The 72,089-nt window shown below is 35.0% G+C and overlaps 3 protein-coding genes across 3 annotated transcripts; all 3 read left to right on the forward strand.

Moving 5' to 3' along the window:
- Nucleotides 1–24,314: 24,314 nt before the first annotated feature.
- Nucleotides 24,315–25,568, forward strand: LOC139851011 (uncharacterized). Its single transcript, XM_071840305.1, has 3 exons — nt 24,315–24,590; nt 24,718–24,955; nt 25,096–25,568. Exons 1-3 carry the CDS (start codon nt 24,315–24,317, stop codon nt 25,566–25,568), a joined length of 987 nt encoding a protein of 328 aa, XP_071696406.1.
- Nucleotides 25,569–25,817: 249 nt separating this feature from the next.
- LOC139851028 (uncharacterized) lies at nt 25,818–26,938 on the forward strand. The gene is made up of 3 exons (XM_071840306.1): nt 25,818–26,168; nt 26,258–26,641; nt 26,735–26,938. The coding sequence occupies exons 1-3, from the start codon at nt 25,818–25,820 to the stop codon at nt 26,936–26,938; spliced, it is 939 nt and encodes a 312-aa protein (XP_071696407.1).
- Nucleotides 26,939–27,649: 711 nt separating this feature from the next.
- LOC139885920 (nuclear cap-binding protein subunit 1) lies at nt 27,650–35,441 on the forward strand. The gene is made up of 19 exons (XM_071869672.1): nt 27,650–27,792; nt 27,893–27,952; nt 28,075–28,131; nt 28,218–28,289; nt 29,224–29,286; nt 29,596–29,772; nt 30,550–30,681; nt 30,764–30,830; nt 30,955–31,154; nt 31,249–31,319; nt 31,425–31,509; nt 31,658–31,726; nt 31,825–31,943; nt 32,034–32,172; nt 32,616–33,110; nt 33,218–33,517; nt 34,623–34,801; nt 34,904–35,003; nt 35,113–35,441. Exons 1-19 carry the CDS (start codon nt 27,709–27,711, stop codon nt 35,218–35,220), a joined length of 2,577 nt encoding a protein of 858 aa, XP_071725773.1. The 5' UTR covers nt 27,650–27,708; the 3' UTR covers nt 35,221–35,441.
- Nucleotides 35,442–72,089: the final 36,648 nt, after the last annotated feature.

The following is a 72,089-nucleotide window of genomic DNA, read 5'->3' on the forward strand; positions in this document are numbered from 1 at the left end:
ACATGATTTTTAAGTATTAAAGTGAACTTTTTGAGTCAAAAATGCATGAACTCGATTTAATTGATATGAATGCCATTTGGAACTTGTTTAATTGCTAGTAATGATTATTTTGACATGTTATTTGAGATAAAAGCTAAAGAACATTGTATACATTTTCATATATGTTTATTTGTAAAAGTGTAGAATTGTTAATATTGTGAAAATGCGTATAAAGTTTAATATGGATTAAACATGTCATTATGATTGTTTTGATTTATGATTTTGCTAACATTAATGCATATTTGGATGCACAAAAATTGTGTTTAATGTGTTTTGCAGACTGAAAGGGGTGAATCTTCATCCACATCCCAGTCTCTCAATGCTCCTCCTGAGAATGCAGAAGAACAGGAGATTAACGACTAATATAGACAAAATCTACCGCATCAATTCATTTCATATTCAAATATAGAATTGGCAGATTTACACCCTAATTTAAGGTTTGACAGACATTGGATAGATTATCCAAAATATCAGAGGAACTTGCACACCCTTCAGTCTAATGTTGTTGAAGTACCCAGGGTAATAGATTGAGAACCGTTAGAAATAGTGAGATTGGCCGATCTAATCAGATAATTACTTACACAAAGGTATGGTAATTCTACTTTTAATAATTGGGAACGTTTGTTCAATATACGTAGGCGTGTATATAGAGAATGGTGTGTGGAATTATTATGTAGTGTTGAAATAAATGATCGAGTAGCTACCTTAACCGATCGGAGTTTTATTAGATTTTTATTAGGAGGTGTGATGCGCCATATGTCTCTACTAGACATGGCTCAGACTTTGTGTATATATACGCCTGAGCAACTAGCATCTACTAATTGTCAAAGGTTGATGGTTAATGGTAGGAGGGTTGATGAAAATTTTGATATGAATAGAATATGGAGTAGAATGACTAGCCATAACTGATTTCGTGGGGGAAATAACTCTTATACTGATATTGATAGAGCTGAGCTAAGAGTAATCCATAGGTTCTTAGCAAACTCGATTACATAGCGAGGTAGGAACAAAGAGAAGGTAAATGAGAATGATTTATTTTATCTCATGTGTATTCGAGACCCACAGAGCGCTGTGAGTATACCTTATTATGTGGGTTATTATTTATCGGCTATGGTTAGGAGTATACGGCCTAATAGTGTAATAGGAGGTGGTATGTTTGTTACTTTAATTGCTGAGTATCTCAGTGTCGATAGAAGTCAGGGGGGATTAATAATTGCAGTACCAGAACCCCGTGATATAATTGGTTTGAAAGTATATCATGGTGCTAAGGTTTTAAAGAAATGACATAACGCTGCAGCACCATATGATGGCAATCATCCACAGGTCAAAAGAGATCATGTAAGACCCTGTTTCCATTTCAGTTAATCGGGACGCCGTCCAGGATTCGGGACGCCGTCCAGCAAAGAAGAGCTGGACGCCGTCCAATATTTGGAACGCCGTCCAGTTGGTCTGTCGGGCCAGCTGTGATATTTTAGTTTTTAATAAGGGGTATGTTGGTCTTTTCACTTGGTGGCCGGTTTTAAGCCACAAATAGGCAAAGGTTGAGCTCATTCAACCTTATCTTCACCAACACAAACACTCTCATCCATATCTAGAGAGAGAGGAGAGTTTTAGAGAGAGAGAACTTGATTTAGAGAAGAAGGAGTCGGATTCTCGCTAAAGCTCGGGTTCTAAAGTTGTTCATCTCGCTCCTAGCTACGTTGTGGTAGTATTGGTAAGTTCAAACTCCGAATTTCATTTGTTAGATTCGATATTCAAGTTAGGGTTTGAGCTAGATTTGTTGTGAAACCCTTTTAGGTGATGAAATGGGTTTATGGTGATTAGTTATTCATGTCACTTGGCGGGTTTTGGGTTGGTTGACGATTTGGCCTTGATTAAGCTTTGATCTTGAGTTTAATCACTTGGTTTAGTGATTATGGAAGTGTTGAAACACTTTTGGGTGTGTTAGGTTAACTAATTTTGAAATGGGTCAAAATTAGGGTTTTAGTGTCAAAATGGGTGAGACGCGTGTTTAACACTTGTGTTCGGGTTTAATTGGTGTGTTAGGACCATTTTCACTCGTGTTAGTGAATATTGGTTAGTTTGGGCGTGGTTGGTGCTTGGAAGTGCATTTGGGTCGAAATTGCACTAAGTGTAAATTGGGTTGGTTTGTAAATACACCCTAATTGTGTTGTTTAATTGTGATAATGGAATAGGTACTTTCCATTAATGTGTTGCGGATTTCGATTGCATTCATCAAAGGCAACAAAGTGAGTGTTAATATCCTATGTGCATATGTATGTGTAGGATGGGTGCGGGGCGGGTGAAGTGGTTCTCGGTTATAGAGCTCACTTCACATATAGGTGGATTTGATGGACTTGCGTATAGGTCCAATTGGCACGGTTGTGCGTTTTGGTTGACCACCTTTGGCGAGGTGCACATTTTGTGTGCACGTTATCACATATAGTTGTGATGTGGATGATATAACCCCAATGGTGAAGGGTTTTGATGTTGAGAAGTGAGTCGCGTGTGTATGCGGATTCACGATGACGCGTGTAGTTTCGGTCATCTTATTGAATTGTGAAAGTGAATCTCGTGTACTTCGGATTCACGGTGACGCGTGTAGTTCGGTCATCTTATTGAGGTAGTGATCTCGTGTGTTTGTGGATTCACTAAGGCTCGTGTAGTTCGGCCAACCTCGATGTTGTTATGGAAATGAAGATAGTAGTCTCGTGTAGTTGCGGATTTACTAAGGCTCGTGTAGTTCGGCCAATCTTCATGTGGTAATCGGTTGTCGGTTCTCGGTATTGGGTTAAGGGGTTAACCTTGGACATTTATATATTGCTATATATATTAATGTATTGTTGTGATGTAGCTAACCCTCCGGGTGTAGCTCATTGGAGTTGTTCACATCGTCGTTGGTGAACTTATATTTGTTGATGTATCCTTAACTTGTTGCTTAATGGTTGTACGGTATGCTTAGAATAGCTTGCCTTTATGCTTGGATGCTCCGGTATGCGGTATTTGATATTTTGTGTGGCGTGTCCATTTTATACATATATATGTATGTAGTATATTCTCACTCACTAAGCGTTAGCTTACCCTCTCGTTGTTTACATTATTATAGATTTGTATGGAAGCGGAGGCTCGGGTAAGCGTGGGAACTAGCGGACTTGCGTATTTGCTTTAGAAGGCTTGCTTTTGGATTTGATTAGGATTGGGTAGCGTATTCCCCAATCTCATGCTCGGTCTATGTTTTGAATTTAACTAAATGGGTCGAAATGGTCACTTGGTTGTAATTTGGGTCTATGTGGGCCCGGGGTTGTAAAACTCGGTTTTATTATGAAAAACTCTTAGTTTTAATTATTATAACATATTGTGAAAGTGTTTTGGTTTAAAAGTGTCGGGAAGCGGGTTTTTCGCCCGCGTGTATAAGAAAAACTGATCAGGACTTTTTAATGTATTTGGACGCCGTCCAAAAGGCTTGGACGCCGTCCAGTCTTTTAAATCTGGACGCCGTCCAGATGAACTGTCCCAGAATTTTTTTTTTATGGCACCTTTTTGGAAGGATAACGGGTTGGGTCGTTACAGATCAGCAACAAGGTAATATGGGAGGGGGGAATCAGATGACAGAAATGCAAATTTTTATGGCTCAACATGAGTATAAAATGGCTAGACAACGAGCATTTCAAGATTGGCAGTATCATCAAAACCAAATCATAAATCATTGTACATACATAAATACAAACTACATTCCTACTCCAATGCCCGTATTTCCTCCCTGGACTATACAGACCCGACCACCGTACCCTACATATGACTCAGCTCAAGCATTCTACATCACATACGGCTATGAATGGAATCCCTACTGGCACCATCCTCATCAACCCTAATTTTCTTTTATGCCTATTTTTATTTATTTGGTAACTTGTAATTTTATACATTTAATACTTCTTTTGATACTATAACAGTTTTTATAATTTTCTAACTTTTATTATTAGATTTTAATAATTTTTGAATGTGGGGTGATATACCCAACTTCAAAAATATGTATATATATGTTTGTAGTTTATCTCATGTACAAAACAGGGTAAAACATAGCACTTTCAAAGACTGGCACTAAGTTCAGCAAAAGCTATTAATTTTGAAGACAAAACGAAAAACAAGTGTGATGTAACAACAGACGGAATGAACAAACGATGTGCACCATTTATCATTCAACACAAACAACAATATGTTTGAAAACTTTGGTAAAATTTAATCATTTTTCTACGCTAATCACCCTCAATAATTTAAATTGTTACTGATTTCTTGCAAATGAGGGCATTGCAAGATCCTAAGTGTGGGAAGGGGTTAAATTCTTTCGAATTTTTAAAATTTTAATTTAAACACTTGGTTACCATAAAAAATACTAGTAACGCAGTAGTTGTATTAGAATCTAGTGCTCTCTGATAATAAAGAACAGCCCTAGTCTTATATACTGATTACCCAATTCTAGTAAAAAATTTCAAAATTTTCAACTAAATGAACTCAAAATCATGTTTATACATATTTATGAACGATAAAACTAGGTGTTAACACCGAAATTATTGTTACCTCGGAAAGGACATAAATTGAGAAACAACCCAAAACGCTTGAATTCATTTAAAATGGAATAGAGGAGAATAAAAAGGTAAAGAAAGGAAAATAAAAGCCAAGTGTGGGGAAAATTTACCAAGTTATTTAGAACATATATCACATATTTTTGTATAAATAATTGAAGATACTTTTATTTTGGACGATATTAATCAGTTTTACCCAGTTTATTGTAATATAAATGGAATTTAAAAGGAAGTAAAGTCTTTCGAGAAAAAGACACGCGCTTCTTTATTTAGGTCAGGAAGTTGTCGTCCAGACCAGTTATAGAGTCTACAAAAAACCTTGAAAAGTTTTCTCGAAAATCAGCTGGAAATCCATGGACCTCAGCATCAAACAGGGTCGCCAAGTGGTCAGACTTATCCTAACCATGAGAGGATCTGTCTCGGACAATGGGAGGGCATCGTGCAAATTAGCTTATAAGACTAATGAATCAGATTCTCAGAAAGGATAATCTCCTTAAAGATCAAAAATCAGCTTTTAAGACTGATATTACTCAATCCTTGAGATTGACCTTAAAGATTAAGAATTCAAACTGTGACGATCGCTCCAAATCCATATGGACGAACACGTCATTCATTGATTTCATTGCGAGGTATTTGACCTCTATGTGATACATTTTGTAACATTGTATTCGTTTGAAAAAGTATTTCATAAATGAATATATAAATTCCAGGTTTTTAACATCTGATGATTCCTACGTATAGACAATCACCATTTAAATGGTTTACAATAATACATCTGTTGACAATACAGTCAAAATAAGATACATGGTAATGGTTTGGTGAATGCAAGTTTCTTGTATATAGCATGTATGACTCCAAGCACATATCTTGTATCACGTATAAGCAAACAGCGGAAGACTTCTAGAAACCTGAGAATAAACATGCTTCAAGTGTCAACACAAAGGTTGGTGAGTTCATAGTTTTAATATTACACATAATCCGTATATCAATGTGGATTACAAAAGTTCAGTTGTTTTATTCAAAACGTTTATCAATAGGTTTTACATAAAAGGTGGATCACAAGATTTCAGTTGTTTCATTCGAAACGTTTATCAATCGGTTTTACATAAAAGGTGGATCACAAGATTTCAGTTGTTTCATTCAAAACGTTTATCAATAGGTTTTACATAAAAGGTGGATCACAAGATTTCAGTTGTTTCATTCGAAACGTTTATCAATCGGTTCTACAAAATTGAGCACCCTGGTAACTAAACTTTAATGTTTATATAATTTGTACCCTTTGTATAATCATCTTAATAATACACGCAAACCAACGTGTACGCTTCTCAAATAGCATACGTCCGTTAAAAGGCTAGCGCTCTAGCTCGGACGGGGATATCAAGCCCTATGGATCCATATACTACTACTCGCGCCCACCAGTTCTTATAACCGGCAGTTACTAGTTACCAAAGCTAAGGGATTTTCGGTTCAAACTCGGTGTAGAATTTAGTATGTACTTGTATCCATTGCGTTTAAAATAAAGTGCATATATTCTCAGCCCAAAAATATAGATTGCAAAAGCAATTAAAAAGGGAGCAAATGAAACTCACACATATAAATATTGTATATCGGTTAATAAAACATTTGCATGTATTCTCAGCCCAAAAACGTAGAGAGTAAAAGGGATCTCATGAAACTCACAGTTTAATATTGATATACAATATTGCAGGAAAGCACGTAGACGCATCGGAGATGATAAACACGAGGTTTGATTCACAAAAATACCCCCGAACATTACCCATAATTTCCTTGGCAATAACTCATATTTTCCTTAGCTCTTTCCCGCTCGAAAACATATTTTGAAAATTACTTGGACAGCACTCCGTCGTAATATTTTTTGTACATTATTATTTTTGTATCGCAAAAATAATAACACTAATAATAATAAAAAAATAATAAGATTAATAATAATCTTATTAATAATAATAATAATAATAATAATAAATAATAAATAATATTACGGAGTATATATATATATTTGTGTATGTGTGTGATTTAAATCGAGCGAAAACACTGAAATTTATAGATGTGGCCTGAAATCTGGAGTCATGCGACTCGCATGGAAATGGCCTTCTGGCCATGCGACTCGCATGAGGACCAGGGACAGCTCACATTGTTTTGGCTCCTAGCTTGTCGACATAATTAAATATTAATATAATATATATAATTTAAATAATTAATTATATATTATATTAAATTCACGTGCATAGTTGACTTGTAATTTTTGTTCCGATAAGTCGTACGTCATCACTCGACTTATGTCCCGGTTCTGGTTTTTCGAATGTCCTTTCGTACGCTGAGAAAACTTGCATTTTACGTTTCGTGACACGTACCTTTGTCAAGATATAGCCTTAAGTTATCCATAAACTATACCACTCATAGTATATCTTAAACTTTCGAGTATTTTGGTCATTTACTTCTATAAATCATCGTCTCGTTATTTGTTAAAAATTCATTTTAAAATAGTGTTTTACTGTAGCAAAGTTACTGTAGCAAAGTCAAATTTTACTGTAGCAATTCACTGTAGCAAAGTCAATTTCACTGTAGCAAATAGTGATTTTCGAAAACACTGTAGCATTTTGAGTAATGTGGCAATTTGAAAACACTGTAGCAAATTAGTGTTTAACTGGTTCATCTTAAACGCTTTAGTTAACTTATCTAAATATCAATTGAATCAATAAACGAATGTTACTATCGTTTATTATATATATGTATATATCTTTTTAATATACATAAATCAGTTTTTAAATACACATTGGACGTTATTTATAAATAAATTTTAATAATAAATATTTCAACTTATCATATACATTCAAATAGATATTTAAACCAATAAGTTTAATGTACGGTATCAAACAATTAATACATTGTTACCTTTTCATGTTATAGTATATATGTATCTTTTTACATATAATTGTTCGCGAATTGTCGAAAACAACCGAAGGTATTTAAATATATAAAAGTAATTCAAAAATTTTGAGATTCAGTTTTACAGACTTTGCTTATCGTGTCGGAAATGTTAATCATACAAAGATTAAGTTTAAATTTAGTCGAAATTTCTGGGTCATCACACAAACTCATGGAATTCAATGATATCTAAACTCGAGCTTGAACGAGAAAATATTTTGATCAAATTACAAACCGATTTGTTTTCTGAAAACCCATTTTCAATGCGTTCATTACCATTGAACGTAAAATCCTAGGAATTCACCTGGAATTCATTAGGTCACCTGAACCAAATCGGGTGTCAACCGTAAGAACGGTGGTTGCATAGCATGGTCAAAGACAGGACCTTGTGCCAAACCGAAAAACCATAGGGTGATCTTTACTATTGCTCCTACAAAGGATAGTAATTGCATCCGACACGATATAGACCATAATTAAAAGCATGTCACGGGACATTGCCTTAACAGTTGCTTGTTCAACGCTTTCCTTTACAACCGGACGGTAGTTTACCGAAAGGTAATATATGGAGCAAGTAAACTGGACGTGTTACTTTCCCAATACAAGGTTAGCAAGTGGGTGACACAAAACCATAAGTTTTGAGCTAAAATTTTCAAATCTGAAACCCACAAAACCCACAAAAACAATTTGCAAACACCAGTGAAGGGTTATTCCGGAAAACTAATCTAGAGTAAAAGCTAGATTGAAATTTCAAATGATCAAATGTTTTCATAAAGATCCAATTTCCTTAAAGGATCTAAATTTTCATAGTCATGTGGGACTGTAAACCACATCGTTACTATCATTGTTTATACCGCCGTATAGAAATCACTGATGTACAAAATGTGAAGAATAAAGAAGTGATTCTAGTAAAGTTTTATTCAAGTTCTATATTGCTTGAGGACAAGCAATGCTCAAGTGTGGGAATAATTGATAATGCTAAAAACGAACATATATTTCATAGCATTATCCTTCAAGAAAGACAAGCTTTTAGTTGCAGTTGTTCTATTTACAAGTTATATTCGTTTAAATAATAAAAGGTGAAGACAAAAGACAGATTCGACGATTTGAAGAAGCAAACGACTAAAAAGCTAAAAAGTACAAAGTACAATTCAAGTGGTTCAAGTTATTGATGAGAAACGTCTAAAAATGGCAAGAGTACAAGCCGCAAAAAACAAAGTACAAGATATTAAATTATACGAAAAGGCGTTCGAAAATCCGGAACCAAGACATGAACCAACTTTCAGTGCGTGACGCAACGGACCAAAAATTACAAGTCAACTATGCACAAGAATATAATATAATATATAATTAATTATATATATTATTATATATTATAATTATACGCAGCCCACGTTTTGAATTTGATCTATGAGCTGGAATCCAGACCTCCGCACTCGCGGAGCTGTGATGAAGAAAACCTCCGCACTTGCGGAGCTCCACAGTTAAACGTGGGCCTATAAAAGGCCGCGCATTCTGATCGATAAAACACACCTTTTATCTATCTCTCACTCTTCTCAATTTTATATATATATATATATATATATATATATATATATATATATATATATATGTATATATATATATATATATATATATATATATATATATATATGTATATATATATATATATATATATATATATATATATATATATATATAATTTTAAGTATAATTTAAGATTAATAATAAGGTTATAGTGGTGAATGTTGTAAGTGTGTAAGTCGAAATTCTGTCCATGTAACGCTACGCTATTAATACTCATTGTAAGTTATGTTCAACCTTTTTAAATTAATGTCTCGTAGCTAAGTTATTATTATGCTTATTTAAGCTGAAGTAATCATGATGTTGGGCTAAATATTAAAGACGGGGTAATTGGGCTTTGTACCATAATTGAGGTTTGGACAAAAGACCGACACTTGTGGAAATTGGACTATGGGCTATTAATGGGCTTTATATTTGTTTAACTGAATGATAGTTCGTTAATTTAATATAAAGATTTACAATTGGACGTACCTATAAATAACCACATACACTTGATCGGACACGATGGGCGGGATATTTATAAATACTAATAATCGTTCATTTGACCGGACACGAGAATGGATTAATAGTCAATGGACTCATTAAAACAGGGGTGAATTACATTCAAGGACACTTGGTGTAATTGATAATAAAGTATTAAAACTTTGGATTGCACACAGTCAATAACCTTAATCTTTGTATGATTAACATTTTCGACACGATAAGCAAAGTCTGTAAAACTGAATCTCAAAATTTTTGAACTACTTTTATATATTTAAATACCCTTCGGTTATTTTCGACGATTCGCGAACAATTATATGTAAATAGATACATATATACTATAACATGAAAAGGTAACAATGTATTAATTGTTTGATACCGTACATTAAACTTATTGGTTTAAATATCTATTCGAATGTATATGATAAGTTGAAATATTTATTATTAAAATTTATTTATAAATAACTTCCAATGTGTATTTAAAAAACTGATTTATGTATATTAAAAAGATATATACATATATATAATAAACGATAGTAACATTCGTTTATTGATTCAATTGATATTTAGTTAAGTTAACTAAAGCGTTTAAGATGAACCAGTTAAACACTAATTTGTTACAGTGTTTTCAAATTGCCACATTACTCAAAATGCTACAGTGTTTTCGAAAATCACTATTTGCTACAGTGAAATTGACTTTGCTGCAGTGAATTGCTACAGTAAAATTTGGCTTTGCTACAGTAACTTTGCTACAGTAAAACACTATTATAAAAATGTGTTTTAACAAATAGCGAGACGATGATTTATAGAAGTAAATGACCAAAACACTCGAAAGTTTAAGATACACTTTGAGTGATATAATTAAGGGATAATTTAAGGCTATATTTTGACAAAGGTACGTGTCACGAAATGTAAAATGCAAGTTTTCTAAGCGTACGAAAATGCGTTCGAGAAACCGGAACCGGGACATAAGTCGAGTGATGACGTACGACTTATCGGAACAAAAATTACAAGTCTACTATGCACAAGAATAAAATATAATATATAAATAATTATATTAATTATTTATATATTTATATTTATTTTATATTATGTCGACAAGCTAGGAGCCAAAACAATGTGAGCTGTCCCTGGTCCTCATGCGAGTCGCATGGCCAGAAGGCCATTTCCATGCGAGTCGCATGACTCCAGATTTCAGGCCAGGTTCTATAAATTGCAACATTTTCTGCCGAGTAAAGAAAGAAAAAAAAAACACACACATACATATTACTCCGTATTTATTTTATTTATTATTTATATTATTATTATTATTATTATTATTATTAATAAGATTATTATTAATCTTATTATTTTTTTTTATTATTAGTGTTATTATTTTTGCGATACAAAAATAATAATGTACATCAAATATTACGACGGAGTGCTGTCCAAGTAATTTTCAAAATGAGTTTTCGAGCAAGCTAGAGCTAAGGAAATTATGGGTTATTGCCAAGGAGGTTATGGGTAATGTTCGGGGGTATTTTTTTTCTGAATCAAACCTCGTGTTTATCATCTCCGATGCGTCTACGTGCTTTCCTGCAATATTGTATATCAATATTAAACAGTGAGTTCATTTGATTCCCTTTTACTCTTTATATTTTTGGGACTGAGAATACATGCGCTATTTTTACAACTGCTTTATTAAATGCTTTTGAAATATATTTTTAACTGCGAATACATGCAAATGCTTTATTAACCGATATACAATATTTATATGCGTGAGTTTCATAAGATCCCTTTTACTCTCTACATTTTTGGGCTGAGAATACATGCAAATGTTTTATTAACCGATATACAATATTTATATGCGTGAGTTTCAAATGATCCCTTTTACCCTTTACATTTTTGGGCTGAGAATACATGCACTTTATTTTAAACACAATGGATACAAGTACATACTAAATTCTACACTGAGTTTGAACCGAAAATCCCTTAACTTTGGTAACTAGTAACTGCCAGTTATAAGAACTGGTGGGCGCGAGTAGTAGTATATGGATCCATAGGGCTTGACATCCCCGTTCGAGCTAGAGCGCTAGCCTTTTAACGGACGTATGCTATTTGAGAAGCGTACACGTTGGTTTGCGTGTATTATTAAGATGATTATACAGAGGGTACAAATTATATAAACGTTAAAGTTTAGTTACCAGGGTGCTCAATTTTGTAGAACCGATTGATAAACATTTCGGATGAAACAACTGAAATCTTGTGGTCCACCTTTTATTTAAAACATAATGATAAACGTTTTGAATGAAACAACTGAACTTTTGTAATCCACATTGATATACGGATTATGTGTAATATTAAAACTATGAACTCACCAACCTTTGTGTTGACATTTAAAGCATGTTTATTCTCAGGTTTCTAGAAGTCTTCCGCTGTTTGCTCATACGTGATACAAGTTATGTGCTTGGAGTCATACATGCTATATACAAGAAACTTGCATTCATCAAACCATTACCATGTATCTTATTTTGACTGTATTGTCAACAGATGTATTATTGTAAACCATTTAAATGGTGATTGTCTATACGTAGGAATCATCAGATGTAAAAAAACCTGGAATTTATATATTCATTTATGAAATACCTTTTCAAACGAATGCAATGTTACAAAACGTATCACATAGAGGTCAAATACCTCGCAATGAAATCAATGAATGACGTGTTCGTCCATATGGATTTGGAGCGATCGTCACAAATCATTAACAATGTATTAAAACCTTATTACAGTTTAAGTCCCCAATTAGTTGGAATATTTGACTTCGGATATAAGGATAATTTGACGAGGACACTCGCACTTTATATTTATGACTGATGGACTGTTATGGACAAAACCAGATGGACATATCGAATAATCCAGGACAAAGGACAATTAACCCATTGTAATAAACTAAAATCAACACGTCAAACATCATGATTACGGAAGTTTAAATAAGCATAATTCCTTTATTTTATATCTCATCGCACTTTTATTTACTGTCATTTTATTTATCGCACTTTTAATTATCGTACTTTTTAATTATCGCAATTTTATTTATCGTCATTTTATTTATCACACTTTAAATTATCACACTTTTATTATCGTTATTTACTTTAAGCTTTAAATTAAGTTATTTTTATTTTTAATATTTTTACATTAGATTTTAATTGCGACTTAAGACATAAAATCGACAAACCGGTCATTAAACGGTAAAACCCCCCTTTTATAATAATAATAATACTACTTATATATATATATTTATATTTTTACAATTATAGGTTAAAATAATTATAGCGTTAAACTTGTTTACTGTATCCTTGTGGAACGAACCGGACTTACTAAAAACTACACTACTTTACGATTAGGTACACTGCCTATAGTGTTGTAGCAAGGTTTAGGTATATCCACTCTATAAATAAATAAATAACTTGTGTAAAATTGTATCGTATTTAATTGTATTTCTTTGTAAAAATATATTTATTTCGTATACACCTCGCATAACATCAGTTGTTACGAGTCCGAACCGGACGTAACCCCCCCGGGCAGGCCGTAGCGCCTCCGGGCATGGCTAATTTTACAGCACCCTCGCGGGGTAATTTGCAGCAGCCTTCATGGATAATTTTCAGTAACTTTCGTCACTGATGTGCGACAGCTTTTAATGGCTGATTCGCTTGCAACTTATGCGCTTTGCGTGGTTTTTTGCGCGAATATATGCACAACGCTTCACGTGGTTTTTTGTGTGGCCTTTTTCTCGCCTCTTTGCATAGCTTGATTGCGGCTTGAGCAGCTTTGTATGCATCCCCTTCGTGCAGTCTTTTGCACAGCCCTAGTTTAAACCGATTCACGCGGTTCTTTGTGTACCACTCGTCCGTCACGTGTGCGGTCCTTTGTGCAGCTCTTCGCGCATTTTTTGCGCACTATATGAGATCCCTTACAAAACATTAGGCAGTCTTTTACGCATCCTAATTGCGGACATAACTTGGGTTGTCAAGATTTGAACATATATACCCAGTTATGGAAATCCACATGAACACGTGGCTGTTATGTTTACATGACACAGTTTGCATTGTGCGATGTCAGTTACTTCACGGTAAACATTCAGAGTATGGTTGAGATATGGTTTAGTTGTGTTCGCGCCTAACAACTTATGGACACGTTAACCACAATACAACTACATATTACGTACAATTATAATTATTATTATTCTATGGTTTTTCGGATCTCTTCGATCGAAACTAGAAGCGTGCCAGATTTTTACGCAAACAAGAACCAATGTCAAAGTTTACATCGTTGATTCTATTATCACAGTGACTGCATAAGTGCGTCATGATTAACAACCGTCGTAACCTTACAGTTGATCATTCTATCAATAAACACTCGGTTGAGTTACTTTGCAAATTCGATAACCTCTGCTGCGTTTTGTTTTGACCCAGGTTACATGTTTTGTTTCATTTCTGACAATGATGTTCCTTAACTGGATTCGGCGAGGAGTATTCGGAATAAAATCTTGCATATGGCTACGTTTCACGCAGCATTAGCTATGTATGAATTTCCAAAATCCCAACAATATTTCCCGATTAAAACAACATGTGGGTACGCGGTTTCCATGTTGTCATATGTCGATTTTTACATGGAAAAATCCACTGCACACTTGTGTTATAATCTATGGACGATGTTTGACGATGCATATAGAAGGACTTATTTCATTTATAAAAATATCGGACATAAATCATTTGTTAAAATAATTTAGGGCGCATCTCAAAAATTCATTTGATTCGATTACTAATGTGATACATGTTGTGGATCATGTCACAATCGTTGGTATCCAAACAAATCTCATACCATGTATTCTAATAGTTACACAGGTAATATTAACACGCTAAGCTTATTATGCACAATCCCTAGTGGGGCATATATTAGACATAGAACGCCTCCGCGATACAATTATACAATGTCTTTATATAATACCTTTTCACGGTGCCCTTTTGCGGCGTTAATCGTGAAGCATATCTGTCTGTGTTATCTAGCTATGCTATGTTAAGGCTTTGCACAGATCGCACCATAGCGGCTCCATATAAAGTCATGGCCACAGTTTCTGTGCTTTGCACACATTGCACCATGGCGGCTTTGCATAAGCCCATGGTCGTAGTTTATGTACGCTTCCCAACACATTGCAAACATGTTATGCGCATTTTGCTTAATTTGCACCATGGTGACTACGCGTAAGCCCTTAACCGCATACTTATATGTGCATCTCGCACCTTGCGCCCTCGACCGCAGATTACTGAATATGCACATGTTGGAAAAATGTGTTTAATTTTATCGTGTGAGCTTGTTGTAGCAATACTCGGTATGTAGTCACTCATGGACCTTTCATTGTTTGATAAAACTAATCGCTCTTGTCGCGTCTCTCAACCCGCAAGCAACTAGATTGGGATTTAACCAAACACAAATTTGCTTGACTGAGACTGATATAGAATAAATACGGAAAGTCTTTGCAAATTTGCATCAGCTTTTTCGAGAGCCTTCGTGGCCATTTTGCAACAGCTTTTGCGGTCAATTGGCATGGTTCATTGAACAAATCTTTGTGCACCCATTCACATGGTCATTTGCACATTGTTGTGGTCCTTTGCTCGGCGTTAACACAACACTCTGTGCGCCTGTTTGCACCCTTTGCGTAGCTCTTGGCGGATCCATTAACATGGTTATTGGCGTGGTGACTCGTGTGGTGTTGTGTGGTCCTCTGCATAGACGTTTGCGTGTCATTTGTGCAATAATTTTATGTATGTCGGCGCACAATCCTTTTCACGGCCCTTGGTGTGGCTCTTTGCGCGCTCATTAACGCAATACTTCATGTAGTACTTTGTTTTTTACGAGCCTGTTTGCGCGACTCATTTGTGCAGCTGTTTGCACGTCCATTTTTGCATCCTTTTCGCAGCTCTTGGCGCTCCCACTTGCACGATCCTTCGTGCGGCTCTGTGCATACATGGTATTATTACACTATCAAAATATTAGACAATGCGGTGCGAATACGCTTCACGCAGGTCACCTCAACGCTCACAAGGCATAACGTCTTCGGACACGTCATAATGCCTACGGGAAAGGTCAGAGGACACTAAAATCCATTTATATTCAAAATATGTGTTGTTATGTCTGTAGTATTGTTTATCTGACTATATCTAGTACCATTTTAAGTGGGAGCACGATAATGGAAAATCTTGCGTTGGACACCTACTTCTTTACATTTTCATATGGAGTATGCTTATGAAAATTCTCATAATTTTTATAGATAATTTAATTTAGTTAATATTTGTATGAGGTGAAGTTTTGATAAGCAACATATATCCACTTATAAATTTATATCCGATTAAGTGCACTTGCGCAGTCTAACAGCTTTGCGCGGTTCTTTGTGGAAATTTGCCTAATTTATGGTGATGATTCGCAACAACTTTTGTGGTTGACTAGCTGAAGCATTTGCGGATGATTTTCAATAGCCTTCATTAAGATATACAATAGCCTTCACGGCTGATTTGTTGTAGCCTTCGTATCATTTTGCGGTAGCCATCGCAGTTGTTTTATCAAAGCCTTAACGGATGGCTCGCAACATATTTCGCGATTAATTTGTAGTAGCCCTCATGGCTAATTTGTGCAGTCCTTTGTGCAATCTTTTACACATACTCTTTGCGGCTTTCTCGGTGCTCAATTGAAAATCTGTTCAGGTTCCATTCACACTTCTCACAACTCAATTATACGTTTTAGTTTATTCATTCTTAGTGCAACTTTACATTGTGCCATGGTGGCTCCGCGTAAGTCCATGGCCGCAGTTTTCAGTTTTGTATGTACTTCATGCACATTGCGCCATGGCAGCTTCACACATGCCCATGGCCGCAGTTTATGTGTCGCACACCTTGCACTATTCTTTGAGCGGTTATTTGTGCAGTGATTTGTGCCGACTTTTACACAATGTTTTTCGCGGTCTTCCCAGCGGCCCTTTGGCGCGCCCATTTGAGCGTAGTTCTTTACGCGATGCATTGTACGGTTCTTTCCCATTGGAATTTCATCCTTGTAAGTTTCTATATGTGTTTATTTATCACCCTTGAAGGTGGTGTCAACTTAATGTTGGATTTTAACACCATTAAATACTTAGTAGTATTGAACTGGGGTTACTAGGATATATGGCTTTAACGGATAGGGGAAGATTTGTTTCCTTTGGTGTCGACCCTAAGCCAAAAGCACTTTTAAACATTTTGTGTTGCGCCATTTCCTATGGCGACATCCCATTTGTGCATTGCGCACGTCGTTTAAGACCATGGTAGCTCTGCATAAACCCATGATCGCATTACATTTGGCATGCGACGATATTAAAGAGATGTAATATATCGCAAGTTGGGCTTGATCACCCAAATTATTAGCGTATGCATCATACCCCTCTTCTTCATATGGCTTTTCGCCAACTTTACTTGCCTACAATCGTTTTCACGATTGGCTTTTGGATTTTAACTTTTTGATTAGTTAATTGCTATACACGTTTTTCCGTTTCGTCACATGATCACGATCATTCGACGGGAGGACACAACGTTACGTAGATCATACTCTATCGAATCGATTGCCGAGTTACGTAAACCATCACCATCATCATTCGTGGTTAAGGTTAACAGGCCAGTCTCTCACGAGGATAACCTACAACCTTCACGGGGCCATCGATCAACGAACGTTATTGATGGTGGACTTGACATTTAACCACCCCATCGATAACATCATATCGATCTGGGTTCGGAGAGTTAAATCCCTAGGATCCTTAAACCCCACATTACTTGCAATCCCGCTAGGATTGTCTACGGTTTACGAGCCGAAGCATGGAATCCTGTTGTCCTCAAAAATCTATTGTTCATGGAAAGTTTTAACGCGTCGCAGATATAATAACTCTCAAATGCCAATAAATCTTTTTCGGGCATATTTTTTCAATAGTTTACGCGCAGTTCCTGCCTACTTAAGGGGTGTCCTCTAGCCCCCGCGCGGCAGAAGCCTGTTTGGTTACAAGGCTAGAATATAACGGCAGGTGAAGGGAATTGGGTTTCCCCTATCCAAGCGCCACGCAAACTAGAAGGCTGCCAAGTTGACTTAAAATACGAGCATTGGTTTGCTTGTGCATATTAAATTATCCTAAGTATTGGTTTACTTGGGGAAACTCATAAGTATAAAAACATTGGTTTGTTTTTAGTTAGCATTGCCTTACCACACAACTAAGTGCACCCCTAGTATGTGACAGAGCAAGTGATGCTGTAACTTATGAGTATAAATTTTTTTCGTACGGACTCGCACATGGGTTTTTTGTTAAAATATTGGTTTATTTTACGCAGCGCTCGAAATTGTGCATAAGTTTTGGTTAACTTATGCGCTCATTGTGTGAATTGTCTTAATTCGCGATGATACACAATTACAATCACATGCATACACATGCATAAAAATCCATGATTACGCTGCGTAAGCGCATGGTTACTTGATACAACTACGAGTTCTGATCAGCTACTTGTTACATGATGTCACTTTAACGTGGCCTTATTTATAGTTCGCCATGACATATTTTCACATTTCATACCGAACTGGGGGGAGTGATGGCATACTATCAGTATCCCTTCAGTTTTATTTTTGCTACATCGCTACTTTGTGCATTGCGGATGGTAGTGAAAGTTAGCATGCTCACATCGCTGCATTGCGTTAAGTGCAAGGATGCATCGCGGGTGGTTAACATGCATGCGTCACATTTGGTCTTATCACGCATGATTGCAATGCGCGGGGCTATGTCGCGCATAGTCATGATGTGTAGGACGTACTGTGCAGGGTTCCACCCTACGGATTCTTGCTCACCTCATGACTGCATGGCATGCGAAATTATTACATCGCATCATCACATTACTGTGGATTCGTTATGCATTGGACTTCATAGTCGGTGCGGGTTATGTGATGAGTTATTTGCGGTGGCATATTTGTAACTTCGATATGACATTAATATGTCACACCGAACTTGGGGGACTTGATGATGTGCGGAACCCATCGGGCCGAGTAATTGGGCTTGGTCCATGGGCCGCGGTCAAGTCTCCCTCCTAAACCCTAATTCCCTCTTATAAATAGAGGGGTCACCAATCAATTAGGGCATTCATTCAATCAATACACATTCTTCTCTAGGGTTTTTTACCTACCACTCTTGGTAGGGTTTTTCCCTTCGCCGCCAATCGGAGCGCCTTCCATCGGCCGGCGGTCAGCCCTTAGCCACCCTCCCGAGATCATCATCTCGGCTAGGGTTATCACGGTAACCGGACCAGAGGTTAACGCCGCTGAACTAATAAATCCCCCTCTATTGCACTCAAGTATGTTTCTAGCCCTAGGTAGAATTATGCTTGGTCAATTATGTAATCGAATTTCTATGGCTATGTTTGGCGACAAGCTTGTTGAAGCTTTTAGCATTTATGAAAAACTCATATTTAATAAAAAATTCCATTTGGTTAGAAGAGCTTAAAGATTTTAGACATTGAGAAAAAGTTAAAAGCTCCTAGCTCTAGTAGCGTTTAGTTTCTATATTTTTATAATTTTACTATTTATTTAACAGATTCAGCTACTCTGCAAAACACCAATGTAAATATAAAAAATTAAAAACTAACAGCTACAAACTAAAAGCTACTGTACACTAGCAGCTACAAACTAAAAGATAACAGCTAGTTTTGCCAAATATATCCTATATTAATATAGTTTGGCTTAAAAAAACATAATAATAATAAATGATAAATTACTCGTAATAAATTAATTTTAAATTTGAAGTAGGAGGTGATTCTTATACACCACTTTTTAATGTATGTACAGTTTTATCTCATAAATTTACAATTATATCCCTAACGATGCATTCTTGAGTATTTTTTTTAAGGGAAAGGAAAGGAGATTAGGGGATAGTGTTCCAATCAACCATTCTTGAGTTTTTTTTACAAAAGAAAGGAAAGAATAGGGAAGGGGTTGGGGTGATAGTCCATGGGCTTTTTGTCTACATTCCTATCCGTCCAATATTGGGAGGGTTTGAGCTGATAGCATGTCTTATATGTGTATAATGACTATTTTATCCACTACATTGTAACCCTATTATTTATTATTGTTTACGGTACCAGCATTCTCCAACTTTCATACTGTCACATAGTTCCAGTAGGTAACAGTAGCAGTAGGTGATTCAGGTACTCATACTATCTTTTGAAAGTCAACAACATAAGAGCATGCATGTGATTGTACTATATTAATATTATATTATATTATAATATATGTCACCATGTGAGTATGTAATATGAATGACACGATGATGATTTATATTACATAGTATATAACTAAATGACTTGTTCTTAAGTTCTTATAATAACAACAATCATAAAATCAATATTGTTATATCATTATAAATAAATAAATATTTAATATGTTTGTATCTTTCTAGTCTATTTGTACTTTTGCAGTAATATATATTCGTCTATATGTTCATTCTTTAGAATATAGTCTATATATGTGCTTTTACAAATCATTTGTAGTAGATTATATAGTTTAAATATTTTTACATGAACTATAATAATATTAATATTATAATATTATAATATGAACTATAATATTATAATATGTGGGCCATATTGAATAAAAGAGGTATTTAGATTTGATAAATGGGTTGTAATGATGCAATGTTATTTACACATTGGTTTACTTTAATTGAATGCGTTGTTAAAAATGTTTTCTCATTTTATTACATGTTCAGACTTGCAATGGATGATAATCTATATTATATGGCTAAAAGTCAAACTTGAAACTTGTCAAATTATTGTTATGGGTGAGTGTGTGAGAGAGAAAAAGAGGAGAGAGAGTGAGAGAAGAGAGAGAAAGAAACAACACAGTATACGTTACACACATGATTCAGGCACAGTTAGAGATCGAGTTCAATACAACGGAAGACTTCAGAACGGGTTTACTAGATTATTCGGAATCCATTTGACATCATTCATGTTTTTCAATTTCCCTGTTAATTGGGAGGTGTCAGAACTATGGAAGACATTTAAAGTGTATGGAGACTTGAGAGATATTTACATGGCTGGAAAACGACTCAAAAGTGGCCAAAGGTTTGCGTTTGCAAGGTATCATGGTGTTCATAACGTGGATCAGTTGCTTAAATCTCTAGAAAACATCAAATTTGATGGTAACCAGATTCGTATCTTCAAAGCTAATGAGAGAGAAGAGAAGCATACAACAACCAAGTCATTCACTGGCCACAATAAAGCTGCGTTTCACGTACAGCATAAGAATTCCTTTACCGATGAAAGAAGATTTTGTGATGTTGCTGGAGAATGCAAAGGTGATTTAAGAGAAAAGTTGAATAAGTCTAAGGAAGATTTAAGGGTAAAACTGAATTTGTATAAGGAAGATCTAAGAGAATGTATAAACAACAAAAAGGATTGTAAGCGAACTGTCCAACTAGATGAAAATGATCACAACCATGATCTTTTTGGTAGATCTATCGTGGTCGAGTTGAAGAGTATTGGAGTCCTAAATCAACTAGAGTATTTGTGCAGATTAGAAGGCCTGGGAAATCTAGTTTTTAAATACCTGGGGGGTTTAAATGTCCTCATTGTCTGTGAATCCAAGGAATCTGCTGATCAAATACTTAACCATGAAAACCACGTAATATTTAATTGGTGCAATAAGATCTACGCACTGGAACATAACTATTGGAATCCAGGCAGACTTGTATGGATCAAGATTAAGGGTGTTCCAGTATCCTGTTGGAATGAAAAGGTATTTACAGAGATCGGCCAATGGTGGGGTGAAGTTATCGAGCTTGAAAATTGTCACATCTCATCCAACAATCAAAACCTAATATCCGAAAATGTCTTAGTGCACTCAATAGAGGTCTCCCCTATTGATGGTATTGTAAGTCTAATCCATGATAATAAGATCCTCTATGTCAATGTAAAAGAAGATGAAAGCCGGGTTATTAAGATGGATCCAGAAGTGAATTTAGAAGATGATCAAAATTGGGTTGAACCTAATCATGAAGTTGAAGATGATGGTGACGATGAAGATGACTATGTGGACGACACATATGACCTATCAGATGAAGAAAATCCAGATGAAGTCTACGATTTTGACCAAAATTATAACATCAATGAGGAAGAAGGAAACCAATTCTACGACAACATCGATGCCGAAAAAGATGAAGTTCAGGTTGACGAACGTATAGAAGATGAAGGATCTGGTTATTTTCAAAATTGTAATGATGATGGTCCTACATTGGGGAATGTTGGGGAGACAAGTTGCAAACATAATGAATGTGCTACCCCACAACTTTCGGTGAATAAAGAAAATGACGTTGCAAGTGGTAGTACTAAAGAAAATTACAATGTAAATGGTGATTCAATCATTAAAAAATTCCAACAGATAAATGTAATGGACCTACCATTTACAAACCAAGTTGATGGTAAAAGCCCTGTTGATAATACTAGCCCATCTCATTATTTAAGCCCAGTTGAGATTAACAGTAAGAATCAAGTTATGGAAAGCCCAGCAGCTAAATGTGTGCAGAATACGAATAGGCAAAACAGTATCAACTGCCTATCTTCGGGGAAAAAAGAGAAGCCACATAGCCACAGTGCCTGTAATAGTCCAATCTCTATAATGTTCCCGGTAGACAATGATCTCCCAAATAAGCCCTTTCATGTTACTAGGCCAACTGGCGATGAAACTCAACAGTCCATTCCACCTCCTTGCATACAAGATGAAACTGAACAGCCCATTCCACCTCCTTGCATACAAAAACAAAAGTCTACCACCCACAGAACCCTTAAAAAAGGCAATAGCGTGAATCAAAAGGTAAAGGAGACTGGAAATCCTGGACTTAACCCTCGTCCTTCAAAATTGAGAAAGGGTGATCGACATAAAAAACAAAAGAAAAAAGACTGTTGCTGGTCAAGTATCCGTAGGTGGAAAACATCATCCCGTATCCTAAACATCAAGAACGTGGCTAGAGACCGCGAAAGGCTTTCTATTAGATCGAGATGCACATCCTGTGATAATTCAAGTAGGAATCAGAAGACTACATCAATAACCAAAGATCTTTCTCGGACTGATTCTAGTTCTTCCTTTTCAGTAAACAACTCCAATGTTCATGAATTTGGAGTAAAACTTGGACTTAAGTGGAAGGCTAAACCTTCCCAATAGGTACTTGTTTCTCTGTTTCGTTTCTTTTTGTTTATCTATGAAGATTCTTTCTTTAAACATTAGAGGATTCGGGTCTATAAGGGATGGGAAAATCGATTGGTTCAAGCGGTTATGTCGTTCCATTAAACCTAACATATTTGTCTTACAAGAAACTAAACTAAACCGAACTAATATCAATTGGATTCGAGGGATGTGGGGTTCGGGTGATTGTAACTTTATCCAGAAAGAAAAGGTTGGTCAATCAGGGGGGCAGTTAATCATCTGGGATGTTAATAGTTTTGACGTGCATGCCACTTTTACTGGTGAATTTTTTATTGGCTTACGAGGTATTTGGAAAAGCTCGGGAAATAAATTCACCATTATAAATGTGTACGGGCCGCACACTGACAGTGATAAACTCAAAGTGTGGGATACTCTTGAGGCAGAATTAAAGAAAAGTGGTGATGAGGCACATGTGTTATGCGGTGATTTTAACGAGGTTCGGGATGAGGATGAAAGGTTTAATTGCGAATTCGTTGCAAGAATATTTCTGTTGGGAATGGACTAGACCTCCTACTGGCCGAACATATGATGAGCTGGTACAAATTTCTAGCTTGATAGGATCGCTGTCTTTTGATCCTAATGCTGCTGACTCGTGGAAATGGAATCTATCCTCCAATGGAAGGTTCACGGTAAAAAAGTTATCCACAATCATTGATGATACACTGCTTAATATTGATATCCACAGGGATGAAACAATTCGGAACTCCTTAATCCCTAAAAAGATTGAGCTATTTGCTTGGCGTGCTTTACAGAAGAGGCTACCCGTGAGAATGGAACTAGACAAACGTGGGATTTATTTACATAGTGTTCGTTGCCCACTTTGTGATGATGACCTCGAAACGGTAGACCACGTTCTAATCTTTTGCAAACATACACAAGAGGTTTGGACGAGGGTTTACAATTGGTGGAATCGAGGTAGCTTCTCACATTTAGTATAAATGAACTTCTTCGAGGCGATATCAATATTTGGCAAGCAGTTACTTGGTCTACTTCATACTTTATCTGGAGGAATCGAAACAACAAGGTTTTCCATGATAAAAGTTGGAATGCTCCGGTCGCGTTAAATGAGATTCAAGTTTGCTCATTTGATTTGATTTCTAGAAGAATAAAAGGCTCCACAATAGATTGGAATGTTTGGATTACCAACCCGATCTCTTACCTCTCCTAGTTGGTTAAAGGCGTGGGATACAAGCTCTGCATCTATGCCTTTCGTGCTTAAATCTCTATTATATTTTGTGTTGTATTTGTGGTCGTGAACTTATATTTCGTGTGTTATTGTCCTCTGTGTGTGTTGGGCGTATGGCTTGTTCATATGTGAGCCATTCATTGTATTTCTCGTTGATTTATGAATATATTATCTTGCTTTTCAAAAAAAAAAATAAAAATAAAAAATAAAATATGGCTAAAAGTCAACATTTAGCAGCAATTCACTTGATTTGTCTAGTGGCAGCTCTAATTGCACATCGTAGGTTTTTTAATAGAAGTCGTTTGTGTGGCCCTGACGAAATGTTACATAGACAACAAGTACGAGATGAGCTATTGCACGACCTCTCGTTAAGTGGTAAATGTTGTAAACTTATCCGCATGAGTGAAAACGCTTTTAAGATATTGTGTGAAAAGTTAGAGAGTGACGGTGGTCTTCGTCCAGCTCAACGTATGTCAGTTGAAGAACAAGTTGCTAGATTTTTGTTTATGATAGGAAATGATTTAAAAACTAGTTTAATCGCTTGGTTTTTTCGTCGATCGGAATCATGCACCAACAGACATTTTCATAAAGTTTTGAATGCACTATTATCCTTAGAAGATCAATACATTCGACAACCAACTGGTGATATCGTTCCGTCAGAGATTGCAGTTAAAAAAGATTTTACCCATTTTTAAGAATTGTATTGGGGCAATTGATGGGACACATGTCCGTGTGAGAGTGCCTAACAAAGATGCTCCGCGATATCGCGGCCGTAAGGGATATCCGACAATTAATGCACTAGTAGCATGTACGTTTGATTTAAAGTTCACATACGTTTCGAGTGGATGGGAAGGTACTGCATCAGACTCGAGAATAATAAAAGATGCTCTTGCTAGAAATGATAAGTTAATTATACCCGATGGTAAAAAATTTAACCTAAGCATAATATATTATTATTTTTATATTGTTAAACTAATTGCACTATATTTATAGGTAGATATTATTTGGTGGATGGTGGCCTACCTCTTAGAAGCTCACTCATAGCACCTTATAGAGGCGTTAGATATCATTTGAAGGAATACTCGTCTCATTCACCTGAGAATCCAAAAGAATTGTTTAATCTTCGTCATGCATCACTGCGAAACTCGATTGAACGTGCATTTGGTGTTTTAAAAAAAAGATTCCCTATAATTAGAAGTACAACAGAGCCGTTTTACTCGTGTGAGACACAATCCGATGTGTTTTTGGCATGTTGTATTCTTCACAACTTTTTACTTGAGGTAGACCGTGTGAAAGCAATTGAGGATAAAGTTGTACGCAAGGTGTTAAATAAAAGACCGGATAGACATCTTTGTAGTCAAAGTGACATAGACGATAGAGGAGAAAAAATAAGAGACACAATAGCAGCTGAAACGTGGGATCAATATTTGTTGGATCCGGATAATGAAATTGATTATGCTGTTTAGTTATATTGGTTTATTAAATAATAGAATATTGATTCAATGTATGAACACTTATCACTTGTATTATATGAAAGTTTAATATTATTAGTTAGTATGATAATTTGTTTCACTGTTATATTTTTTTTGTTTCACTGTTATATCTGGGCTAACAATCATAATATAACATTTTTATGGTCATAAAGGATGGTAAGATATATCTTATGGTAACATATATATCATATGATGTTGTTGGTTACTATGCAGGAATTAACTATGGGCAAAAGTGTTAACGATGGAAGTAGCACAAAGAGGGAGAGGTTAGAATGGTCGACAAAGATGGATGCTTCTTTTATTCAAGCTATGATAAAAGAACAAGGAGATGGTAACCGAATTAATGGCTCATTCACCACGCAGGCATATACTAATATGTTGAATGCGTTAAATACGGAATTTCCAGATAAAGGGTTGAAAAAAGACCATCTTAAAAATCGCTTAAAATCTCTAAAAGATAACTTCTCGCAATGCTATGATATTTTTCGTGGAGTTAAATTAAGTGGGTTTGGATGGAACTCTGAAACCATGTTAATTGAAGCTGAGGATGAAGTATGTGACACACTGATCCAGGTTATTTTTGAATTTATTTTTAAAGAACTTTATGTTAAAAATTTATGATACATGATTATTTACACGTGTTTTTGTTTCATTTGTTGTAGGAGAAACCTGAAGCTGCAAAGTGGAGGAAAAAAGTAATTCATCACTACGAAAGTTTGCAACTTTTATTTTCTAAGGATAGAGCAACAGGTACAGCTGCTGCAACTGCAAAAGAGAGAACTAATCAACAAACTAAGGAGCCAATAACGGTAACTATTGATGATATTGACCAGTACGTTGAAACTAATGACATTGGTTTAGAGAACTTCGATACTATGGATGAAGTTAACCCTACATTAACCACACCACCATCAAATGGAAAGCTGCCAATTAAATCGAAAAGTAAGAAAAGGAAGCAAAAGAAGTTAGAGGAAGAAGAAGATTTTACATCGAAATTCTTGGGTACAATGACTAATGTTGCTGATGCTATCGATCGAAGTACAAAGGTATTGATTTAAATTACATTATATAATAATATTATTATTGTTATCAGTATTATTATATTATATTAATGTTTGACACTATATATATATAATAAGGTTAATAAGGTAATGGAGAGTTCTCGTCCGCACGTTTATTCAGAGGCAGAAATCTATAAAGAACTAGAGTTTATGGGTATGGAAGATGACGATACTGAAAATGCATATCTTTTTTTGGTTGATCGTCCCGACAAGGTGCGAGCTCTATTTGGATGTCCTATTCATAAGCGTATGTCTATGTTGGCAAAAATGATGAGAGCGTAAAAGTGGAGGGTTTTTTATTTATATTCAGAGTTTTACTATCATATATTGTTTTTGTTTGGATTAAAATAGATTTTTGGAGTTTCATGCATTTTTTATTTATCTCTAGACTTAATTTATGGTTTATTAATTTGAATTTCAACCATTTTGCATACATGTATTTTATTTATTGATTTACAATTAATTCTAATAATTGATAATTGAAATGTATGAAAGGGTATAATTGTACAATTATATATTCTAATACTTTCCTTTCTTTTCCACTATAACTCAAGAATATAAATAACTAACTACTATCCTTTCCTTTCTTTTAATATCCTTTTAACTCAAGAATTCTCATCAAATATTTTTTTATTACAATCCTTTCCATCTTTATTCTCCCTTTTCTTTTCCACCTCACTCCTTTCCACTTAAAAAAACTCGAGAACACAGCGTAAAGAGTTAAACTTATGTTCCATTATTTTAAGTATAGTTAGGGTATAGTAGTAAAATAGTTGTAGATAGATTAAAAAGTGATCACCTCTCCTCTCCTTAGAGATAAAATTAAAGATAAAAATAAATACTATAACCCGAAAGCCTGATTTAACATTCGGATCCAGTTCAGGGCACCCTACAAGATCCTACCCTGCACAACTAAACTCGAGTTTTACAAACCCAAAAACCCTTGGTGGGTTTTGCCTGCTAACTTCTTTAAGACTACACACACTGACACACATATACACAAACAGACGTACATATCTATTCTTGTATCGCATCATTAGCAACAAGAAGCTATGAGCAGCTGGAGGTCTTTGATTTTGAGAATCGGCGAGAAGTCCTCTGAATATGGCGGAACAATCGATTACAAAGACCACATTGTTTGTTATTTCTTCTCATAAAACCCTAAAAACCTTTTTTTATATTTGTTCATTTTATAAACCCTAGTTTTCGTAACCCTAATTTCGTAACTCATTGCAGGATGCTTGTTTCGGTGTTGTTCGGCGTGAATTGGAGCATTCGCAAGATGAAATTATAACTGTAATTTACTCCGTACTATTTACCTTTTGTTAATCTGTATAAAATAAAGTATATTTATTATATTTGTGTGTTATAATTTGTGTATGGATATGGAGGCTTATTGTGATAATTAATTTTGACAGTTTCTTCTACAATGTTCTGAGCAATTGCCTCACAAGGTTCCTCTGTATGGGACTCTGGTAGGTTCTGTTTACTTTTTTTTTGTTTATTAATTTGTGGTGTTTGTGAAGATAACGCTTGATGGTGTCCTGATTTTGGTGTTTAGATTGGGTTATTGAACTTGGAAAATGAGGATTTTGTCAAGAAAATACTGGAGAGTACTCAAAAGAATCTGCAGGTCAGTGACCTATAGATGATGGATCTGCTGTTTTTAATCTTAACAGTTATTAAATGTCAGTTTCTTTCACGGGTGGAGCCAGGATTCGAAGTTTATGGGGGCCTTAACAATGAGTACTGTATAGGAACCATGTAACAAAGTATGTTAGTCTAAAGGTTAATTTAACATTGAAATTGCTTTTATTTTCTAAATAAGTTTTCCAAAAGGTTAATCCCAAACTAGCACATAAGCTTTCCAAATTAGTGCTTAAAACTCAAAAGTATGATTGTAAATGTCACTAGGTTGTTTCTTAAGCATAAGGTGAAGTGTAATGTTCTAGCGCATTTTAGCTTGGAAACTCTTTGTCTGAGAATTATTAATCATCTGGTTATCTTATTTAAAGAAAATGTATTGGCATTCTTTAAGTAATTAACCGAAAAACATAAAAGAATAATCCTCTGATATCCTATTTTATTGATTCATCTATTAACTTCTTTGATTGATTAATTTTCTTTGCATGAACCAATCGCTTATTCTTTAAACCATAAAATTCTACATAAAGCTGAATTAACTAACCGATATTTGTATTCTCCAATGAGCTTACACCTTAATAAATGAACAATTAAAACATGGATATAAACTAAACTTACTCAGAAGATTATTGGAGACTGTCAACAGTCAACAGCAAGAGAAAGTTAAGCACTTGAAGGCAAATAAAAGAAGGTTAAGCATAAAAAACTTATTACCAAAAAAATTTAAGTGACAAAGCATTCTGTATAATTATCGGTAATTTAGAGATGTTTCAATATTAGAAGGGGCCAACATAAAGATTATTTGTATTCTGTCCGGCTTTGGGTTAAAATATTAGTGGTGAAGTTAGGCTTTTAAGGGGGGTCTAGCACCGGCTAACCCTCATCCTCTGGACAGGTTTCTTATATGCTTTCTTGGTTTGCAGGATGCGCTTGACTCTGGAGATTGCAACAAGATTCGTGTATCATTAAGGTTCTTAACTGTTTTGGTATGTCTTTTTCTGTGTCTTAAAGAAAAATTATATACAATTTACAGTGTGCTGTTCTGACTACGATAAGAGACAATTGGAAAGAATTTATAATTAAGTAGATATATGTTTTTTTTTTGCCTATAAATTGGGTTTATAAGCTGTATCTCTAAAGATATGACAAAACTTGTAGCTTTTAACACTTGTGCATTGTTTCTTCTGATTTGTACCTTCTTTTTGCTGATGTCATATTAGTGGAACCTTTCTAATATCTTGTCTCTGTCATTTGATAACATTTGTTTAAGCTGCGTTTACACTTATGCCTTGTAGATGTGTAGCAAAGTTGTTCAACCTAGTTCGCTAGTGGTGGTTTTTGAAACGTTATTATCCTGTGCTGCAACTATAGTAGATGACGAGAAAGGGAACCCTTCTTGGCAAGCCCGTGCTGATTTCTACATAACATGCATTCTCTCCTGCCTTCCTTGGGGTGGATCAGAGCTCGGTGAGGTATGATTTTATTTTTATATTTTTGGCTTGTACAACTAAACATATAATGGATCCAAAGTTTATGTGAACGAGCTATCAAGACGTTAGTAAAGATTGAATGCTGTTTTCATCAACTAACAACCAAACGGTTTATGTGATTCCTATATAGCCATACGAGTTGACTTTGGTGCATAAATTGTACCATGAATTTTTTAATCAAAGTCTTCTAGGGTTCAATGTCATAAAGTGAATTTTACTGTACAATTGTGAGGAAATAGTTAGTGTCCGGGAAATTCTCACTTAGGACTTTTTAGGCAATAGCATCACCAACAATTTATTGTAATTTTCAATCGTGCACATATCAACATACCTTTCTTAACTAGATTATTACCTTTCCACCCATTTGATGTACTTTTATATGGAACGGTTGATAGTTAATTAAAAAGATGAATTACCAAATAGTAGAGTGTTAACATTAATTTTTTATGTGTATGCATTAACCAATAATGATTATACTCTGCACATTTCATGAGCCACTTGTGTGACTGTTTAGTTAGTGGAGGTGTAAGCGCTAGATGTTAACTTGATAGTCCCGTTTTATTCCAGAATTTTTTTTTTTATCATGAACCTAATTTGGTATTTGAATGCCTGATCGGGGTTAAAAATCCTAGGAAGTCAAGAACTCATAGTCAGATCTCTTCTTAGTGCTACTGGTGTTCTATTATATTCACATTCACATTATGATGAAAGCAAATTCTTATGTCATTCTGTTTGATGGAGGACTCTTGATTTTTGCAGCAAATCCCGGAAGAGATTGAAAGAGTTATGGTTGGGATAGAAGCTTATCTAAGTATCAGAAGACATGTTTCCGATGTTGGTTTATCTGTGTTTGAAGACATCAACAAAATTGACAAACTTCATCGTCAACAGGTATCTTATTTTATCTTTTGTTGTTGTTGTTCCTTAAATTTGCTTTCATTGAATTGTCTCAAACTTCGATTGTGTTGTATAGGATTTCGTGGAAGATTTATGGGGTCGGATTCAAGATCTCTCCAAGAACAGTTGGAAACTTGAGAGTGGTACTACTTTCTACTCTTGTTAAATCTTACTCTTATCTCAATTTCTATGACAGTTTCATCAAGTTGCTTCAAATGATGGTGTAATTGATTTCAATTTTAACGTATTATTCATTGTTTTTTCCAGTTCCGAGGCCACACTTATTATACGAAGCACAACTAGTAGCCGGAAAGTCTCATGATTTTGGACCCATAAGTTGTCCCGAGCAACCCGATACCCCTGGAGCACTCTCTGACGTTAGTTTTGGAAGACAAAAGCATGAAGCAGAACTTAAATATCCTCAAAGGATACGAAGGCTTAATATATTTTCTGCTAGCAAAACAGAGGTAGTTGAATTTATCTAATTTTCTTACACATATTTTATTTATCCCTCCAAAACATATTTTTGCTGATTTGTCTCATAATCTTGTTTTGTGGCAGGATCTGCAACCTATAGACCGCTTTGTTGTGGAAGAGTATCTATTGGATGTACTCTTCTTTTTAAACGGATGGTTTGTAACTTATTCAACTACTTGTTGCTAATGTATTCTTAATGCTTTGTCTTTTACAACCAGGAATATTTTATACTTACAATTTTATGGTTTGTGCAAAGCTAGTCGAAAGGAAGGTGCTGCATGTATGGTTGGTCTACCAGTTCCTTTCAGATACGAGTATCTAATGGCCGAGACAATATTTTCTCAGGTGGAAACTTGTGTCTTTTATTTCACGTCCAAACACTCCAAATTTGCATTTCCCTTTACTTCGTTATCTTATGTTTTGATCCGTTCTCGTGTTTATTGTTCATCGATGACAATGGATTCTTTTTTTTTTTTTTTTTTTTTTTTCTCAGCTGCTTTTATTGCCTCAGCCACCGTTCAAGCCCATATATTACACACTTGTCATAATAGACCTCTGTAAGGTATAATAGCCATAATCCTACTTTTTCATCTCTTTTTTGGTTATGCTGCTGGAACAAGAATATGCATTTTTACCTTTTAAACCGCAATGTTATTGTAGTCCCTTCCAGGAGCTTTCCCTGCAGTGGTAGCAGGGGCTGTTCGTGCCCTTTTTGATAGAATAAGTGAGTTGGATATGGAGTGTAGGACCCGTCTCATTCTTTGGTTCTCACATCACTTGTAAGTTCCACTTAATTGACCCTATTATATATTTTAACTCTTGGATCTTCTTATAGTTATCTGATTTCTGATTATCTAATTATATTTCAGATCAAACTTCCAATTCATATGGCCTTGGGAAGAATGGGCTTATGTTTTGGATCTTCCGAAATGGGCCCCGCAACGTGTGTTTGTCCAGGAGGTTCTTGATAGAGAAGTCCGATTATCATACTGGGAGAAAGTAAAGCAGGTAAATTTATAACTAGATACATAAGTTTCTCTTATTGTTTTACTTTTATAAGAAAATCATACGAGGCTTGGTTCCGCCTATTATCTAATTGAGAAGGATGGGCCGGCTGGGTAATTTGTTATAGCATACAATCTTTTGTTACGGGTCAGGTTGGGTTGTCATGAAACTTATTTGTCAGAAGAAATCGTTTTTTTTTTCTTCTAGATAATTAGTTTGTTATATACGATCAGAAAGTTATTCATATATTTCTGAAGGAAGTGTTGGGAGGTTCTATAAATTAAAGTGCACTTCAGTCAATTTTTGACCCATTTGAACCTTTTGTGTTAAAGTTTTTTTTCTTTGTGTTGATTTACTCCCTTGATTCTTGAGAGATTGTAGCCCGTTTTGAACAGTTAATAAACAATTCTATCTTTTTTTCTTGACATTCATATGTTGTTGTGTAGAGCATTGAAACGACTCCAGCTTTAGAGGAGTTGCTTCCTCCAAAAGGCGTGCCCGACTTTAGATACGGTATTGAAGATAACGATAAAACCGAATACACGCTTTCAACAGAACTTAATGCTATGGTTAAAGGAAGGAAAACTGCACGTGATGTTGTTATATGGCTTGAAGAAAGTGTAATCCCGGTGCATGGACTCGATGTTGGTCTCCGAGTAGTTGTTCAGACCCTTTTAGACATTGGATCAAAGAGTTTTACTCATTTGATTACTGTCTTAGAGAGATATGGACAAGTTATTGCTAAAATTTGTCCAAATGAAGAAACCCAAATCTTGTTGATTGCTGAAGTGAGTGAATTTTGGAAGAATAGTGCTCAGTCAACTGCCATAACGATTGACCGAATGATGGGTTATCGGCTTATTTCTAATTTGGCTATTGTTAAATGGGTCTTTTCTTCACCAAACATTGACCTTTTCCACACCACTGATCGTTTGTGGGAGGTATGTATGATAAGACTGACTTAAAAAAAGCATAACTGATCATTTTGCTAGTTTGTTTGTTACTTATTATTATAATAATGTATGCTTGTGTGTTCTTTATTTAACAGATACTTAGAAACGCACTTAATAAGACGTATAATCGTATAACCGATTTAAGGAAAGAAATAAGTCAGCTAAAGAAAAGTGTTTTGAAAGCCGAGGAATATACTGCAAAGGCTAAAGCTGAGGTGGATGGTGCTGAAATGAAGCTTATGCTTGTGGATGGTGAGCCTGTTGTTGGTGAAAATCCTGCCAAGATGAATCGTTTAAAATCGAATGTAGAAAAAGCAAAAGACGAGGAGTTGTCGACCCGTGAATCATTAGAGTCAAAACAAGCTCTTTTTGCACGAGCCCTTGAAGAAAATGAGGTAAGTGGGTCGACCCGTATTTGTATTTTACTTTTTATGATATTGATAAGTGGTATCTATATAGTCATATAAAGCTCTAAAATGATGATGTCATCATTAAGCTAATTACCCTTTAATTACTGATGATGTCATAATTATATATTAATTTAATTAAAAAAATAATACGAAATCTTTTATAAAAGGAAATACTAATCTCTCCTAAATTGTAATTTTAATTTTCTAAAAAAATATAAAAGGCATAATTATTACTAATATTATTATTATTATTAAAAATATAAATAAATACTAAACTTTGAGCGAACTTTATTATTATTATTTACTTTTAATATAATAATTATAATTATAATTATTATATTATTAATATTCAAATATGGATTCTTTTTACGAAATTAATTACGTTACATATGTATGCGAAAATACATGTCTCTATATATTTGTAAAAACAACGACATGTTTCTTAGTCAAACGGGTCATTAAAATAAATGACTTTAGCATTTACATTCACTTAATACCTAAAACATGTTATTAAATTGTTTCGTATAAACAAACCCGTGATTTCACGGGTCATTTCACTAGTATATTCATATAAACCAACTTTGTGTTGCACAAGGTTGTAAAAGTCGCGAGTCGGGGACGCATCGGTCGAGACTTAAAAAGGACGCATTGGGGACGCATCGGGGACGCATCGGTCGTTGACCAACATTGACTTTATTAATAATTTCTTAAATATATATTTATATATGTATAAAATAGTTGATTATGTACCATAAATTTCTTAAATAAGAACTTGAATTTAAATACAATCAAACTTCAAACTCAATTAATGTTACCGAGTACATAATTAGTAAGGACACAGAGAAAATAGCGGCCCAAAAAATAAAAACAAACCCGAATTTTAAAACATATCACATGTTGACGAAAATTTGACTGATTTTGACCAACTTTGTCCGTCTTTGACAGACTTTGACCGAACTTTTAGCTTTGACCGTCTTTTAAGTCGTTTTCAGAAAAAACGGGACGGAGAACCCAAAAAAACGACGTATCAGCCGACGCGTCGGCCAAGTTGGCCGACTTTTACAACACTGACTGTTGCACATGCATGCAGGCTTTGTTCCTGTCTTTATACAAAAATTTCTTCAATGTTTTGGAGGAACGCCTCCATGATACATTTGGAGAGAAAACCTCGGTGCCAGCTGGCGATTCAGAAGCAATGGCTATTGATGAAGAAGGAGAAGAAATACCTGCTGCAATGGAGATGGATAAAGAAAATGGAATTTCTAAAAGGTACTATTATTTCTATTCACTTTATTAATATTACTAGCTATAGATGGATAGATCTTGTGCTAATATTTGCATGTTTTTGCTTGCCCATATATTATTATGTAGAAGAAACGTTGAGACTGGATATACAGTGAGCGAGAAAGAACAATGGTGTTTGACAACTTTAGGTTATGTCAAGGCCTTTTCAAGACAATATGCTTCCGAGGTTTGTTCCATTCCCCGCTTCTTATACATTAGTTATAATAAAATTAGTATACTTTTGCTTCAAGTATTTATTTAGGTAATGAAAATGAATCTTATGGTGTGTTTCACAGATATGGCCACACATGGATAAGTTGGAGAAGGAAGTACTAACACAAAGTGTTCATCCTTTATTCAAAAAAGCGGTTTATTCTGGTTTGCGTCGACACACCGATAAATGAAAATTGGACCCCAGTCAAACTTATTATGATTTTGATGTTGTTGATACTTGAGTTTTCTGTTGGGAATGAGTTGCTAAATTATATGTAGTCAGATTGGTTGTACCGAAACTTAGTGTAATGTACTATTTATTGAGCATGTTGGAATTGATGGTCGTTGCAACCACCTTGTCAGTAGAGATGTTCATTTTTATTTAAAAAACCTGAAGTTTGCTTCTTTTGTGTGTGTGTGTGTGTGTGTGTGTGTGTGTGTGTGTGTGTGTGTGTGTGTGTGTTATGGTAGATGATGCATTTCTGACTTTGAAACACCTCTTTTAATACTGGAAACATCAACTACTTGCCACACCTACTTGATCGTTACCTGTTATTATTTTTTTTTTGTGTGTGGCTAAAGTAGATATATAAAGATAGTATGGACAAAGGAAAGATCATTAAAACAATGATCCTCCAAGCCAAGGTTGCAAAATTCGCTATTTGGGGATTAATCGGTCGGCACTTTAGAAGGATTAATCGGTGATTTGGGGATTAATCGGATTGTATTATATACATTTAAATATTAAATTTCAAAAATTATATGTGTAAATATAGAAAAAACCATAAATATAAAAATAAATTTTAACATAATTGTTTAAAAGTATTCATTTTGATCAAAAACTATAAAGTTCTAGTGTAAATTCATGTTAAAATGTAAATTCATGTTAAAATGTCAATCATTTTTTACTTTGACCGACTTTGATTACCAAATTCAATTTTGACTCATCAATTGACGTTGACCGTTTAATTAAACGGATTTTTGAAAATCGGAACGGATTGCTCTTAAAAATGATTAATCGGAGATTAATCGGCGAGTAATCAGGTTTTTTACAACATTGCTCCAAGCCATTACAAGATTACAATGGGATACCAAGATTACAAAGAACTCGACTAAATAAACATAAAAGCCCAAGGCAGAAAACAAAGCAAGCGAGAACCAACGATTAAAGCATAACGAACAAGATCGCATGGTTGAGAAGACCAAACATAATGTTGGTGACTAAAACAAATTTTCGCTTACAAGGCCCAAATGGACACCTTAAACTTGATGTCATGAACCATATTACTCCAACAAGGGAACTTGATCGTCACCTGTGCTTTTTCTTGACATCTGTTGATTAATATTCTTGTCGTAATTTATAATGTCATCTGCAGATACAAACAATCTGTATGAAATTGAGGCCCCATTTAGTTGAAATAATGTTTTTAGAATGAATGAAATGTGTTAGATGAATTTGATTCGGAACCAATTGGAATTCAATGAATTCCATGGAATGTGAACATGCATTTTTATTGACACATAATGAAATTAAATTAAATTTAATAATATAACCAAAAAACTATATATAAACACATTTCACGTTTTGGACTATGTTTCGGTTTTATATTCCAAGTTTCAGTTACATTCTGGTTTTCAGCTTCGCATTTCGGTTTTCGGTTGCGTGTTTCGCGTTTTACTTTTCATTTTCGTGTCTCAGTTTCGGTTTTTAGTTTCGCATCTCTATTTCGGTTTTCAGTTTCGTGGTTTACTTTTAGTTTCGCATTCCAGTTTCGGTTTTCAATTTCATTTCGTGTTTCAGTTTTTATTTCCGGTTTCAGTTTCGCGTTTAGTTTTCATTTTTGAGAAACAAGTTTTTTTTTCTTTTCAGTTTCATGTTTTTATTTTGCGTTACAGATTAGCATTTAAGTTTTTCATTTCAATGGCTTATTTCAGTTTTCAATTTCTGTTTCAGTTATGCATTTAATTTTCAGTTTCGCGAAACTGAAACGTGAAACCGAAACATGAAATTGTAACACGAAACTGAAACTGAAACGGGAGACATTTTATACCTGAAATGGAAAATTTGAAATTTTTATATAATGGAATTAAATTCTATACACTTTTTTTTTTTTTTTTTTTTTTTTTTTTTTTTTTTTTTTTGCGAAAAGAGAACATATATTAAAACATTCATCAAAACAATGAAGATACATACAAACTAACAAAAGTATTTGAATGTCTGTTTCTTCCACTGGTGGAGCCAGGATTGGAAGTTCGTGGGGGGTCTTAACAATGAATATTGTGTAAGAACCATGTAACAAAGTTTCATAGTCTAAAGGTTTAAATGAACATCGAAATTGCTTCTATTTTCTAATTTCCCAAACTAGCTTATAAGTTTTCCAAGTTAGTGCTAAAAAGTATGATTATTAACGTGACTAGGTTGTGTCTTAAAAGAATAAGCTAAAATATAAAGTTCTAGTGCCTAATATAAAGTTCTAGTGCCTGTTAGTTTTGTTTTGAGAATTACTAATCCTCTGGTTATCTTATTTGAAAAAAATATATTCACTTTCTTTAAGTGACCAACAGACAAACATAAGTGAATGATCTTCTATTATCGTATGTTATTTTTTTTGGCGAATAAGGATCCCTAGAGAAATAGAGTATGTAGAGAACCCATAGAACTCATAGATTGAACTTCAATCTATGTGGAGATTGAGCTTCAATCTTGGAAAAAAAAATACAATCTGGAAAAAAAAAACTGCAAAAAAAAAAAAAATAGCGAATCTGCACAGAAAAAAAAAGTGAATCTGCAAAAAAAAAAAACTGCAAAAAACGTCAATTTGCACGCAGATTGACTCAATCTGCACAAAAAAAAGTCAAATCTGCACAGAAAAAAGTCGATCTGCAAAAAAAAAAACTGCAAAAAAAAAAACGAAGATTGACTCAATCTGCATAAAAAAAACTGAAAAAAGTCGATCTGTAAAAAAAAAAAAAAAAAGGAAAAAATCGTCAATCTGCACGCAGATTGACTGAATCTGCAAAAAAAAAAAATCTGAACAGAAAAAAAATCTGCAAAAAAAAAATATATGTGAATCTGCACGCAGATTTAGTGAATCTGCACGAGTTCCATGAGTTCTCTAATACCATGAGTTCTCCATTGATCCTCACCCTATATATATATATATATATATATATATATATATATATATATATATATATATATATATATATAGTTTCTATTAAAATGCTAATATGATGATGTCATTATTAGGCTAATTCATTTGTTAAGAAAAAATCAAAAATAAAAAGAAAAAAATCTAAACATGGTGGGTGATGTCATTAATCTAAATAATTTTAAATTAAAATTAAATCTTATTAATTATTTTTATTATTATTAAATCTTATTAATAATTATTTTAATTATTAAAATTAAATAATTTTGAATAATTTTAATTAATTATTTTGAATTGAGTACGAAAAGGTATAAAATCTAGGCAGAAGAAAACTAATTCTAAATTTATATTTTAATTCACACTTTTAAAATAAAATGACAATCAATATTATCTCCTATGATTGGATGTGGATTGTTTAATATGCATTTTAGGTGTTTGATAAAATGCTCAGCTCACGAGTTTTTTAGTCGGACTCTATGTTTCCACGGGACATTAGACTAAATAACTTTAGCATTTAAGTTCACTTAATACCTAAAACATATCATTAAACTGTTTTGTTGAAACAAACCCGTGATTCCACGGGTCATTTCACTAGTATATATATATATATATATATATATATATATATATATATATATATACATATATATATATATATATATATATATATATATATATATATATATATATAGTGGTAGGATCAACAGGGAAGTAACCATTCGGGAGGGAAGCGGGGGGAAGCAAAAACTTTTTTTTTTCTTTTTTTAGAAAAAACTTTGTTCACGAACATTATAGATGAGATGAAAATATAAACATTTAGTAGAGACACTTTGTGATAAATATTTTTATTTTGGCGGGAAAACGCTCGAAGAAGTAATATATAACAATTATTGTATTTTTCGAGCGTATTTTGAGGTTTTAGCTATTAGGTTTTAGATATTAGGGTTTAGATATTAGGGTTTATAGGGTTTAGATATTAGGGTTTAGAAATTTAGGGTTTAGGGTTTAGATTTAGGGTTTAGATTGAGTTTTTAACACGAACGATTTAGAGTTTAGGGTTTAGACTTTAGGGTTTAGGGTTTGGTGTTTTGGGTTTATGGAATAAACCCAAAACACCAAACCCTAAACCCTAAACCCTAACCATAAACCCTAAACTCTAAATCGGGCTAAATTTTACTTCACAAAACATGAAAAAAAACGTTCATATTCTTCACGAACAATATTATCTTGAATGTTATTTTTGTCGATCGTTTTCCCGCCTAAATAATAACACTCATCACGAAGTGTCTCTTCTAAATGTTCATATTTTCGTGTCATCTTGATGACGGGAAAAAAAAATAAAAAAAACGAAAAAAAAAAATTTGCTTCCCCCCGCTTCCCCCCGATTGGTTATTTCTCCATTGATCCTGTCCCTATATATATATATATATATATATATATATATATATATATATATATATATATATATATATATATTGATAAAATGATGATATCATTATTAGGTTAATTCCTTTAATAAGAAAAAGAAAAAAATCTAAGCATGGTGGATGATGACATTAATCTAAATAATTTTGAATTAATATTAAATCTTATTAATTAATTATTATTATTAAATCTTATTAATAATTATTTTAATTATTAAAATTAAATAATTTTAAATTATTGTAATTAATTATTTTGAATTGAGTATGAGAAGATATAAAAGTTAGGTAGAAGGAAACCAATTTTATATTTATATTTTTAATTTACACTTTTAAAATAAAATGACAACCAATATTATATCTTATGATTGAATGAGGATTGTTTAATATGCATTTTAGGTGTTTGATGAAATGTTCAGCTGACGAGTTTCTTAGTCGGACTATGTGATTCCACGGGTCATTAAACTAAATAACTTTAGCATTTACGTTCACTTAATACCTAAAACATATCATTAAACTGTTTCGTTTAAACAAACCCGTGGTTCCACGGGTCATATCACTAGTATATATATATATATATATATATATATATATATATATATATATATATATATATATATATATATATATATATATATATATATATATATATATAGTAGAGGGATCAAATGAGAACTTTTTTTGTGTGAGAACCCTGACAACTCAAAAATACACTGAAATTCGAGCAAAAAATAGTGAAATTCGAGCAAAAATGAGACACGGGCGAACAAAAAACGTGCTATTCGAACAAAAAACGTGATATTCGAACAAAAAAAAAGGCGGGCGAATAATTTGTGTTCTACATTTTGATAGTCGAACAAAAAAATGTAGAACACGTTTCGAACAAAAAATGCGATATTCGAACAATTTGTGTTCTACATTTTGGTATTAGAACAAAAAAAAATAATAAATAATTTTTTTTGCTCGACTATGATTTTTTTGTTCGTCCGTGTTTTTAATTTTTCTCGACTTCCCTTTTTTTTTGCTCGGATTCCCCCTTTTTTGTTCGAATTTTAGTGTATTTGGGTGTATTTTGGAGTTCCTAGAGTTCTCACACTAAAAAAGTTCTCACTGGATCCTCTCCCTATATATATATATATATATATATATATATATATATATATATATATATATATATATATATATATATATATATATATATATATATATATATATATATATAAAGATCGTAAAGATCCGGTGGAGTACACAAACGATTACAATTGAAAGGTGTCGCTCTGATCGTCCTACACATTAAACGGTAATATTGAAAGAGAGCGATCGCATTAAAAATGATTGAAAATCAAATTGAAAGATACAATACAATCGTACAACCACCAAACCTAAATTTAAACACTACATAAAACCGGGCTCGTATCTAACCCCGCGATCACCACTACTCAAAAGCCGCACACTAAAATGAACGTCGGGCACTCCAACAGCACCTAAACCGAGGCCTGCAAATCAAAGTAACCTCTCGTACTTGAAAAACCTCTAAGAAACTCCGAAACCAGAGAACTACAGGCCCGTCGAATAAGATCAAATCCCCGTTCGAGTAGAAGAAAGGACCCAAAGAGAAACACTCCAATAAACATCAATTTTCCGAGGTCAACAAGTCAACACACGTCGGCAACGACTCTGAGTCCACCTGAATAGGCTCGGCTACGGGAAAAGTATGAACACACCAGTGTAGTGACAACCGAACAGTACCTAACGCGAAATCAAACCAATAGAAGCCAAACCATCTTCACCGACTTTTAGAAGGATTTACAAATCCGGAGACCCTAAACCAGCTTTCGTCGGCGACCGCCAAGAGTCACCAACAAAAACTAACTCGCGGATTCCGGCGCTCGCCGGCCACCGATAGCCTCCTAAGGCCGCCAATAGCCAGAAAGTAACCTGAATTACCTTCAGCCGCCGCCAACCTCAAGAAGCCGTCAGACGGCCAACAAGCACCAAGCCACCAATATACGCCAACCAATAGCAATCGCCGAGGACCGGCAATGGTTGATAACGACGCCAAGGCCGTCGGCAACCACTACCACCTCTTTAATCGCCGTTAGTAGCATACGGAAGCAGGTCAGTAGCCGAAAAAAAACTGGATTCCACCAGAAACTACCGGAATCCACCGGAGTCCACCGGATTTTAACAAATAACACACCAATCGACGCCCAAACAACTACAATCGACCAAAACCCCCAAAATCTGAAACAAACTTACCGAAAGTGAGAGTAGAATTCTGCCGATATTCGTCGCCTGCCATCACCACCAGAAAACGAACGACATCAGAGATCGGAAAGGACGACGCCAACAAGCAAACCGAACCCACAAAACAAGCAAACGGAACCCAAACCTGTCGATCTGAAACCCTAGAGCCCACGAAACCCAGATCTCGAGAAGAAAATCACGGAATCGCCGCTTGGAGAACGGATGAAGAACCTGGGAGACCAAATGGTCAACCCCGTTGCCGGAATCGTAGGAATGGCGGCGAACGACCTTATTAACACACAGAAAGCGAAAAATCTGATGCCGGTGGCCGGAAGCAACCGAAGCCCAAGACGATTACAAACCGGAAGAAAAAGTTGTGATTAAAAGTTCTTGTTGTGTAGTTAGTTAGCAAAGAATTACAGAAATTAAATTGTAAGCAAGCAAGAAATTAAAGAGGAGATACGATTAGATCTAGATCTGAAATTTAAAAAGGCACAAAGCCCAAGTCAGAGGAAAAAAGTGCAGAGTGGAGGAGGATACATTATCTTATGTTATTGATTATTGATTCATATGTTAAAATGATACAAATATGAGCTGAAAATTGTATGAACAAGGGGTTAAATTATGTATTAATTAGTTGTAAACTGAATTATATCTCTTTCACAAGTTCTATGTGTTCATATATACATAAGTTGTATAACAGGTATTTCTAAAAGAGGTTTGGCTCCATAGATAACTTTTGGAACCCCTTTATCATTTTAGGAAAGATGTTGTTTTTGTGCAGGCAGTATATCCGTTGTATGCTTTGACAAATGCACTCTTGTGATCTTATATTATGGGAGATGATTAGGGATGGCAAAATGACCCGTACCCGATGAGAAAACCCGAAACCCGTTATAATTAGGCCGGGTCTGACCCGAGTCCGTCGGGTCATGGGCCGGGTATGGTGATGGTTACAAAAAAATTCCCCGGTTCGGGTTCGGGTATGGTTTTGGATACAAACCCGTTTACCCGACCCATACACCCGACCCGCATACCCGGTCCGAGGAATTTTAATAATAATTTTTATGTATAATTTTAGTATTAGTATTATATTGTTAATGTATGAAAGATTTCTCTTATTTGTTTTGAAAATGAGTATAATTTTATTCAATACAATCATATACAACAAGTTTTTGAGATGTGATATTTTATATAATTTGTGTATTTGAGTATTTTAAAAACTTTTCAATCAACTTTTTGTATGTGATAATTTATAATACTTTAAACATGAAGTTGTTAAGTTATTTTTCGATATTTTGATTTGGTAACTTATTGAAAAATAGATACAAAATGACTAATCGGGTATACCCGTTTACCCGTGAAGAAATCCGAAACCCGATAATATGTAAGTAAATGGGGACCCGACGGGTTTCGGGTCGAGTTTAGGGCGGGGTTTCTTAATCGGGTTCGGGTCCGGTATTACTTAAACCCGACCCGATGCCATCCCTAGAGATGATGAAGTTTGACCCCTTCTGATCCGAAAGTCAAAATACTATTTATGGTAATTTGGTGAAGATGTTGTATTCTAACACTCCCCCTAAAGTTGAATAGTGGGGTTTCCGATATTCAACTTGCCAAGAACTTCACTAAACAATCTCCCCTTGACAGATTTGGTGAGGATGTCGGCTAGTTGATCTTCTGATCTGATAGATGGGAGAGAAATTATTTCTCTGTCTAGCTTTTCCCTGATAAAGTGTCTATCTATTTCAACATGTTTAGTGCGGTCATGTTGAACGGAGTTTTCTGAAATGGCAATTGCTGTTTCATTGTCGCATAAAATTTGAATAGCTTCTTGAGGTGGAAAACCGATCTCTGTCAACAACTTCTTGATCCATAAGGCTTCAACTACTCATTTTGCTATTCCTCTAAATTCTGACTCGCCACTTGAAAGAGAGACAACCTTTTGTTTCTTACTTCTCCATGCCACTAGATTACCTCCAACAAGTGTGAAATCCGGATGTAGATTTTCTATCTCCTTTTTCTCAAGTCCAGCTTGCATCTGTATATATTTGAGTCTTCAGGTGTCCATTTCTTTTAAAAACAACTCCATGATCCGCTGTTTTCTTCAAATATCTGATGATTCTCATTACAGCTTCCATATGGTGAACCTGTGGTTGATGCATGAATTGACTCACAACTCTAACTGCATGTGCTATATCAGGACGAGTGTGAGCAAGATAGATGAGTTTTTTCACCATCCTTTGTTATTGCCCTTTATCAGCAAGATCAGCTTCATCTTCCATATACAGCTTCTTGTTTGAAATCATTGGAGTATCAACTGGTTTGTAATCAATCATACCTGTTTCTGCAAGAAAATCAATAACATACTTCTTTTGACAGATAAATATTCCCTGTTGGGATCGTAATATCTCAATCCCCAAAAAATATTTAAATCTGCCCAAGTCTTTCATTTCAAATTCTTTAAATAAGTTCATTTTTAAGTTAAAATTTCCTCTTTATCATTTTCTGTTATTATCATATCATCAACATAAATGATTAAGCATGTAATTAAATTTTCTTTTCGTTTAAAAAAGAGAGTATGATCCGAGTTACTTTGTTTGAAATCATATTTTTTTCATAAATAAAGTAAATCTCCCAAACCAAGCCCGTAGGGATTGTCTTAACCCACATAAGATTTCTTAAGTCGACAAGCTTCCCCATTTTTGAAGTTTCCGGAGAATTCTGGAGGAGCTTCCATATAGACTTCTTCTTTTAGTTCACCATGTAGAAAGGCATTCTTCACATCAAATTGGTGTAGTGGCCATTCTTCATTTGCAGCAACTGAGAAAAGAACCCTGATGGTATCAATTTTCGCAACTGGAGAGAAAGTCTCAGAATAATCTATTCCATATGTTTGAGTATATCCTTTGGCAACTAGCCGGACTTTGGATCTTTCAATGGTACCATCTAGTTTGTATTTTATTGTAAACACCCATCGATTCTCTACTGGTTTTTTCCCTTGAGGAATGACATATTTTTCCCATGTGTCACTTTTCTGGAGTGCTTCCATTCCTTCTTCCATGGCCTTCTTCCATTTTTCAGATTTCATGGCTTGATCAACAATTGTTGGGATTTCTTCAGAATATAAAGCAGAATTGAATTTTTGTGCTTCACTGGATAGGTTTCCTTGTGCAATATTAGCCATAGGATACCTTGACCTTTAAGCTTCTTTATCCGGAGAGTATCTTTTTGGTGGTACTCCTCTGTTGGCTCTTTGTGGTAGAACATATCTTTGTGTGGTTTTAGCGGAAGTTGGACTATTTTGTTCTCCTTGTTCATTACTTGAGGAGAATTTATTTGGTTCAATGTTGGATGATTCGGGACCAAGGTTTGGTGACTCGGGATCAGGATTTGATGATTCGGGATCAGAATTTGATGATTCGGGATCAGGATTTGATGATTCGGGATCAGGATTTGGTGTTAATATTTGGATATTATCGTAATTGGGTATTGGTGTTTCAATGCTACCAGGTTTAGGTATCCAGGTTATCCAACTGAGAGTGTCATTATCCTCTTTCTCCCCCTCACTCGTGAGTTGGGTACCATAAAAATATTCAGTTTCGACAAAGTCACAGTTCATTGTAGTAAAAACATGACGTCTTTTGGGATTATAACATCGATACCCTTTTTGGTTAATTCCATATCCCACCATGACACATTTTTCCGCATATGGATCTAGTTTGGTACGTTCATTTTTTGGAATGTGGACAAAGACCGAGCACCCAAATATTCGAGGTTTAATGCTAAATGAAGTCGGAAGGATATGGAATTGAGAAAGAGTATTTTTCGGAGTTTTTGTACCAAAAACTTTAGTAGGTAGCCAGTTAATAAGATAGGTAGCGGAAGCAAGAGCTTCGGGCCAAAAACTTTTCGGAACTTTCGATTCAATTAATAACGCTCTTGTCATTTATAAGAGTAGTCGATTTTTTCGTTCACCTACTCCGTTTTGTTCGGGAGTATGGGCACAAGATGTTTGGTGAATAATCCCTTTATCTTTACAGAATTGTTTCATTGAAGTATTGACAATATCGCCTCCATTATCGGATCTTAAAATTTGTATATTTTTGTTAAATTGAGTTTGTACCATTTTATGAAAATGAGAAATATTTTTAAAAACTTCTGATTTGTGAGTTAATACTTTCCCAAAAATCCAAAGACCCACCATTTTCTTGCAAGCAATTTACTACCATTAACCTCTAAATTATATAATTTTAAATCGCACCTACAAACTATATTAGATTTTTCCGATCCAAACCCGACAAGTTTGTCCGGCAACGGAAAGGTCACGCGCCGCCACACGCCTTTACCGGATTTGGTACGGTTTTCCGGCGAGTTGGTAGCTTCTCCTACTACAACGTTGCCGGCGAGTATACTGCTTTTCATGACTGACCATCTCAAGTTTCAACAGTGTTTTACTCCACCGCTAGCTTTACTTGCTGCCGGAAAGTTTTTCCGGCGACGGTTTGCAACGTTCTGTCCCCTGTTTTTAGTTGAATATATCTATGCACTATATCTTTGCTGATTACTTACGGTCTATATCTGTGTGTAGTATAAATTGTTTATTTTTTGCTACCGGCCTTTTATATCGATTTTTGTCCCTGTTTTAAATTGTCTAAAATTCCTACTGAGTGCTCGTCATTTTACCTTTTCCTTGTATTAAATTGCTAATTTTTTGTGCTTGCCTTCTTTTACTTTGTTGATTTTGTATCAAATTAATTAGAATAATTAATACTTGGTACTTGCTTAAACTTCTTGTACTAACGATATTAATTAAAATTTGGGAACGTTCTACTCTGTCTGCTGCCTATTTGTATGTAAGACAGGTCCAATAGTCTTTTACAACCTACTGTGAGTTTTTTAGTCTATATTTATATTAATTAATTATTTTTACAACCTGTTAATACTTGTTGTATTTTTATTCTTAATTTTTTCTTTCATTTATCGTACTCGTTTCATAGGGGAAGATAGACTTTAGTCGTTCTCATGGTTACTTGAGGTCATGTCCTTCGAGCTCCGGGGCGGGTAGGTTTGCAGGATCTAGAAGCAGCAATAGGTTAGCGAAGCCGGTTAGGATTAGAGCTGGTAGTTGGAATGTGGGTACTTTGACCGGCAAACGTTATGAACTAGTGGAGACTTTACGTAAACGTAAAGTGGATATTTTGTGTGTCCAAGAAACTAGATGGAAGGGTCGATGTAGTGACCCGAACTTTTCCATGTTTATATATATTAATTTAGATTGATATTTAAATGACTAAATGTTTCCAATGTGTTAAGCAATCAAACTTGTTAAGACTTGATTAAATGAAATAAGTTTCATATAGACAATTGATCACCCATGTTGACCGGCGATTCACGAACGTTACAAAATTGTAAAAACTACATGTTGTGGTATATATATAGACATATATATATGGTTGACATAAGATTATGATGAGTAAGTATCGCACTAAGTATATTAACAATGTGTGATATACATAAGAAATGAGATTACTAAGTTAAGAAACTCGAAATGATATATATAACGATTATCGTTATGATAACGTCTACTAAATACATATGTATCATATTAAGATATTGATACACTATATTTAACATGATAAAATGATATTTAAATATATCATTAAGTGTGTTAACAATGAACTACATATGTAAAAACAAGACTACTAACCCAAGAATTACGAAACGAGACTTATGTGTAACGATTATCGTTGTAACGATATTTTAATGTATATATCATATTAAGAGATATTCATACATCATAATATCATGATAATATAATAATTTAACATCTCATTTGATATAATAAACATTGGGTTAACAACATTAATTGAGATCGTTAACTTAAAGGTTTCAAAACAACACTTACATGTAACGACTAGCGAAGACTTAACGACTCCATTAGAATGTATATACATGTTGTGTTTTGATATGTATTCTTACACTTTTGAAAGACTTCACGACACATATCAAAATAATTCTACTTAACAAAAATGCTTACAATTACATCCTCGTTCAGTTTCATCAACAATTCTACTCGTATGCACCTGTATTCGTACTCGTACAATACACAGCTTTTAGATGTATGTACTATTGGTATATACACTCCAATGATCTGCTCTTAGCAGCCCATGTGAGTCACCTAACACATGTGGGAACCATCATTTGGCAACTAGCATGAAATATCTCATAAAATTACAAAAATATGAGTAATCATTCATGACTTATTTACATGAAAATAAAATTACACATCCTTTATATCTAATCCATATACCAACGACCAAAAACACCTACAAACACTTTCATTCTTCAATTTTCTTCATCTAAGTGATCTCTCTCAAGTTCTATCTTCAAGTTCTAAGTGTTATTCATAAATTCCATAAGTATAGTTTCATAAAAATCAAGAATACTTCCAAGTTTGCAAGTTTACTTCCAATCTTTCTAATCCATTCCAAGTAATCATCTAAGATCAAGGAACCTTTGTTATTTACAGTAGGTTATCTTTCTAATTCAAGGTAATATTCATATTCAAACTTTGATTCAATTTCTACAACTATAACAATCTTATTTCGAGTGAAAATCTTACTTGAACTGTTTTCGTGTCATAATTCTGTTTCAAGAACTTTCAAGCCATCCAAGGATCCTTTGAAGCTAGATCCATTTTTCCCATTTCCAGTGGGTTTATCCAGAAAACTTGAGGTAGTAATAATGTTCATAACATCATTCGATTCATACATATAAAGCTATCTTATTCGAAGGTTTAAACTTGTAATCACTAGAACATAGTTTAGTTAATTCTAAACTTGTTCACAAACAAAAGTTAATCCTTCTAACTTGACTTTTAAAATCAACTAAACACATGTTCTATATCTATATGATATGCTAACTTAATGATTTAAAACCTGGAAACACGATGAACACCATAAAATCGGATATACGCCGTCGTAGTGAAACCGGGGGCTGTTTTGGTTTGGATAATTAAAAACTATGATAAACTTTGATTTAAAAGTTGTTCTTCTGGGAAAATGATTTTTCTTATGAACATGAAACTATATCCAAAAATCATGGTTAAACTCAAAGTGGAAGTATGTTTTCCAAAATGGTCATCTAGACGTCGTTCTTTCGACTGAAATGACTACCTTTACAAAAATGACTTGTAACCTGTAATTTTGACTATAAACTTATACTTTTTCTGTATATATTCATAAAGTTAAGTTCAATATGAAACCATAGCAATTTGATTCACTCAAAACGGATTTAAAATGAAGAAGTTATGGGTAAAACAAGATTGGTTATTTTTGCTTGTTGTAGCTACGTGAAAATTGGAAAAAACCTATATTAATCATATCCTAGCTAACTTATATTGTATTATACATGTATTCTAATATATTATGTAATCTTGGGATACCATAGACACGTATGCAAATGTTTTGACATATCATATCGACCCATCTATATATATTATTTGGAACAACCATAGACACTCTATATGCAGTAATGTTGGAGTTAGCTATACAGGGTTGAGGTTGATTCCAAAAATATATATAATTTGAGTTATGATCTAGCCTGAGACTTGTATACACTGGGTCGTGGATTGATTCAAGATAATATATATCGATTTATTTCTGTACATCTAATTATGGACAACTAGTTGTAGGTTACTAACAAGGACAGCTGACTTAATAAACTGAAAACAGTAAAACGTATTAAAAATGTTGTAAATATATTTTGAACATACTTTGATATATATGTACATATTTGTAATAGGTTCGTGAATCGACCAGTGATCAAGTCTTACTTCCCGACGAAGTAAAAATCTGTGAAAGTGAGTTATAGTCTCACTTTTAAAATCTAATATTTTTGGGATGAGAATACATGCAGGTTTTATAAATGATTTACAAAATAGACACAAGTACGTGAAACTACATTCTATGGTTGAATTATCGAAATCGAATATGCCCCTTTTTATTAAGTCTGGTAATCTAAGAATTAGGGAACAGACACCCTAATTGACGCGAATCCTAAAGATAGATCTATTAGGCCTAACAAACCTCATCCAAAGTACCTGATGCTTTAGTACTTCGCAATTTATATCATGTCCGGTGGGTGTCCTGGAATGATGGAGATATTCTTATATATGCATCTTGTTAATGTCGGTTACCATGTATTCACCATATGAATGATTTTTATCTCTATGTATGGGATGTATATTGAAATATGAAATCTTGTGGTCTATTATTATGATTTGATAATATATAGGTTAAACCTATAACTCACCAACATTTTTTGTTGACGTTTTAAGCATGTTTATTCTCAGGTGATTATTAAGAGCTTCCGCTGTTGCATACTAAAATAAGGACAAGATTTAGAGTCCATGCTTGTATGATATTGTGTAAAAACTGCATTCAAGAAACTTATTTTTGATGTAATATATTCTTATTGTAAACCATTATGTAATGGTCGTGTGTAAACGGTGTATTTTAGATTATCATTATTTGATAATCTACGTAATGCTTTTTAAACCTTTATCGATAAAATAAAGGTTATGCTTGTTTTAAAAATGAATGCAGTCTTTGAAAAACGTCTCATATAGAGGTCAAAACCTCGCGACGAAATTAATTAATATGGAACGTTTATAATCAATATGAACGGGACATTTCAGTTGGTATCCGAGCGTTGGTCTTAGAGAACCAGAATTTTTGCATTAGTGTGTCTTACCGAGTTTGTTAGGATGCATTAGTGAGTCTGGACTTCGACCGTGTTTTTCTTCAAAAAAAAAAAAACGATTGCTTAACTTTTTTGTTGGAAACTATATATTATTAACATGTAATTATTATGTGATATATTAACCTCTTAATGTGTTTGATATTGTGTGATAGATGTCTACTGATAATGCTAAAAACGAACATATATTTCATAGCATTATCCCTCAAGAAAGACAAGCTTTTAGTTGCAACTGTTCTATTTACAAGTGATATTCGTTTAAATAATAAAAGGTGAATACAAAAGACAGATTCGACGAATTGAAGACGCAAACAACCAAAAAGCTCAAAAGTACAAAATACAATCAATGAGGTTCCAATTATTGATAAGAAACGTCTCAAAATTACAAGAGTACAAGATTCAAAACGCAAAGTACAAGATATTAAATTGTACGCAAGGACGTTCGAAAATCCGGAACCGGGACCAGAGTCAACTCTCAACGCTCAACGCAACGGACTAAAAATTACAAGTCAACTATGCACATGAATATAATATAATATATAATTAATTCTTAAAATTAATATATATATTATATTATATTTAAAAACCGTCGGCATAAAAAAACAAAGACTTTTGAGTCTCCCCAGCTGGCCATGCGATCGCATGGCCTGGAGGAAGAAACTCCATGCGATCGCATGGTGCACAGTTCCAGCCCACATGCCTATAAAAATCGAGCTTTGGTGTAACACAAAACACATCTTTTTCTTCTCCTCATTCAACGTATAATATTTATATTTATATTATAATTTTAATTTATAATAATAAGGGTGTGTTAGCAAATGTTGTAAGGGTGTAAGTCGAAATTCTGTCCGTGTAACGCTACGCTATTTTTAATCATTGTAAGTTATGTTCAACCTTTTTACATTAATGTCTCGTAGCTAAGTTATTATTATGCTTATTTAATCCGAAGTAATCATGATGTTGGGCTAAAAATATTAAAATTGGGTAATTGGGCTTTGTACCATAATTGGGGTTTGGACAAAAGAACGACACTTGTGGAAATTAGACTATGGGCTATTAATGGGCTTTATATTTGTTTAACTAAATGATAGTTTGTTAATTTTAATATAAAGATTTACAATTGAACGTCCCTATAAATAACCATATACACTCGATCGGATACGATGGGCAGGGTATTTATATGTACGAATAATCGTTCATTTAATCGGACACGGGAATGGATTAATAGTCACTAGAATTATTAAAACAGGGGTGAAATTATGTACAAGGACACTTGGAATAATTGATAACAAAGTATTAAAACCTTGGGTTACACTCAGTCGACATCCTGGTGTAATTATTAAACAAAGTAATAAAACCTTGTTACAGTTTAAGTCCCCAATTAGTTGGAATATTTGACTTCGGGTATAAGGATAATTTGACGAGGACACTCGCACTTTATATTTATGACTGATGGACTGTTATGGACAAAAACCAGACGGACATATTAAATAATCCAGGACAAGGGACAATTAACCCATGGGCATAAAACTAAAATCAACACGTCAAATATCATGATTACGGAAGTTTAAATAAGCATAATTCTTTTATTTCATATTTAATTACCTTTATTTTATATTTACTTGCACTTCTAATTATCGCATTTTTATTTATTGTTATTGTATTTAATTGCACTTTTAATTATCGTACTTTTTAATTATCGCAAGTTTATTTTATCGCACTTTTATTATTCGCAATTTCATTATCGTTATTTACTTTACGCTTTAAATTAAGTCTTTTATTTATTTAATATTTTACATTAAAACAACTGCGACTAAAGTTTTAAAATCGACAAACCGGTCATTAAACGGTAAAAACCCCCCTTTATAATAATAATATTACTTGTATATATATATATGTATTTTTATAAATTAAACTAATATAGCGTTAAGCTTTGATTAAAAGATTTTCCCTGTGGAACGAACCGGACTTACTAAAAACTACACTACTGTACGATTAGGTACACCGCCTATAAGTGTTGTAGCAAGGTTTAGGTATATCCATTCTCTAAATAAATAAATATCTTGTGTAAAATTGTATCGTATTTAATAGTATTTCCTTGTAAATTTAATAGTATTTTATACCCCTTAGCTCTAACATCAAGTATTTTTGGCGCCGCTGCCGGGGAACTTAAACGCCGAAAGCGCAACGCTAATATATATATAAAAAAAAAGATTTTTATTTTTAGTTTACTTTTAAAAAAAATACGCTTTTGTAAAAATACATTTTAAATATTCGAAAATATAAAAAGAAAACAAAAATATAAATATTTTTAAGAGTTTGTTAAATATTTAAGTTCTATAAAAGTTTCTTTATCTTTATTTTATAAAAATATAAGTTTTATTTAATTTATATAAATATATTACATAAATATATAAAACAAAAAATTCAAAATAGCAAAATAAAAATAAAAAATAAAAACACTCGGGCCTGCTACTGTAGCAGCCCGTAACCTGGCCCAAAACCTCAGCTCATGCGATCGCATGAGCCAGAAGGCATAAACTCATGCGATCGCATGAGAGTGTCTGACACACCAACTGCAACCCTAAAACTGCATTAATTACGGGTATTATTATTATTATTTAATAAACCCTAATTAGGTTTTATTATTTAATTAGTTATTAGTTTTTAGATTTAATTTATATATTTAGTTTAATTAGTTTAATTAAATTTTAAAATTAATAGTTTTATAAAATAAATAATATAAAAATAATATTTTTATAAAAATTGTACTTTTTACAACTTTTAGTATATTTTTATATTTTATTTTTTAATTGTTTTAAGCGTAATATTTGTATTTTTCGCTCGTATTTAGTTTTAATTCATAGTTTTTGCCATAGTTATTTTTATTTCTAGATTTTTAGGCTTTGCCGTAAAATCCCTTAAGTGCTTTTTCTTTAGACTAAGATATAGGTGCTTTAGAATTTTTCGACGCCTTTTTAAGTTTTAGTTCCTTTTTAAGATATTGCCATTTGGGATACAGTTTTACTTGTAAGCTTTAATATTTTTAGACGCCTTTTACCTATGTATCAATTATCATTCCAATTAGTAATCTCAATTTACGATTATAATTTTAAGTTAGTGATAGTAATAAGGTTGGGTTAGTCAAGTATTTTTAAGTTTTATAAGTCACTCTTTTTCTTTCTTATTTTTTCGATCTTTTCTTTTTCGACGCGCTCTTTTTCTTTCTTATTTCTCGCCATTCTAGTTTTAGGACATAGATTTTTATTCTACTTCTTATCTAAATTTCTTAAAATTACGAAAATTTATTTTAAGTGGTTAAATTGATAGACATCAAAATTTTCTGGTTCGTAGTAATAGTTGGATTTTTACGTGGACCGGGTTATTGGAGCCAAAAAGTCCTCAATTATATTGAGACCAAACGAATCCTGCCCCTTTGCTGCATCTTTTGGCTATTCGAAACGTGGGCAAAATCAGAAAAGTCTATTAATTGGATAACTTATATAATTTTTCTTTCCTTTTAAAAACTAATAGGATATTCAGTGAATGCACCGAGCAAGACGTTCACCACCTTTTGTACGTTCACCACCTGTAACTCGATCAAGACATCTAGCAAATATTACCGCCGTTGATTTTTCTTTAGAATCGTCATCCAGTCGACCAAGTACTCCAATTCAAATTTCCGATAATCCATTTTTTGAACCCGACCTCACAATTGAGAATCCGGAGAATATTCAGGGACGATTCATAGATCCTAAACCATTAAATTTTCCTCCGGAACCACCAATCATTCAAACAGAGATTGTTGAGGAACGAACCATTAAATCAGAATCCTCTAGTGATTACGATTCAACAAATTCAATTATGGAGAATCTGGAACCTTTAAGTATGGAAGACCGAATGAGAGCTAAACGCACTGGCCAAGGTCACGCAATTACTCATCCAGACATTAATGCGCCAGATTATGAAATCAAAGGACAAATTCTACACATGGTGACTAATCAATGCCAATTTAGTGGTGCGCCGAAGGAAGATCCAAATGAACATCTTCGTACCTTTAATAGGATCTGCACTCTATTTAAAATCCGAGAAGTGGAGGATGAACAGATATATCTCATGTTATTTCCCTGGACTTTAAAGGGAGAAGCCAAAGATTGGTTGAAATCGTTACCTGAAGGGGCGATCGATACATGGGACGTTTTAGTTGAAAAATTTCTTAAACAATTCTTTCCGGCATCTAAAGCCGTAAGACTTCAAGGAGAAATTGTTACGTTTACACAAAAACCGAATGAAACTCTATATGAGGCGTGGACAAGATTTGGAAAGTTATTAAGAGGATGTCCGCAACATGGTTTAGACACCTGTCAAATAGTACAAATATTCTACCAAGGATGCGACATCACAACAAGAAAAGACATAGATATAGCAGCTGGTGGTTCCATTATGAAGAAAACCGAAACTGATGCTTACAAAATTATTGATAACACTGCTTCCCACTCACATGAGTGGCACCAAGAAAAAGATATCGTTAGATCATCTAAAGCAGCTAGAGCCGATTCTAGCCATGACTTAGATTCCATTTCCGCAAAGATAGATGCTGTGGAGAGACGAATGAAAAAGATGACTAAATATATCCACTCAATACGAATTAGTTGTGAGCAGTGTGGAGGACCACATTTGACAAAAGATTGTCTCAGTATTGAATTAACAATGGAACAAAGAGAGAATATTTCATACATAAACCAAAGGCCTGGAAATAATTATCAGAATAATTATCAACCGCCAAGACCGATCTATAATCAAAATCAGAATTATAACCGAAATATTCCATACAACAACAAACAAGGTCCTAGCAATCAACAAGTATCTAACAATACTTACAACCAGCAAAGACCTAATTTTCAAAACAAACCACCACAACCCGATGATAAAAAGCCGAATTTAGAAGATATGATGACAAAGCTAGTTGAAACTCAAACGCAGTTTTTCACATCTCAAAAACAAACTAATGAACAAAATGCTCAAGCATTTAGAAATCAACAAGCTTCTATTCAAAACTTGGAACAAGAAGTAAGTAACCTAGCAAGGTTAATAGGTGAAAGAAAACCGGAAAGTCTACCTAGTGATACAAATGCAAACCCCCGGAATGAAATAGCTAAAGCCATTACCACAAGAAGTGGTACAACACTTAAACCACCTGAAATACCTGTAACTTCTGATGAAGCTATTCCTACTCCACAAGAACCACAACCTGATCAAGATAAGGAAAAAGAACCGGTAGTTGAAAAGGTTAATGAAGATAACACAGTTAAGGCTAAACCTTATGTTAAACCATACCAACCACCACTTCCTTACCCGAGTAAAATGAAGAAAGAGAAACTTGAAGCCGAGCAATCCAAATTCTTGGATATGTTTAAACAGATAAATGTAAATCTTCCTTTCATTGATGTGATTTCAGGAATGCCTAGATATGCTAAATTCTTGAAAGATCTGATCACGAATAGAAAGAAAATGGAAGAACTCTCGGCTGTTACTATGAATGCTAATTGTTCAGCAGTGCTGTTGAATAAGATACCAGAAAAACTATCTGATCCAGGAAGTTTCACAATTCCATGTTTTCTGGGTAGTCTTAGTTCAATAGAAGCATTGGCAGACTTAGGTGCTAGTATAAATTTAATGCCGTATTCACTATACACTAAACTAGACCTTGGAGAATTGAAACCAACAAGAATAAGTATACAACTAGCCGATAGATCAATAAAATATCCTAGAGGGATAATGGAGAACATGCTAGTTAAAGTTGGTACTTTAGTATTTCCAGTAGATTTTTTTGTTCTGGACATGGAAGAAGATTCTCAAGTTCCTCTCATATTAGGAAGACCATTCTTAAACACGGCTAAAGCAATGATAGACGTGTTCGGTAAGAAATTGACCCTAAGTATAGAGGACGAGAGTGTTACCTTTTCAGTTGATAGAGCAATGCAACAACTGCAATCTGCAGATGATACATGTTATTATATTCAAACTATAGATTCACATGCAGAATTGTTGGAGGAATTTCCAGAATTACAAGGAACAGGAGAATGTTCTTTAGGAGAAGGTAATGAACCAATTGATGAAGCTAAAATGTTAGCCACACTTATAGCTAATTGATATGAACCAACAACAGAAGAAATTCAAATGCTAAAAGAAGAAGACAGATATCGATACAAATCATCGATAGAAGAACCTCCGAAATTAGAGTTAAAGCCACTTCCAAACCATTTGAAATACGCTTATTTACATGGTGAATCTGAATTACCTGTAATAATATCTTCTTCTCTTACTGAAAATGAGAAATCACAACTCATTTCTGTGTTGAAAGCTCATAAACCAGCCATTGCATGGAAGATTCATGATATTAAAGGAATAAGTCCTTCGTATTGCACACATAAAATCCTTATGGAAGAAGGTCATAAAACGTATGTGCAACGCCAACGAAGACTAAATCCGAATATGCAAGATGTAGTTAAAAAAGAAATTATTAAACTGCTAGACGCAGGTTTAATTTATCCAATCTCTGATAGTCCATGGGTAAGCTCAGTTCAATGCGTGCCTAATGAAATGTCCCGTTCTTATTGATTAAAAATGTTCCATATTAATTGATTTCGTTGCGAGGTTTTGACCTCTATATGAGACGTTTTTCGAAGACTGCATTCATTTTAAAACAAACCATAACCTTTATTTCATCAATAAAGGTTTAAAAAGCTTTACGTAGATTATCAAATAATGATAATCTAAAATATCTTGTTTACACACGACCATTACATAATGATTTACAATACAAATATGTTACAACAAAATAAGTTTCTTGAATGCAGTTTTTACACAATATCATACAAGCATGGACTCCAAATCTCGTCCTTATTTAAGTATGCGACAGCGGAAGCTCTTAATAATCACCTGAGAATAAACATGCTTAAAACGTCAACAAAAATGTTGGTGAGTTATAGGTTTAACCTATATATATCAAATCAAAATAATAGACCACAAGATTTCATATTTCAATACACATCCCATACATAGAGATAAAAAAATCATTCATATGGTGAACACCTGGTAACCGACATTAACAAGATGCATATATAAGAATATCCCCATCATTCCGGGACACCCTTCGGATATGATATATATTTCGAAGTACTAAAGCATCTGGTACTTTGGATGGGGTTTGTTAGGCCCAATAGATCTATCTTTAGGATTCGCGTCAATTAGGGTGTCTGTTCCCTAATTCTTAGATTACCAGACTTAATAAAAAGGGGCATATTCGATTTCGATAATTCAACCATAGAATGTAGTTTCACGTACTTGTGTCTATTTTGTAAATCATTTATAAAACCTGCATGTATTCTCATCCCAAAAATATTAGATTTTAAAAGTGGGACTATAACTCACTTTCACATATTTTTTTACTTCGTCAGGAAGTAAGACTTGGCCACTGGTTGATTCACGAACCTATAACAATATATACATATATATCAAAGTATGTTCAAAATATATTTACAACACTTTTAATATATTTTGATGTTTTAAGTTTATTAAGTCAGTTGTCCTCGTTAGTAACCTACAACTAGTTGTCCACAGTTAGATGTACAGAAATAAATCGATAAATATTATCTTGAATCAATCCACGACCCAGTGTATACGTATCTCAGTATTGATCACAACTCAAACTATATATATTTTGGAATCAACCTCAACCCTGTATAGCTAACTCCAACATTCACATATAGAGTGTCTATGGTTGTTCCGAAATATATATAGATGTGTCGACATGATAGGTCGAAACATTGTATACGTGTCTGATATTGCTCCATAACATCATATATATCTATCGCAATATCACTTAAAACGCTCTATAATCGAAGATAATGAAGGTGATCTACAAGTGATAAGACAAGATGCGCGAATTTGTATCGGAAGAATGATTTGCAAAGAATTTTGGTGATTTATGACATTGGTCGATCCCGATACGAGTTAGGGTCAAGATAGCACTCTAAAATGATAAAACAAGGCTTCCGATATGTTAGGGTTCGTCCAAATGAACTAAAATTAAAAAGAAAACGAAACAGTGCCTAAAAGCCCACCAGGACGCCGTCTAGTTATTCGGGACGCCGTCCTGGCCTTTGAATTGGGACGCCGTCTAAGGGAACCGGGACGCCGTCTTGCCCTTTATACCGGGACGCCGTCCTGCCTTTTAGGACGACGTCCCGTAGTAGGTGTACCCGACTTTTCTGCTTTTTACCTAATTTCTCCACTTTAAAGGTTCATTTTTGGGACTGTTTCTGAGAGTTACGCACCAGAGAGTTTTAGAGGCGATTTTCAGGAGCTATTTGGAGAATTCCAACCTCTTTGAAGAGGCTCAACATCAAGGCATCATCCATCAACATCTTCTTCATCCAAGAACTCTTGTTCTTGTAGGTTATTTACTTGTTCTCAGCAATGATTTCAGTTAATAAATTGATTGTATTGTTGTCTGTTACCATGATTGTTGGCTAGTTTCTATAATGTTTGTCTAGATTAATAACCAAGGTATTGGATGTAATCTTATTGATTGAATGTATTATGCGTGATAGATTGAAGCTTGAATTAAGAACCATGCTTATTGTTGTTAAAATCATTTGTATCTAGTTAATTGATATGTTGTTGATAAAGAGAACTCTTGTTGATGTATCATATTGATTTACAATCAACTTGTCTTAGATTGATTGTTTGCTAAACCGGACCAAGGGGGTAAACTAGATTAAAATGGTTAAACAAAATAGGAATGAATTGTGTAGAGCGAACGCAAAGACAATTGTTATTCAAGTCTTTGATCTTGTTGATCAACTAGTCACAAACGAAAAGGTCTAAGTAATAGGGAACCCTCGCTTAGTAATTCTAGTTTGAGTACTTGCTAAAGAGAACTCTTGGCGAGTCGATTTAGGTGATTAGCATACTTATAGTTATTTGATTACAAATACAAAAACTATAGTGAAAAGGGAACCCTTGATCTTGTTATTGTATTTGCGTGTTTATCCGAGAGAACTCTTAGTGAACATATTAGATAACTACACACATAATTATTCAATCAGGGCTTAATATCTAATTTACATCCAATACCGAGGGTAAAATATCTAGATAAACATTTCATCTCTTTGATTTAATTCAAAACTATCTTACTTGCTTTATTTGCACTTATTATCATTTCATAAACTTAAAAGACAAAAATATTGTTTTTACATTTAACCTTCTTTGATTTGGCTAAATCGTTAAAACAGCCACAAAACATAAAACTTGTACTTTTACTTTAATTCACTTAGTTAATCATAATATAGTTTCTAATTCTAGTTTGACTGATATAACTGTCCTTGGAACGATACACGGAACTAAACCAGTTTCTATACTACTACACGATCGGGTACACTGCCCGTTAGTGTGTAGCAATCTCTAAAACCGGTATTTTCCATACGATAATTCATATACCACTTTTCGCACATCAAGTTTTTGGCGCCGCTGCCGGGGACAGTTTTGTGTCAAAATAGAATTATTAACTGATTTGTGATTAAGTAGTTTCTTAATTATTTTAAATTTTTAATAATCTTTGATTGTTAAACTTATAGAATCGGTATGTTTAATAATTTTTGTTAGTTGTGTGATTGACAGTTTATAGGTCGCATATGCCACATACCCGAAGTTCAGAATCTCCATTACTTACACCGTTTACAGAACCTGATAGAAAGCTTGGTAGGATTTCAAAAGAAGTACTTGAAATTTTTGAATCTTCATCAAAGCAAAAAACCTTTGATTCAGAATCAAGTACGACCAAGCCTCGATATTCAGACTTTGGTAAACCCGTTCAACCCCCAAATTTTGAAATGGAAGGAGAAAGACCGTTGGTACCACGACAATCAATGGCAGCAAAGATGAAAGCAACCCGGACCGGACAAGGTAGTGCTATTACTCCACCTACTGGTGAGGTAACTTTTGAAATAAAAGGACCTATTCTTCAAATGATTAATAACAGGTGTCAATTTGGTGGTGGTCCGAATGAAGATGCAAACGAACATATTCGTCTCTTTCAAGAGATATGTCTTCTATTTAAACTTAAACCAGAAACTGACCAGGCCATATTATTAAGACTTTTCCCTTGGACACTCCAAGGGGAAGCACGAAGTTGGTTAGATTCATTGGCCGAGGCTACGATAGAAACGTGGGATGGTATGTTGGAAAAATTTCTTAAGAAATATTTTCCAGCATCCAAGTCCGCGAGACTCCAACACGAAATTACCCAATTCTGTCAAAAGCCGATGGAAACCCTGTACGAAGCATGGAATCGATTTTCCAAAATGCTAAGAGGTTGTCCAAACCATGGTTTGGATACCTTTCAAAAGGTCCAAATCTTTTACAAAGGTTTTGATGTAGCAACCCGAATTTCAATTGACCAAGCGGCCGGTGGTTCTCTTATGGACAAAACCGAGCAAGAGGCTTATGAGATAATCGAGAAACTAGCCGATTATTCTCATGAGTGGCATCAAGAACGCCCAATTACTCGAAATGCTCAAGTCCAAAGCGCCGGTGCTTATGATGACTTAAGCTCCCTAGGTGTAAAAATAGATGGTGTTGTCCGAAACATGGACAAAATCACCAAGGAAATCCATAGTATGAAAGTAGGTTGTGAATTCTGTGGAGGTCTCCACTTAGGAAAAGATTGTGATGCCGGGTTAACCATGGCTCAAAAAGAAGAATTGGCTTTCATAAGCCAAAGAAATAATAACCAGTTTCAGGGAAGAGCCCAATTTAACCGGAACTTTAACAACCCCTACAACCCTCAAGGTCAAACTTCCAATTTTCAACAAGGGTCAAGTAGTGGGTTCCAACAACAAACTCCGGGTTTTTACCAAAAACCCCAACAGGAAGAGAAAAAGTCAAATTTAGAGAGTATGTTGGAAAAGTTAATTATATCACAAACTCAGCTTGTCACAAATATAAACCAAACCAACGAGAAAAACGAACATCAATTTAGAAACCAACAAGCATCAATTCAAAATTTAGAAAAACAAATGAGTGGTTTAGCCAATTTACTGAGCGAGAGGAAACCAGGTAGTTTACCGGGCGATACCAGTAAAAACCCACGAAACGAGCACGCAAATGTTATCACCACACGGAGTGGTCTAGCATACGATGCTCCAAAATGCCCAAAAATTCTGATTTCAGGGTTCCATTGAATCAAAATGATGAACTGGTTAAGGAGCCGGAAAAAGTGGTTGAAAAGGAAGAACGGGAAAAACCCGTAGTGAAACCATATCAACCACCGCTCCCATACCCAAGAAAACAACAACAAGAGAGGCTAGAGGCCGAAAGGTCAAAATTCCTAGATATGTTTAAACAAATTAACATAAACATGCCTTTCATTGATGTAATCTCAGGTATGCCCAAGTATGCTAAGTTTTTAAAAGACTTACTTACTAATCGGAAGAAAATGGAGGAACTTTCATCCGTCACCATGAATGCTAATTGTTCAGCAATTTTGATGAACAAAATACCGAAAAAGTTAGCTGATCCTGGAAGTTTTACCATACCATGTCTCCTGGGAGATTTGGAATGCATTAAAGCATTAGCGGATTTAGGGGCTAGCATAAATTTAATGCCTTATTCATTATATGTTAAGCTAAACCCCGGGGAACTGAAACCAACTCGAATGGCAATCCAACTAGCAGACCGCTCTGTTAAATTTCCTCGTGGAATTTTAGAGAATATGTTAGTAAAAGTAGGTACCCTAGTATTTCCGGCTGATTTTGTAATTCTAGACATGGAGGAGGACACACGTGTGCCTCTTATATTAGGTCGACCTTTCCTCAATACCGCTAGAGCTATGATAGATGTTCATGGGCAGAAATTGACCCTTAGTATTGAGGATATGAAGGTTACCTTTTCCGTTGACCATGCCTTGCAATACCCCGAGTCTACTGATGATCAATGTTATTATTTGCAAACCGTAAACACGTATTCGGAGTTATTGCAGGAATTTCCAGAATTGAAAGGTACAGGAGAATGCATTTTTGCGGAAGGTGATGATGAAACAATGGTGGAAGAAGTGGAGATGTTGACCACTTTGATGGCTAACGGGTATGAGCCAAATGATGAAGAGTACAGAAAGTTGGATTTAGGGAATGAATACCGATGTAAAACATCGATTGAAGAACCTCCCGTTTTGGAACTAAAGCCACTTCCAAGTCACTTGGAATATGCTTACCTACAAGAAGGTTCTGCTCTCCCGGTGATCATTTCATCCGAACTCTCTGTAAGTGAGAAATCTAAGCTTGTTTCCATGTTAAAAGCCCATAAAACGGCTCTAGCATGGAAAATTCATGACATCAAGGGTATAAGTCCCTCTTATTGTACACATAAGATATTAATGGAAGATAACTATAAGCCGTGTGTACAAAGACAAAGGCGACTCAACCCCAATATGCAAGAAGTTGTTAAGAAGGAGATTGTAAAACTCCTAGATGCGGGTCTTATTTATCCAATTTCGGATAGTCCTTTGGTGAGTCCGGTCCAATGCGTGCCCAAAAAGGGTGGCATGACCGTTGTCACAAATGAAAACGACCAATTAATTTCTACCAGGACTATCACGGGTTGGAGGGTATGCATTGACTACAGGAAATTAAATGATGCTACCCGAAAAGACCATTTTCCCCTTCCTTACATTGATCAAATGTTGGAAAGATTAGCGGGAAAGAATTTTTATTGTTTTCTTGACGGTTTCTCGGGATATTTCCAAATCCCTATAGCACCCGAGGACCAAGAGAAAACGACCTTTACATGTCCTTATGGTACTTTCTCCTATCGGCGTATGCCTTTTGGCTTATGCAATGCTCCTGCTACCTTCCAAAGATGTATGGTGGCTATTTTTCATGACATGATTGAAGATTTTATGGAAGTATTCATGGATGACTTCTCAGTCTTCGGTGATTCTTTTGACTCATGTCTTAAAAATCTTGAGCGTATGTTGATTAGGTGTGAAGAATCAAATCTTGTACTAAACTGGGAAAAATGCCATTTTATGGTAAAAAAGGGAATTGTATTGGGTCATAAAATTTCTTGTGCAGGTCTTGAGGTGGATCGGGCTAAAGTGGAAGTAATAGCCAAATTACCACCACCAACGAATGTGAAAGGTGTTAGAAGTTTTCTGGGGCACGCCGGTTTTTACCGGCGGTTCATTAAAGATTTTTCCAAAATTGCAACCCCCATGAACAAACTTCTTGAGAAGGACGCTCCATTTGTCTTTACGAACGAGTGTCTTACCGCCTTTAATCTTCTTAAAGCAAAGCTCACGCAGTCACCGATTCTCATATCACCAAATTGGTCAATACCATTCGAACTTATGTGTGACGCCAGTGACTTTGCTATTGGTGCCGTCTTGGGGCAAAGAATAGAAAAACATTTCAAGCCCATTTACTATGCTAGTAAGACACTGCAAGGAGCCCAACTTAATTACACTACCACCGAGAAGGAACTCCTTGCAATCGTCTTTTCGTTTGACAAATTCCGATCCTATTTAGTGCTAGCAAAGACGGTTGTCTACACAGACCACTCGGCATTAAAGTACTTGCTTTCTAAGCAAGATGCTAAATAATACGTTGGGTCTTGCTTTTGCAAGAATTCGACATCGATATAAAAGATAAAAAGGGTGCCGAAAACCTAGCTGCCGATCACCTTTCTCGACTTGAGAACCCGAATCTTGGGGTTCTACATGAGACCGTTATCCAAGATAATTTTCCTGATGAAAATCTCATGAGAGTTGAGAAAATTAATGATCCATGGTTTGTAGACATTGCCAACTATCTTGCGGGTGGATTCCTAGAAACCGGTATGTCACACCAGAAAAGAAAGAAATTCTTTAGTGACTTAAAATACTATTTTTGGGAACACCCATATCTCTTTAAACAGTGTCCCGATGGGATAATCCGTCGGTGTGTTTCGGGGAAGGAATGCACCGAAATTCTGCTTGACTGTCACCTTGGTCCAACAGGTGGGCACTTTGGTCCTCAAATCACGGGGAAGAAAGTTTATGAGGCCGGTTTCTATTGGCCTACAATATTCAAAGATGCCTACGCTGTTTGTAAAGCTTGTGACGCATGCCAACGGGCCGGTCAAATAACTAAACGGGATGAAATGCCTCAACAAAGCATCCAAGTATGCGAGGTGTTCGATGTTTGGGGAATTGACTTTATGGGCCCCTTTCCAAAATCTCATTCTTACCTCTACATACTTGTCGCCATAGATTATGTTTCTAAATGGGCGGAGGCAAAACCTCTACCAACAAATGATGGCCGAGTAGTGGTAAACTTTTTGATGGAACTTTTCTCTAGGTTCGGCACACCAAAAGCTCTTATAAGTGACCGGGGCACCCACTTTTGCAATAAGCAATTGGAAAAGGTGTTGAAAAGATATGGAGTAATCCATAAAATTTCGACATCTTATCATCCCCAAACGAGTGGGCAAGTAGAAAACACCAACCGGTCATTAAAACGCATACTTGAAAAGACCGTTGGTGCCAATCCCAAAGAGTGGTCAACCAAGTTAAACGATGCATTGTGGGCTTTTCGCACGGCCTACAAAACACCGATTGGAACAACTCCTTTCCGTATGGTATACGGAAAAGCATGCCATCTCCCGTTGGAGATTGAACATAAAGCACATTGGGCGCTAAGGGCATGCAATTTGGATTACCAAGAAGCGGGTCGGTTACGTTTGACCCAACTAAATGAATTAGACGAGTTGAGGCTTGAAGCCTATGACAACTCTCTAATTTACAAGAAAAAAACCAAACAATGGCACGACAAAAGATTGAAACGTCCAAAGGAATTCATGGAAGGCGATCGTGTCCATGTTTATAATTCCCGTTTCAAGTTATCACCCGGAAAGCTTAAGTCCCGATGGACGGGACCGTTTGTTGTTAGAAAGGTGTACCCTTATGGTACAGTCGAAATGGAGAACGGGAAAGGTGATATTTTTAAAGTGAATGGCCACCGGGTCAAACACTACGTTGATGGTCCCCTGGAAATTGAGGATGAGGTTAGCCTCAACTTCAAGAAAAACGCCTAAATCAAAACGGGGACGAATTTGGTGAACGACTCGTAAAAAAATGGTTCACATTTGTAATTAGGTTTGTATTGTGTGTGCTATAAATTTTTGTTTGGTACAAAATGATTAACGTATGACCCCGAAACGCAAACGACTCAGAAAATCAGGTCAGTGAGTTTTAGTGTTACAGGACGTCGTCCCAATAAGCTAGACGCCGTCCCATTATACAAACCGGGACGCCGTCCTCCTGACCTAGACGCCGTCCCATTATACAAACCGGGACGCCGTCCTCCTGACCTAGATGCCGTCCCACTCTAAAGATCAAGACGCCGTCTTGTATCCCGAGACGCCGTCTCGAACCACTGAGTCAGAAAAAAATACGCGTTTTAAACCATATCCCACTCATTTCTTATCCTCAAAACACACTCTTCTCTATTTCTCTCTGCCCTAACACGAACCACTCTCCAAATACCCTAATTTCTACCTTAATTTCGCGATTTCTTCTTCAAATTCAAGCTTTAAATCATGAACTTTTTGGTATGGATACTCCATTTTTACACTTTTCTTTATCAATTACTTGAATTGTATGTCTATATCTATAAATTGGTGAAGGATAAGTGTGGGGTGTTTGATTTGCATGATTATTGTTAAGATTAACATACCTTAGATGTTTAAATTGCCTTGTGTGTTTATTTTGCAAAGATTAATTGTTCTTAGGGGTTTATTCATGATACTAGGGTTTGAAGATTTTAAATCCGAATTTAGGGTACTTAATTTGTGATGATGAGTTATTGTATGATGTTTATGATTCTTGTGAAGTATTTGATTGTGTTGGTGATGTTGATGTCAATTTGGCCGGGTCATTTTTTTTGAATATTAGTAAATTTCTAAGCATATGATGAATTATAATGAATTTATGAAATGTGTATGCTTGTTTTTTATTTGTAAGGTCATGTTGAATCAAATAAGGGAATGGAATGCCATAATGTATGTGTTAAGATGGTCATTTGAGATAAAAAAAAATTTGTGAAAATTGCACTATGATTTGTGATGAATATGATTAGTATGCAAGGTTAAATGCTATGTCCTATGACACAACATACTTGAATCCTTTAGGTCCTAAGTTTGTGCTACTTTGTTAAGTTGTGATTTTCGTTTTTGAAAGTGTGTTAATGAATTCAAGTTGACTTTGGTTGACTCTGGTATAAACTTGTGAACATGCACTTTTGGTGTAAATGAATCATAATGCTTTTGAACTAGGAATTGAATGATGAAGTTCTCCTGCTACTCGGTTATGTTTTTAGCTAACATTAACACAACGGTTTCTATGTTCTTTTGGTTTGGTGTATAATGTTTTGCAGGGACAATCAAGCAGAGGAGGACCGGCAAAAAGAGGAAGGACAGCAGGTTTGGCTCCTCCACGACAACCACCACCACCACAACAACAACATCATTCATCATCGTCTTCCGGAGAAGAAGCGGAGGAGGATCTAAACGATCCTCGAGTTTGGTTAACACAGGTACAGAATGACGAAGACTACACCAAAACTTTTGAGAGAATAAACCGTAGGCCGATTAATGCCACTTGGTATTTTTTCTGGGGGCCATTGGAGGAGGCGGGCATGCGCCGACATGTTACTAATTTACTCGCCATTCCTTACGGTAGAGTAGTAGCCCACGCCTGGGAACATGTTTTTAGCATCAATGAACCAATCTACCCGGTGCTTCTTAAAGAATTCTACTCTACTATGCGGTTTAGCAATGTAAGTGATTATTTGTCAACTGAGTTTCTACGGTTTCGTCTAGGAGGCCAAGACAGGGGTTTGAGCAGTTTTCAGCTTTGTCGAATTCTGGGTATTTTTGAGGAACTCACCGACACACAGTTAGGTGAATACTTGCGGGCTTCTGATTACGTTGGCCGGCATGTTTTTGATGATACCTCTTATTGGCGCAGAATTTGTAAGCCAAATATTGCGCCTGCACATTTTAGATCAAGCAAGCACAGGTACAACGAAATCGCAGCCCGGGATGATAGGCTGCTTCATCGACTCATCGCATGCACGTTTAATGCGAGGATTGAGGGTAATGAGAAGGTGAAAACATTAGATTTATGGATTATGGATCAAATCAAGCGGGGTTCCTATACCGACATTCCTGGGCTAATCGGTAATTATTTCCTTGCCATTGCGACTGAGACACGGCTACGGAAGCCACTTCTGGGAGGCCACTACATCACCCGAATTGCCCGACATTTTAACATTGATTTCAGTAGATTACAGGAGTACACGAGCGTAATGAAACCATTAAAAAAGGTTTTTTATATTAATGCTGAAATCATTATGAAAGATAGAAATGGGCATTTGGTGCCTTTTGTGGCAGTTGGTGCAGGTGACGCAAGTGGCAGTGGTGTTCAGCAAGAGCAGCGGCAGGAAGAGGAGGCGGAAATGGAGGCACAGACTAATGTTGGTGAACAGGTTCCGTGGCATCCGTCCCAATCAAGTTGGGACAGTTTGGTTGGTAGTGTTAATAACATGAGGTTGAACCCGAACGAACAAAGGATGCACAACGATAGAATGTGGGATAGTCAGCAGCGAATGGAGCAACGACAGATTGCTCAAGTGCACGATCAGGGATGGATGAGTTATGGTATTGATTGGAATAACCATAACTCAGAGTTGTTTTATTCCAACCCCGAGCAGTACTATGGGACGACACGTCTGACACCCCAATATTACACGGATCCTCAAAACCCACCTCCGCCTCACCCGATTTATGATAATACCGCTGCGTTGCAGGATGCTCGGAACAGATTTGAGCAGCAATATCCACAGGGACGCCCGTACAGAGATGGTTCGGGTAATTATTTTTGGCCGTTTGATAACTAGGCCTGCGTGCCTATTGGATCATTTTGTACTTTGTTTTGAGACAATTTAATTTGTGTGATGTGTTTTGAGATATTTTCGGTTTGTAATAATGTACTAATGGTGTGGTTTGATAAACGGATGTGGTTGTAAAAACACCGTTATTTTTATATGCTTTGTGTGGCTTGTTTATTTGTGCAGCATGATTGAACTTCAAAGACTGGCATTAAGTTGAGCGACATTTGATATTATGATATGTGTATGATGATAATCGCGGAATGGACGATGCTCTTATGCTGGCAGTAAGTTCAGCGGCATCCGTCTACATATTCCACGATTTACAGGTTAAAAATTGAAAATTTCTACAATCACCCTATCACTTTGCCCTCTAAATTTAATCTTTTTTTTGTGATTTCATGCAATGAGGGCCTTGCATGATCTCAAGTGTGGGGTGGGGAATAGAAATTTATCGGGAACTCGTAATTTATCGGGAACTCGTTTCACAAAAAAATTAAGGCGTTTATTATAAAATTTTATAATTTTCATGTAAGCCTTAAAAACGATTAAAAGCCCAAAAACCACGTTATACACATTATGGTCTTAAAATCTAGAAAATAAATGTTGGTTTACATTTTAAATTATTAATAGTCTTTGAAGTTGCTCCATCATTCAAATTATTTGAGTGAAAATCCTACTAGTTTAGTAAGCTAACTTGTAGGTCACTTGTACCAAAAACGAGTGTAAACCGTGAGAGAGCGGTGATTGTATAGCGTGGTCGGAAACCGGATCTCGCGCCAGATCAAAAAAAAAACCCTAAGGGCGATCCTCATTGTTTCTCCTAACAAGGACAATGTTGCGTCCGACCACTTATATGACCATACAGGATGTATCCATTCCATCCTAAAGGGAGTCAAGTCTCCCGAACGACACACTTGCTGATTTATTTCAGAAGTTGTAGTCCAGACCAGTTGTAGGGTGACGAAAAGTCTTGAAAAGTCATTGCTAAAATCGACTGGAAATCTACCAGGCCTCAACATCAAACAGGGAAACTGGTAGTCAAAGCTTATTTCAATGAGGGAGATTTGCTAGCCAAATGGGAAGCGCACCATGATACACAAATTGTCAGTGATTGATCAGATTCCCAGTGGATAACCTCCGGAAAGGTAATATATCAGCTTTTAAGCCTGATGAACTTCAATCTTTATGATTGACTTAACGGATTAGATAATTACCTCATGATTATCAATGATATCCGGACGTAATGTGTATCCTCCTAAGCACATTATTTTCTACCGACATCTCATGATGTTAGGTACCGTGGGAGGGATTGGCTTGACCAATAGCGGGAAACCCGCACTCATTTTTTTTTCAAAATTCAAAAATCCGACAAAATTGGAAAACGTGTCTAGTATTAAAAACTAGCATGATATTTTCAAAACCATAAAACGTTTTCATCAAGGTCCTGATTTTCCTAGGATCAAATTTTTCGGATACTTGGCTCTAATCTACCAAAAATGTGTGTGTGTTTCCATTGTGTATATAGCGTGAGTGTGTTACTTAAAGCGTGTGTTTCATATAGTGTGAGTTGTGTTTCATATCAACGTGTGTGTTTCGTATGCTTCGAGTGATTCATGTAATGTTTGTAATCTATATTGTGTGATTATGTTTGATATTGTTCTACGTTGTAAAGAAAGAATTGCTTGAGGACAAGCAAGGTTTAAGTGTGGGGTGTTTTGATATTGCTCCATAACATCATATATATCTATCGCAATATCACTTAAAACGCTCTATAATCGAAGACAATGAAGGTGATCTACAAGTGATAAGACAAGATGCGCGAATTTGTATCGGAAGAATGATTTGCAAAGAATTTTGGTGATTTATGACATTGGTCGATCCCGATACGAGTTAGGGTCAAGATAGCACTCTAAAATGATAAAACAAGGCTTCCGATATGTTAGGGTTCGTCCAAATGAACTAAAATTAAAAAGAAAACGAAACAGTGCCTAAAAGCCCACCAGGACGCCGTCTAGTTATTCGGGACGCCGTCCTGGCCTTTGAATTGGGACGCCGTCTAAGGGAACCGGGACGCCGTCTTGCCCTTTATACCGGGACGCCGTCCTGCCTTTTAGGACGACGTCCCGTAGTAGGTGTACCCGACTTTTCTGCTTTTTACCTAATTTCTCCACTTTAAAGGTTCATTTTTGGGACTGTTTCTGAGAGTTACGCACCAGAGAGTTTTAGAGGCGATTTTCAGGAGCTATTTGGAGAATTCCAACCTCTTTGAAGAGGCTCAACATCAAGGCATCATCCATCAACATCTTCTTCATCCAAGAACTCTTGTTCTTGTAGGTTATTTACTTGTTCTCAGCAATGATTTCAGTTAATAAATTGATTGTATTGTTGTCTGTTACCATGATTGTTGGCTAGTTTCTATAATGTTTGTCTAGATTAATAACCAAGGTATTGGATGTAATCTTATTGATTGAATGTATTATGCGTGATAGATTGAAGCTTGAATTAAGAACCATGCTTATTGTTGTTAAAATCATTTGTATCTAGTTAATTGATATGTTGTTGATAAAGAGAACTCTTGTTGATGTATCATATTGATTTACAATCAACTTGTCTTAGATTGATTGTTTGCTAAACCGGACCAAGGGGGTAAACTAGATTAAAATGGTTAAACAAAATAGGAATGAATTGTGTAGAGCGAACGCAAAGACAATTGTTATTCAAGTCTTTGATCTTGTTGATCAACTAGTCACAAACGAAAAGGTCTAAGTAATAGGGAACCCTCGCTTAGTAATTCTAGTTTGAGTACTTGCTAAAGAGAACTCTTGGCGAGTCGATTTAGGTGATTAGCATACTTATAGTTATTTGATTACAAATACAAAAACTATAGTGAAAAGGGAACCCTTGATCTTGTTATTGTATTTGCGTGTTTATCCGAGAGAACTCTTAGTGAACATATTAGATAACTACACACATAATTATTCAATCAGGGCTTAATATCTAATTTACATCCAATACCGAGGGTAAAATATCTAGATAAACATTTCATCTCTTTGATTTAATTCAAAACTATCTTACTTGCTTTATTTGCACTTATTATCATTTCATAAACTTAAAAGACAAAAATATTGTTTTTACATTTAACCTTCTTTGATTTGGCTAAATCGTTAAAACAGCCACAAAACATAAAACTTGTACTTTTACTTTAATTCACTTAGTTAATCATAATATAGTTTCTAATTCTAGTTTGACTGATATAACTGTCCTTGGAACGATACACGGAACTAAACCAGTTTCTATACTACTACACGATCGGGTACACTGCCCGTTAGTGTGTAGCAATCTCTAAAACCGGTATTTTCCATACGATAATTCATATACCACTTTTCGCACATCAGTGTCTATGGTATCTCAAGATTACATAATATACAATACAAGTTGATTAAGTTATGGTTGGAATAGATTTGTTACCAATTTTCACGTAGCTAAA

This window comes from Rutidosis leptorrhynchoides, chromosome 1 (genome assembly GCF_046630445.1).
Source record: "Rutidosis leptorrhynchoides isolate AG116_Rl617_1_P2 chromosome 1, CSIRO_AGI_Rlap_v1, whole genome shotgun sequence".
In the NCBI taxonomy this organism is placed as follows: Eukaryota; Viridiplantae; Streptophyta; class Magnoliopsida; order Asterales; family Asteraceae; genus Rutidosis; species Rutidosis leptorrhynchoides.

Bases quoted from the DNA above. Each gene is read 5' to 3' on its own strand.
- LOC139851011 (XM_071840305.1), top strand. From the start codon at position 24,315: ATGGCTAAAAGTCAACATTTAGCAGCAATTCACTTGATTTGTCTAGTG. The intron at 24,591-24,717 runs GTTGCTAGATTT...TATTATCCTTAG, and splicing joins GTATGTCAGTTGAAGAACAA to AAGATCAATACATTCGACAA. The intron at 24,956-25,095 runs GTACTGCATCAG...CTATATTTATAG, and splicing joins CGTTTCGAGTGGATGGGAAG to GTAGATATTATTTGGTGGAT.
- LOC139851028 (XM_071840306.1), top strand. From the start codon at position 25,818: ATGGGCAAAAGTGTTAACGATGGAAGTAGCACAAAGAGGGAGAGGTTA. The intron at 26,169-26,257 runs GTTATTTTTGAA...CATTTGTTGTAG, and splicing joins TATGTGACACACTGATCCAG to GAGAAACCTGAAGCTGCAAA. The intron at 26,642-26,734 runs GTATTGATTTAA...ATATATAATAAG, and splicing joins CTATCGATCGAAGTACAAAG to GTTAATAAGGTAATGGAGAG.
- LOC139885920 (XM_071869672.1), top strand. From the start codon at position 27,709: ATGAGCAGCTGGAGGTCTTTGATTTTGAGAATCGGCGAGAAGTCCTCT. The intron at 27,953-28,074 runs GTAATTTACTCC...TAATTTTGACAG, and splicing joins CGCAAGATGAAATTATAACT to TTTCTTCTACAATGTTCTGA. The intron at 29,287-29,595 runs GTATGTCTTTTT...TATGCCTTGTAG, and splicing joins TAAGGTTCTTAACTGTTTTG to ATGTGTAGCAAAGTTGTTCA.